Source organism: Gavia stellata, chromosome 12 (assembly GCF_030936135.1).
Source record: "Gavia stellata isolate bGavSte3 chromosome 12, bGavSte3.hap2, whole genome shotgun sequence".
Lineage (NCBI taxonomy): Eukaryota > Metazoa > Chordata > Aves > Gaviiformes > Gaviidae > Gavia > Gavia stellata.
Genome location: NC_082605.1, coordinates 3,421,875 through 3,493,963, shown reverse-complemented (window position 1 = coordinate 3,493,963; position 72,089 = coordinate 3,421,875). Strand labels below are relative to the sequence as shown.

Below are 72,089 nucleotides of genomic sequence, written 5' to 3'. Positions count from 1 at the left end.
TGATTCTGTGATGAGCTATGCTTAGTGTTCCATTCATAGATTTTTAGCTCTAAAAAATTTAGCATTTATAACTTGGAGATCTTTGCAAGTTTGAAAGCTTATGGCACACAAGAAAAGAAATGGAAGTTGTGTATCTGGCAAAGTAGAGGCTGTAGATGGTTGGCATTTTATGAAAAGACAAATCTGTATAAATCATTTTAGTCTATGTCGTTTGTCCATTTGGCTGTCATATAACTAAATAAAAGGGCATAGAACATAAAGCCCAAAATCTTTAAAAATACTCCTAAAATTTTTTTTCTAACCCCTGGTGAAGGATCAAGTTGTTATCGGAGCTTGTGTTGCATGATGGCAAAATTCTCTCTCTATACACCTGTCCTGAGCAAATGTTAGTAAAATACTAGTATATGACATAATCATTATTCTGAAAAACTTGAAAAATATTTTGAAATTTTTACTGTCCTACTGTCTGTTCCAAGTACCATAGATAACTAACACTGTAACTCAACTTTAAAGAATACATTACAACCTGTTTGCTCTGAAAATTCCTTTTGGCTCAAGTGAAAGTACACAGTGCAAACAAAGTTATGAAATGTGTACACAAGGTGTGAGAGTAGATGGTATAATTTTATGGTTCTGATCCTTCAGGGCTGTCAGTGCAATCTGACCTTTATGCTTACCACCTCATTGATTTGAATGGGATTACAGATGAATATTAGGGCCAAATCAGACTGAGTGTTTTTTCCCAACTAGTGTCAACAAATAAGTAATGGATATTTAATTTTTTTTAATGAAATAGAAAGCAAAGAATTGTAAAATCTAAACAGATAAACATGTATTTTTAAGACTTGAAGATTTGAGAGCTAAAATATTTGACAATGTGGCCACTATTTTAAACCTCGTTTCCATTGTAAAAGTTGGTAAATATTTTGACTGTTAAAATCCTTTCAGCTGTGTCACTATCCATTAAATTAAAGGAGCAGAAAATACCATGATTTGTTAAGACTTAACAAAGATACAGCAAGAACGTACTATAGGTAATTAAACAGATGAGGCATTCAAGAAGAAATATAGATTGTTACAACATTTTCAAGAGGATGAGGCACTAAATTACTAATAAAAATACGACAAATCAGAGACAAAAAGCAGAATGTAAAGTGAAAGTTTTAATATTTTAACTTCAAATAACTGACTGGCAATCTCAGAAACAGCATGTAGAGAAGGAAGTTCTTTTTACCTTTGCAAGAAGGACGTTGTCTTGAATATGGGAAACTACAGATGGGGGAAAGCACTGCATGAAAATTATTTATACAGGAAAAATACCCCAGGGCTCCTCAATCCTTTGTGTTATTCTTAATTAAAGAGTAATTTTCAAAGTAATTTTTTAAAAACAAACCAGTGTCATTTTTAACCTACCCCAAACTGGATTAAGTCAGCACCTTGTTACATGCGGTGTACGCAGCAGCATGACTACAGCCAATCTAAACTGGATCAGGAAGAGTAATCCAGAAATGAAAAGTTCTGTAAGAACATTTCCTGTTTTCTGAATCTCGAAGGCATATTTTTTCAAATTGCTCCACCTTGGAAAATCTTAGCTAAAACAGGAATTAAATGATAAAAAATGGATATCTGGAGTGTTTATGTCAAATCAAATTTTTCAAACTTAAATGATTTGTAATGAAGGTAAGAGTAGCACAGAAGGACAAATAAAGGAAATAGTGTGTGTATTATTCTGGCTGCCAAAAAGTATCATTCTGTTCTTATACAAATTGCTCTCCCAACAGTAGAACCAATTAAGTTAGTTTCCTATGGATATGTCTTTTAGGAATTTTTCATTTGGATTTTCTGGTATTTATTACAGGGTGAGCTCAAACTGTTGCTCCTTCAGTGGTGACACAAACAATTTAGACATATTTTGTTGAAACTCCTCTACATTGTAGTCTGTTTGGGCTGAAACAAGCCAATATTTTCCAAAGCTATTGGGGGTGAGGAGAAAGAGACCAACAAAGACACACAATTGGAAACAATGAATGTTATAAGCCTTGTTGCTTTAGAATTACATTTATCAAATGAAAAATTAGTCTTTTAATGGTCATTATTTGAATCAATCTGTTAAACAAATATTAATGTTTTTATAATATGGTTCAAATTGCACTTGAGTCTAAATTTTGAAGTATTCTGCATACCTTTGGGATGTGCTGGCCATCTGCAGGAGCTACTGAAAGATGGAACTTCTTAGAAAGACCTTTCAGAATGAGGCTGTATCTTACTTAATATTACTACACGGAACCAGAAGCACCAGAAATCCCACAGGCAAATATGTTCCCTTTTGGTAAATTAATCATGGCTTCCAGAGCAGAAGGCACAGAAAAACATCTAGACATTTTGAGTTTATTCTTAATTACTTTGTCGATCTTCAGAAATTTCCTTTTTTCTGTGTTTGAACTACCAACGGTTATTCAAAATTGCTCCAAATCATAAATTCATATAACTTGAAACTTTTTCAAGAGAATAAAAAAGCAGTTTGTGGCCTCTGGGAGAGTAAATTCCAGGGTTAATTTATAACTAAAGCAAATGTATCTATAAAAAGAAGAAAAGCTCCATAAGAAATATGTTAACAAATGACAAGAAAAAAGAGGCTTGATAAAAGATATCAGAACTTGTTTGGCACCAGTGATTTTATGACTGAGGAATTCAATTATAGGTGTGTTGGGAGTACCAAATCACAATTCTTTAAATTACTAATGGGAGACAAAGCTCTTTATCATGGTCTGAATGCGTTCACATGAAATGTTCAGTCCTGCCCTCTGTAAATAAACTTTTTGTGCTTACACTAGGCATCTGCATTGAGAGTCTATGTCACCAGAGTAGAAAAATATACACAATTTCTGTTGAATCATTTTTCAAACATGCCTGCTGATACACTCTTCTATTAGGAATTACGTTAGCCAGCGTATTTCTTCCTGTAAGTTTGTAGCATTCAGCTTGTAATTTTTTCCTTCTGTATTATTAGCATTTTCTAGAATCTTGCTCGATTTGTTTGCAGAAAAGTTAAGTATATATGACATCAGTGTGCTCTACCGCGATATGCAGTAAATCCTATCAGTTTGGATTTGTTTACTCCTTTGTTAGATACGTAAGTTTCATAGAGGTCTTTAACCAGTGATGTGGATAATGACTTTTTACTTACCCAAGAGAGACAGATTAGCCTCGGATCAATTGCAAATTAACTCCTACAGCCTGCATATAATCTAAATTGGTTTTAAGGCTGTCTGTTACTTGCTTGTTAGAGTAGTAAATCCATATCTCTTGTCAGTCATTAAAAGAGGAAGGGCTGTTTCTGGAAATGCAAATTTAACTAATGGGGACGTCCCCCTGTTAACAGCTGTTGCAGGACAACTTGAAGGACTACATTTTGTTTGCATGGTCAAATTACAGCAGACAATATGCATCACTGCTATGAGAAGAACTGCAGACCAATGAAATTTGTAAAGTTGGCTGAAGTTGTTTTAGGAAGTGTTTGAATCTTTGTATTTTTTTATTGGATGTGTCATTGCTATGACATTCAAATATGATCATGATGAATTTACATTATACTGCATTACTTTATATTATAATGTGGCGTCATTATAAGAACATATGCACAATGCCTACCCAAAGTACTAAGTCAGCAAACTACTTATATGAAAAGCTAAAAAAAGAAGTAATTTCTTTTATTTCATCATCAGTTTCTTTTCTTCTTTTGGTATCTGTAGTTGAGCAAAAATGTTGTTTGCATAGCAAAGGCTTAATGCAGAAAACTTTTACCCTGAGTATCCAAAAAGCAAAATATTTAATTCTTTTTAGCCATCTCTTTATTGACCCACTGGTTTTACTTTCAGTGAGAAAACTATTCTCTACTGAACAAAAACTTATTAGAAGTTGTTAATTTTTGCAATCTTGACCATTTGAAAATTTTCAAATATAAGCAGCATCATTCAGCTTCTAATTGTTTAACTAATTATCTCTGTGGGCTTCATCAACATAGAGAGATAAGGGCTAAGAAATGTTGAAAATACCTGTCTTAAACTATTTAAAAATGTTTACTATATGTAATTATTTAAACACTGTTGTAGGTAGTTGGTAATCAGCCCATATCACAAAGAGAGAGATCTCTCCTCTACAGAGCAATTTAGAGCGAGAAACTGCTTTAGCTGTTCTGAATCAGCTTCTCTAGAGGAACCTTTCTCACTGACCACCAAGCAACTTGAGATACTACTCTTGTTGGCCATTTTGAATACCCGCCACATAGGAAAATTTTGAGAACTGATTTTTCAGCCTCCTGCTTTTAGAGCCGGTTCATGAGATCCCAGGAAAAATTATGCTAATATAATAAGCATGGAAATGCTGAAGTGTGTGAATTTGTGCGACAAGATCTGTACCGTGAAGAAAAAGAGTGCTGTAGAGGTAATAATTGTTCACCCAGAGGAATATGAATGTGTTCCAGAAACAAGCCATTACCTCACAGCCAGTGCTACCCTGATCCTTTGGATGCAAGGAGTCCATAGGCCTTAAAATTCCTCAAAGTTTAATCCCAAATGACATTGCAAAAAAAAAAAAAAAAAAATTGGGTGAAAGATTCAGGGAAATACCTTTGTTATGTTCCTGGGGTTTTTTTTAGTTAACATACCGCATGACTTTCTTCTCAACCTCTAGGAATGCATTGGATGTCTGTCAAGACCACAAAGTTGTCCGTACTGTAGAGACGTATGAAAGTTGTCTCTATACGGAGTTGCCATTGCTCTTTTCCTTATCTGTGAAGGAAACACAGCAACTCCCACTGGGGAAATTTCATGTTAACTTGATCTTAAAATAAAAAAATCAAGGGAAAGGTCATATCCTAATAAGCTGTGCAAATCTAAATTCCCAGGGAGCTTCAAAATGACATCGTATGACTAGGGCATTAACAATTTTCCAACAATGTATTTTTGAACTGCTTCCAATAGTGTTTTTAACATCCGAGAACAAATAGTAAAGTAAAGATACAACTGGCAAGATACAAGATCCAGTTGAGCTCTGAGATTCACAGTAAGTAGCCCATTGATAATATGGGGGCTTTCTATTTGACAAACATAATGGAATAGGCATCTTTTTCTGCCTTCATTGAGATCTAAATCTTGTGAGGAAGCTATTTATTGATCAGTTTATGTATTATTGCGATCTCAGTATCAATAGTTCCTACTCTTTTCCCTAACCTAGGATTACAGACCAATGATTTCCTCAGAATGTCTGAGGAAGGAGCAGGTTCAGTTTGAGAGCCTGCTTAGTATGGTATGTATGTTTGTGTTGCAGAAATTTTGAATACATTATGTTCAGATATTGACCAAGTGGTGCAGAATTCCTGTTCAAAAGCACGTGACATCATCATCATCCCGCAAAAGGTAAATTTAAGTAAACTAATAGAAATTTTACAGTCAATTTTAAAGGAGACAGTATTTGACCCCAAATTATCTTGTCTGACTCAGTGAGCATATTCTGTAGAGTTGTACAAAATATTCCATAGTTCCAAACAATGAACGAAGTCCAGTACCAGTTTACATTTGAAAGAGTTTAGGAATTCTTGAAATACAGGGGAGACCGTTGTCTAATTGTATTAGTTTTACATAGTATGCCACACACATTTTACAAGCTCATCCTTTACATTCGAAAGGTGTGCCTGTATAAAGCTATGAGGTGAATACTGTATTCTTGTAAGCCAGTGAAAACCAGTTTCTGATTTGCAAATGGTTTGGTGTTTAACCTATTTTGTGATGATATATTGATAGTAGAAAATGAAGGTGAGAGATCAAAACCAGGTTCTAAATTCCCAAGCTCTCCCAGTTTAGGTGGGTGTAATGGAATTAGATTATAGTTGTCCTTATTTTCATCCTTGCCATATCCATCTAAACCAAGTATATCACTGTTGGCGAAGGGTCACCTAAGCTGCTGCAAAGTAATTTCTTATTTTGTACACGGTATAGTAATAAGGTTTAAAACAGATGTTCACACCTTGTTACACAAAGGACAGGAAGTATAGGGTGTGGGAAGCAGTCTGCTATTGAAGAGCCCTTCTGATTTTTTGGATTAGAGGTGGTTCAAAAAGTTTCATTGGGAGTTTTGCATGCCCCGTGAATGCAAAAAGTGTCTTATCCTGATATTCAGCTCTATATTACAGTACATTGCACTGGATGTAATCCAGATGTCCCTTAAGAATTTATTTTTTGTGATAATCACAATAGTATTTTAATATGATTCCTTTTAAATGCAACTGAATCTTTGAAGAGATCAACCATCTGTCTTGTGATCATGCTTAGAATTCAGCATATAGAAATTTGCAAACTTGATTTTTGTTTAGCAATTAAAAAAAAATTAGAACAGTAAGAAGTCACAGTAACTTATGCTCAGGATATATATCAGAGCCACATGGTATTTAGTTGTTCACAAGCCTTCTTGAGGGGTTACAAAAAGTCACAGTAATAACTTTTAGTTCCTCACACTAAACTTGCTTGCCTAGAAAATTAATCTCCTTAAAAGAAGAATGGGGTATGACAATATAATTTATTGCAAGGTTAACTATTGGTATCCTGTCCAAATTAAAGATGAATAACTGATTTAAAAATAAAACAATCTAGTTATCTAGTATCCCAGAGAATACGGGCAAAATTCCAGTGTATAATTTGTGGTTTGTATGTGAAAATGACATGCATATTTAGATTAAAGAAAGACAGTTGCATGTAATTACTCAAAATAACACTTTCCAGAAAGTTAATTAATATGATCTTTTTCAGTATACTAACTTACCCCATCTCAATAAATGTTCTAGAAAAATATGCAAGAAGTTAGCTATAAATATAAATATTTAAATAGACATTTGTCTTGAGTTGTGGTGTATACATCTATTTATCATGACATGAAACTGTAAGATTTGCTGTTAACTGTCCTCTTAGATTACTTGCAGAAGAAATTCTTGAAGTATTTTAAATATAGAAAAAACAAGATGATGACAAGAACACATGACAGAGAAGGGAACTGAAATTTTCTCAATCTCTTTCTTCCCCCCTTTTTAATGCTGTTAACATTTAACATAGCTGCTTTGCTTGTACCACTATTGTTAATGTGGCATAACCCTATAATTATTAATCTTACTGCCACAGAGTTAGAACTTGATTATACACTTTTCTCCTCAGTTGAACCTAGCAAATGCTGTCAAAGATAGAAATGGAATGGCAGTTCATATTTTTGAAGAAAGCAGGCAAGTTTACATGAACTGGGATCTCTATAGGCAATTGTCAGTCTCATATACAGAGCTTCATAGAATCTGAGATCCATGTGAACATAGGTGACTGGGACACACAGAGATTTCCTAGCTTAGAGCTCTCCACAATATTTATGTGCAAAATACAAACTTCAGAGTCTTTACTGATTCAGTCAAGCGTTGGTAGATTCTTCATAGCTGAAAACAAAGAAATTTACAAAAATCACTGTTTAGCATTAGTTGTTAAAGCATTTGTTTAGCATTAGCTTTAAAAATAACAAAATTCTAAAGTATACATTAATAACTTTTTCCTAATAGTAAATTGTTCTTAGCTGTGGATACTCTACTTTCTGTTTGGTGTCCTAAAATGATGTCATTTTAACTCTTGAAAATTTCTTGTCAAAAATAGCAACACCAGTTTTCGTCTTCCTTTAATAGAATGATTTGTACAGTTATACAGTCACTAGGCAGATCAAAACTCTGCTGACTTTGAGTGTCAGAGTGTGTGACAAGAGTGAGACTTGCTATGCATGGACACTGTGGGTTAAAGATCACCGATATTAAAAACTTGAAAATAACATTAAAAACTTGAAAATAACATCAAACACAATTTTTAAAATGTTAGTTTATTGCAGAAGCAAAGAACAGTAGCAAAAGCTAAATGAGTGCTGTTTATTGCCAGGCATATACACTTGCTTAAACATTAATATGAATATACCCTGCTTTCTGGATGAATGACACTTAGAGGAAATGCAGGAGTGACGTACCGTTTACAGGAAGGAACAAGTGAGTTGTGTGAAATAATTTTCCATACCTTGGCAGGTAAAAAAGTTTATTCTTTCATGGGAAAGCAAGGCAATTTCAATGGACGAATTGGAAAAACTTTTGCTTCAAAATAGAAAGGTTGACAAAAGTAGGGCCAAGTCACAGTAGACATATTCTTAGGATATTAGTAACATAGAAGAAGAATAACCCAACAGAAAATAAGATCAAAGGAATTATTTCCTTTTAGTTTTCATGCACATTGTAAAATCCGAACCTTGCCAGATCTCTTGTTAGAAATACAGTAAGTTTATGCATCACTAACAAAGTCAGGACTTTGTCAGGACTTTGTAGAATTTTCAATTAATGTATCATCATCCAGGTTATTTATATTTAAGTGCTTTTCCAAGTGCATTAATGATTTTGAAATGAAATAAAAGATGAAATCATGTTCTTTCCCCACAAATATTTTGTCTACTTAACAAAGGGCTGCAGGCAGAGTATTCATCTTTTCGTTCAGGTTCAAACAGCACTTACCCATTGTGTTTTTAATGTTACTCCTACATCCTTAAGCAAAAGGTATTGTGTTGGTTTTTTTTCCCTTGAAAAGTCCATTTGGAAGAGAGTTAAATGTCTCCGTCAAATTCTGTGCCACTCCCAAAGACTCGTGTCAAATTCTCAGAAAAATCTGTGACGGGGGGCCTTTTCTCAGAAAACTGCTGAGGGATGGGTGACAGAAGGCTTAAATAACCTTGTGTAACAACTGAGCATGTACCCTTTTTTGAATTAACATGTGATGTTGCCCTGATAATCCATTATCAGAATGCATGGGTTGTGATATTTTGTTTTTGAGTGGTAAAGGGAGTTTTGTTTTTTAATATTAGATGGTAGGAATGGAAATTACATAATTGAAAATAGTTTTATTTGTCCGACGTATAGACTGAAATCCAGGACTACTTAGAGTTTGCTAGGGAAATTGTTCACCCATAAACTTATCATTTTAACCCATTTTCTTTAGTTTAGAACTCAAGATAATACAGTTCTGTTCAAGGGCTTCTCAGTATCATCTATTTCACAGTAACTCTGATCCTGGGCTCTGTTTGTTTGAGTTTTCTTTTCTCTCTGTTCAGCAGTTACTATAGTTTTAAGTTTCAGTCTGCAAGAAGTCTTTCTGAAGTATGTGTGTGTGTGTATATATATATAGTTGATACTTTAGTATTCTTTTTCTCAGATTGCTATTATTTAGTCATAGGCAGGCTTTAAAATTAATATTTTATATCTAGCTCTTATGATAGTCAGTTTTCAGTGCTAAATTTCCTTCAGAAAGTTTCCACCTATTTTTCTTCTGGACAAAAAACCAAGAATGGGGAAGATTCTCCTGATGCTCTTTTCCTGTAGTCCAATAGAAGATTCAGAAGTGGAACTGTTCAAGGTAACTTAGAGTGCAATTCATAATTAATTTACTGGTGTTCATTAAATACTTCTCACAGTGTTGCACAATGTTGCAATTTCAGTTACAAAAGCAAGCTTACCCTACTTATGACCTGATTCTACGCTCCTTGTGTAGGCAGCCTGAAGTCACCCTGATGGGATACTTCTAAAGCTATCTGGAAAAATTAATATTTAGAAAGACGGAGTACATCAGATGCAAAGAACATTGATCTAAATATGTGATAAGTATCCTACACTATTGAGAACAATAATTATTGAATCACATGTAAAAACATGTCAACATATTTTAGTTGGGAATATTTTGGAGGGTCAAAAGTACAGTAGTCAGATGACAAGAGATTGCTCTATTGCTGAAAAGTGGCTGAGCAGGTTATATGCTTCTTAGTTCGTACAGTTGAGAAGGTTAATTTTTTTTTGCTAATTTAAAAGATGAAAGAGAGACATTTGTGCAACAGATGATAGGTCTACAAAAGTTCACGTGTCTTCATTATTAACTTTTTTTAGTTGAGTACTCTTACTGTAGGCTGGTACAAAGCCTGCTGTTATATATACTCAAAGTGGGGTACCCATTTCTCTTTTGCCTGGTGTTTATATTGTCAGAGTAATGGCAACAATGATGATGGAGTAAAGAGTAGGGTCCTTCAGCTCTGCGTTGGGCAACATTGCACTTTGAAGCGGTATGCATATCACTGGTAGTACCCTTCCAAGTTTAGAAATGTCTGATAGAAGAGTTTCAGCAGCTAAATAAAATACATTTCAATAACAGTGTGTAAATAACTGTATTCCACACAAAATCTGAACATATTTTTGTGCTAGATTAATTTGGGGGGCATCTAGATGAGGAGAATGCTAAATGTTAAGCCCTCTTTGGTACTATTTATCTACTTTCTCAAGCTTTGATGTGTTTGAACTAGCTTGACATCACAGAGTTTAATGGCTGTACACACACATATACAGAGAGTATTATCTTATACTTGGTATATATCAGAAATTATATGTAATTATATATAAGAAAAATTATATATAGGAAAGTGCGTTCCCTGTCATGCTGAGATATTTTCTGTATTTAATATACAAATAGCACTAAGCATGTTTACGTTACTGAATGAGTTTTACAACGTGGTGCTTTTTAGCTTTTAGGACTTAGTGATTGTCCAACAGGTTAAAATATTTTAAGTGATACTAAGTAAAAAATAGTGCTCAATCAAACTATATGGGCCCTACCTCTAGTCTTACCATATTAAAATGCATTTTACATTTTTAGTATTTTAGAAGATGACAGCTTTGTGATGAAAACGGCTCGTCTTGATATGAGAGAAGCATTTTTATGGATAATTTGCAATGTATCTGGCTGCCAGGAAAAACTTTAAAAGTGGGATTTAATTCAAGGAATGAGTTTAAACTCATGTTGCATTTGTTCCTCCTCCTCCTCTTCCTGTGGGAGTATTCAGTATTCTGCCATGGCAGGGAACTGCATTTAGGATATTAATGAGTGTATTTTACCCTGTTGCAGTTGTATGCCTTATTAGCTCATCTCTTGGAAACAATACTTAAGTTGCCTGTCTTGTGAACATTAAAAAACACTGACATGACAGAGTCTGAGGAAAGAAAAAAATTCCAGGCTTCTTAGCAACAGTATTATGCATCCGTAAAAAGATCTCAATAAATTATCCACCGCTACTGAGTGGACTGAGAAAGCTTTATGTGATTATTTAAATATTAATATTATAAAAATTCTTCAGTGTTAGTATAAAATTTATTGCACCCCAGATGTCTTAGAAGAAAAAAATTCACTGGACATTGTGCACATAATATACAACATTTTACTGTTAAATTTATTAACATTTCAAAAAGAAAGATAAACTTTGTATTCAGATTGAATCCCGTAATGGAGTACATATATTCTAAAATTTCTTGCTCAATTGGTACCTTAGTTGATAATTATTGACTAAGCACCATTTTTAAAGAATAGAGTCCATGATTAGTATTTTAAAATACATTAAAAGACACAGTGATAATGACCTAATGAAACCAAATAAACAATGGAGCGTTAAGATTGTCTTGTAAATAGCTGCAGCGCTTACACAGCTTTTCTTGTATATTTTGCCACACTACATGCTTAAATCTTTGATAATCTCGCAAAGGCTTATGAAACCACAGAGGAATTTGCAAATTTTCATATAATGAATCATGTGTGAGCACAATATAAATGTACTAGATAGCATTTCTACTATACTTGAATATTTTGGGACAGTGCTCTTTCCTGTTTAAATATACAGGAGGCATCTGGCTAAACATTGCAACTTGTGTTTCATGGTAGCTGTGAGTTTATTTTATTAATTCTGGGTGCAGTGTTGTCACTGTGGTTAGTGAGAAACAATAATTTTACATAGAAAATACGGCATTTTATGAGAACCTAATTTCTTACGGATCCGTATTACAACACACACTGATTTATTTGTGTCCATGCATGTGTATGATATGTAATTTAATAATATACTCTAACTAAAGCAGTCCTTCCTCAGACAGAAACTGAGTTTTTAAAAGTGCTTAACTTTAAACAAGTTTTTAAATACCATGAGCAATAATACAATATTCAAAATAAAGCATATAAATGAGTGTTTTGCTTAACTGTGGCTTAAACACTGCATTTCTATTGATGCTATAAAACTTTCTATTGACTTCAAAACAAATTTGATGACATCTGAAAGCACAGTCGCAGGTTATGCGTAAGTCTGCATATGAAACTTCTGAATGGGGCATTTTCTTTTAAAATACTTCTAATGGCAGGTACTGAACTTACAAATCTGACTGAAAACTTAGAGAATGAAAAGGTTTCTTAACTCCTTGGTAATTTCTATTTTTGTTACTGTTAATAAAAAGAGCTTACATCCATTATATGATATGACATTTTATTTTTAAATTAATTAAAATTCTATTATCTTGTTGTACATCTTTGGGATATATGGAAAGATTTCTGGAACACCGTCTTATTTACCTTATTTAGCACAGCAAGAATCCAGTTTCAAAGGATCTGGAAGCAGACCGTTCTCACATATTGAGTCAGTGGCAAAAAAAAAGGAATAACAATTAAAAAAAATAGTGTAGGTTAAGCTGCACAAATATGAAGTTTTTGAATTATATGATTTTCCTGTAGTTAGTAAAACTTTCACTACACCTGAGTAATACAAAATCTGCCCAGTATAAATAAATGTCAGTTATAAAAGGTACATTGAGTCTCGGAGACAAGCACAGTTCTGAGAATGTTAACACTCTTGTCAATTGAATTGTGTTGTGACTTTCTAGTTGATAAAGCTTTGCGGTCTTGCATACAACACAGCGTGGTTTTGTATATTTTAAAATCAATTGCTTCCTTTGGTCTTATGAGGCCACTTACATGACACGAGAAGGCCTACTCCTTAGTAGCTTGGCACATTCAGTCGTTATGCTTTGCCAAAGGGGGCAAAGGTCTCTCTTAAGAAGCCAGCTTTTTCTGATTACAAAATTGAATGTGATTCATTGCCTATCTATCAGTATCCTTTTTTAAATCACAATGATTCATAGAGAGTAACGCCTACATTTTATATCATGAGATAGTTTTACAATATTGCCAGTTCAAATTAGAGACATCTTAGTTGTTTCTGGTTTCCTCAAATCCCTCAAAACCAAAATGATCCAGATTTGAGCTCTACTAATGCAAGTAGGCATATTGTAAATACCGATAGATGATCTTTGCCCATTAGAATTCTGTAGATATTTATTCTGATTTTTATATTAGCAATCAGATGATCTCCTATTTTTCAGATTTTTATGCTTCTGCTATTGTTTTTTTTTTAATGGAACAAGATAACAATCATTTCTATTTTGAAGAGTGGAAGGTATTTTAAAGACATTTTTGGAAGATTTTGGAAGTATTTAATTAGAATTAATTTTAGTTTCAATACATGGCACTACGCAAAGCATGGATTGCAGCTGCCTGTAACTAGAAAACAGTTCTTCTAGTTTCTAAGTATTTCTTAAGTGTTTCTTAAGTATTTCTTAAGTATTTCTTAAGTATTTCTAAGAAAAACTTGAGGGTCCTTTCCCACAAACTTTGAATCTGAGTTAACAGAGCAGAAATTCTCTCTACAGCTCAGTGTTCTGTCAGTCTTGTGACAGTAGCAGAACACTTTCATTTCTATTGTAGTCAGACTTTTACCACCGGGAGCCCAACACCGTGTCAATTCCAGAATTTTGTGGTTATGTTCTCCATGATTTTGAAGTGTCGTTCCTCTTAAATCTGAGCTATCTATCTGTCTATGAAGTTTTTCAGATATATAAATCAGTATTTCTTATACAGCTATCTATCTTCCATTGTCCAATATTCTCAATTTCTATTTAAGCTGTTATTTGAGCACAGCCTGGCAATCAATTTCTTTTATATCCTGAAATAACTTAGTTTCATTGATATCTATCCAGTATCAGAATGCAACAAACCCTACATGAAATAATTAAAGTAGGATGGTAGAATTTGTAGAATATCTGAGTAGCCTGTGGCATTTTTGAGCTTGTTTCTCATTTGCATTTATATTTACAATGGTTTCTGTTGCTGCAAGTGTACAAAATGCTGCTATTTCAAATAAGAACCCAGGCCATTTACCATTTTGTGTGAATTCCATAGGCACAGAATAGAAAATCTATTTTAAAGTAAACAGCTCTATTATTCCCTGAGTAGGCTTTTTTTTCTTTTCTGTTTCCATTAGCAGCTACCTCCTAAACATTGTAGTAAATTTTATGGACTGTGCTTTTAGTGATCACAGCTTGTAGTTATAATTCAGTTATAGGAATAAAATACATTTCCTACTGATTTATGAGCTGCTTGCTTTTGGCCTTTTCAAGTGTTTGGATTTACACCGTTTCTCAAGTTTCTTCTGATGCTTTACTGTGCAGCCTTGCTGGGAGTATGAATGGGTTGACTCCCCCCTTACTTTTTTATTTGGCTTTTTGAAGGCTCTCAGTGTCACTGTTCTCTGCGGCCCTTGCACAGAGCATCACTTGGATTTCTCAGCCTGGTTCTTAAGCCATCACACACTCCTCCATGGTTTGCATTGTGACAGAAACTTGCATCTGGTGGCAGTGTTTCAAGATGTTCCTGGGAGTATCTGGTTTGTTGTCACACCTTTAACATTCCACCCAGCCCCAGCTTATTGCTTTGCTTTTTGCTATCAGAATTTTGGTCCTGTGCTGGTTCTGCAGGTTAGTACAGCAGACTGTAAAAGGAGACTTTCATAAGCTCATACCCCTCCCACTCAATGATTAACCCTTGAGGTGTGCTTGTTGGCTGCACCCTGCCACAGCGGTGATGCATCCCTCCTCCTCTGCTTAAAGACGTGACAAAACCATTTTGTCTAGAACCACTAGGCTTGTTTTTATAGGGAATGTTTATTCCCATTCTTTCAAGAGTATATTGTCTATGCTGCATCTTTTTGGTATTGTCAGGTATCTTTCCTAATGGACATGTTCATTTTTGGGCTGTGTTTAGATGGCTTGAGGGTTGGATCTGAGGAACAGAGAAGAAAATGTCATCCATTGTCTTGATCTTGTGCTTGGAGTCAGGGCTGATATTAAAAGCAGTGCACCAAATCATCTATGAACTTACTTCTTCACTAAGTCACTTGTTTTCATGGAGATGATTTTGGCACTCAACATCTGCTAGAGGGAACTAGGCATTTTCTTTGTTTTTACAGGTAAATTAAGGGGAGCAAGCAGCTTTAGTTTAGAGTTCTCTAATTGAAACAAATCCATAAAAGTTTTGCTCTTTTTTTCTGCAGTGAGCTCAATTTTCATTCCTGTAAATATTTTTGATAAATTCAAACTCGAAAAGAAAAATAGCAGGTCTACTGAGACAGTGGTACAAGCAGGAGTGGGCTTGAGTACAAGGTGCATGCAGAAAGACTTTTGTTGCTGCTACAATACACAGTTCTAGGGTAGGAATGCTGAAAGGTAATACTGAGTTTTCAAAAACCATTTGAATTTACAATACAAAAATCTGTCAATACTTATTCTGTCAGTTGCCTAAGTAAGCCTGGGTCCTTTTCGCACAATCATAGTGGTTTCTAATGTGTAATTTGCTTGGAAAAAGACTGCTTTCGATAACTATTTTAAGTCCTACCAATATACTGCTGTTCAGTGCACGCGTCATCACAGAAATGAAACAATTTCTGCCCTGAATTATGCCAATGTTTAGAATATGTGCACAGATAAAGAGAAAAAATCCTTTTTATCTCTGCTTCTTGGTAATGCAAACATGACAATACAAAATTCTGTAATGGAATTTTTAAAGCAAGTCTTTATAGCTTTTTGTTGTTACTTTGTTTTTCTTGCTGCAGTTTGAAGCTTACTGATTTTGTCAAACACTGAATTGGGAGTATCAGCCAACAAGGCTCTTTTTATGTACTTTTTTGCTTGTTTGTTTGTTTAAGAGCATCACTGATTGTGTCAGCAGAGTTCTTGGAAAGAGGTGGGGGTTTTTTTAGTTATGTTGTGCTCCCTCTGCTGACTCTGCAGCAATAGAACACAAAGTAGTACGGGTCCTATGTTATAGAGTGGTTGTTAGATGTAAGAACCTGCAGACCATACAGTAGTTGTTTTAATGTATTAAATGGACGATGTCCAAGAGCTTTGAGTCATTGTTTGAAATACAGAAAAAATTCACATACTTTGGTTTATCCAAAAGCAAATTACCTTTATTTTATGCAAATGTTGTCTATCAGATAAAGTCCGTTATAATGGCAGATACCATGAATGAAAAATACATCATTTTCATGATTGAAGAAGGTATCCCCTAAAGGCTTAAACTAAGCTTAAAGCTTCATTGTACTCAGACATAATCAGGAATATTAAGAATTTGTAGAGTAATACTATCCCTGCTGAAGAAGATTGCTGTTTCAATGATAACACAGAGAATAGGGGGGGGGAAAAAAGATAATATTCTTTCACTGGACAAGTGGAGAGCTGAGACAAAAGTCTAAACAGTAGCATCTTTTTTTTTCCTCCAGGAAAAAGTAAATGCAGTAAGATGATGCAGTTTTCTCTAAATAACCAGAAGAACAATGAATAGGACAAAGTGGTACCATTTTTCCGAGTCTTACTAGAATTGATGACCATCTCCACCTTCCAGAGACATCAGTTAATCACTTTCTGAAGACAATGTATCACCAGACCCTATGCCTCACTTTTAGGACCTGAAAACAGCACTGATGAAAATGTTGGCTTGAACTACTTGTCCATTGCCACATAGAATTTCTGTGTCAGAGGCAATGAAAGAACTGAGTTATTGAAAGGGGGATGCAATTGTTTTATCACAAGACTGTCCTTTCTCTTCTTACAGTCCTTTTGCAGCATTCGCTTCTAAAAGATCAATGAAGGTCTTTAATTCAGTGGATGTGGTGCCGCCATTTAGGGTAGATGTGTTTTTGCAAGGCACACATAAAACTTTTTATTGTTCCTCTTCAGTAGATAAATAAATTAAATATATGGGGTAATGAAGCTGACCCTTCACCACCTATAAATTTTTCTTAAAAGCTAGGAATGGTTGTGTGATCTTAACCAACTTATATATGACATTATTTCAGAGATGGTCTGAGCCTGCTTTAAATTAATTGGCAAAAGTCCCATTAAGTTCTGCAGCACTTGCATATGATTTTACCTGACAAACTGACACATTTATACATGAGATGAAATTCAAGCTATTCCATGAAATGCTTTAATTTAAAAAAAAAAAAACCCAAAAAACAAAGAAAAACGACACTTACATTGTGTATATATTTGTCCGTATTTATACCTGTCCATGTAATATAATTATAGCATTGCCTTGAATTTAGTAATTTTTCAAAGCTGAGTGGCTTTAACTTTTTTTTTTCCTTCTGATTTTCTGTAACTCATACGAGGTTAGGATGTTCTGGTTGCTTCATTAAATACCTCTAGGGTCATATTTTGGTAGTTTTGTCTGGAAAGAGCGTGTCTAGAATGTAGTGCAACAGGCCTTTCAGGTTAACTGAGCACAGGTAGTGTTTATGGTAAAGAGTAGCTTGTGATCCAAGATGTTTTTCATACCATGGTAATCTCTTATGTTATATTTTATGCTTTTCTAATATAAAAAAATGCACTGAATAACTTTCTTAGGAATTGGAAATCAATTCAATTTGCAATTGCTACTGAATGGAGTAACTTAATGATAAGAGAGTTCTCAGCACCACATTAACTAACTGTAAGCTGTCACTATGGCTGACAGTTAATACAGACTTGTATCAGAAGAGTTCATGAGCCTTCTTTTACTTCCTTGTAGATAATAGTTAGCAGTTGGCTACATGAGATTAAATGCAACTAAAGGGAGTTATAACAACTAGTTTCATATCTCAGTGTTTAATGTTGTCTCAACAGCATTCTCTCTTTCACTTCTGGTCTTGATGATTAAATGTTAAAGCATATTCATCTGACTTCATGTGAATAACATCTCTGCTACTATTCTGTGTAGTCTTCTGCTGGCTGAGAATGATTTTTGCACATTAAAATCTTTTTAACCAATGTTATGTTTTTATTACCTGGAACTCACAGGAGCATGTGTGAGTTTTAAGAAAGAATTCTGCAGTAGTCTGTTGATTGGACTTATACTTTGGATGTTTTGGTGGGTTTTTTTTAAAAAGCCATGAGAAGACTATAATTAATTTTTTTTTTTCAGAGGGAATTGTTGGCATTCATCTTTTATGGGGGTGGGAAAAAGACAAAATACACAGCAGAAATCAAGTAAAGTTACATGCAAAATAGAAATATTTGTAAACTATTCAACACAGGAACAGTTTTCACATTTTAATTTTCAATAATGCAAGAATAAGACTAGCACATAAAAGGTTTTCTTCATTCTAGTATTTATAATATAAATTAGTCTGAACAGTAAAATTAATTTTGTTTCCAGTATAACAGCAAATTTTATTAAAGTGAACAGGATACCCATAATTTGACTAAGACTTAGCAGTCATATGTGAAGATTCGAACTTTAAAACTGTAATTAAATGCTTTGATTTTTATATCCAAAACCTGAGCAAACCTGAAAATTCTCGTAATTCAGAAATGTTTATGAATAATATTAATCTGGGATCATTGACGCCTAGCTGTTTTGTTGTATAAAGAATTGCTATAATATGCCTCTTGTTACCCAGAAATACAGAGAGAAGCACAAAACAGCTGTCTTGTGATTAGTTTGACCTTAGACATTCTTACAGTACAGAATCTACTGCACTGACATTTTCAAGATTCCTTTGGCAACTTTGAATTTACTGGCATCTTTGAAAAATAGCTATTGATTGGTATATCTGTATACCAGGTCACACTGCTGCTTTTTTTTTTTTAACCAAACAAATCAGAAATATGTGCATAATGAGAGAAAGTCCAATATTTTAGTCCTTTTGTTGCCATGAAATATAGTAAGAAAATAATCCTTTACCACCTCTTTGCACAGACATCATAGTAAGTCATAGAAATATAGTCCCTACAGCTGAGAAAGCATAGAATTTGCTTTGTTTTTTACAGCAATGAGGAAAGCCAAGCTTAGGTAAAAGCCACATGTTCTCCATTTCTCCCCACATAGACACACACACATATAAACACCCATCTTGTCCTGTCTTGTGGTGCTGTTGTGGGAGAATGTTACATCCCTCGGAAGAGATGTACTTTCCTTAACTGTGAGGCCTGAAAGGCAAAGGGTTTCTCAGCTGTAGTTAGATAAAAGGCTCTGTGTTCATGAGCCCTCCTAGGTTCATGCTAGCCTGGGAGTGGAAATTAAATTCATGTAAATTGTACAGAGCTACGGCCTTGTCAATTTAGATTTACAATATAGCCAAAGTTAACTGTTTTCAGTGGAAGGAACGCTGTTAAAAGTGTACATGCAAACCTTTTTTTTGTGTTGAGTAAATCCTGTCTACTTAAGGCATTTCATCATGGCAGAACCTTATACTTTAACAGAAGACTTCAGATATACACACTTATGTGTATGTGTATATGTATAGTATCATTGCTAGGTACCTTTGTGGGCATCTTAGATGAAATTATAATATAGACAACATAACGATTTTTCAAAACTAAAAGCAGGCATTTTTTGTAGCAGAACAATTTAGCAAAGCCTGAAGATCAGAAGAACTGATATTACTAGTCATGGGATGTTAACCTCTCGAAGGGGTGGAGTTTATAGGCTTTTGCTCAAAGAATTGTAAATGGCTGCTGATTCCAGATTTTATTACCTTAGAGAGGAAATACAAGTAGCATAAAATGGAATTACTTTGTGACCTGTAGTAGCCCATAGGTGCACCCGCAATTCCCTGTTTTACACTTCAGTATAATCTTGGCATTTTTATTTCCTCTATTCCCAGCACAGAACGTGTGTGTTATGTGAACAGAGGCGCACACAAAAAAACAATTAATAAGGAAAAAACAGCATGCATGAAACACAGTCTCTCATCTTAAATGATTGTTAAAATGACAGAATACTTTTTATCTATTTAATTTTATTTTGCTTCTTCTAAAACTTAATAAAAATCTAAAACATCACAGTTCTAGGCTAGAAATACTTTTACCATAAAACTGCTCTGGTATTATTGCTACACTTTGCTGAAACAAGTTAGCTGTGCTGACTCCGAAAACAGAAAATTCCTGCTAAGGAATTACTATACCCTTTTAGCTTTTGGAGTTTGTGCCTAGCAAGCCAGACCTCTGGACTTACATGCATATCTGAGTCTTTCTAAGCTGTAGTATATCTGTATGTAGTGAATTTCATGCACACACTGTGTTATAATGATTTAAGAGTTTCATAGAATTAGTCACGTTATACATAATCAAATTCTCCAAAACATCACAGTCATGCACTGTGTTATAAAGTGAAATATAGACAAGCTTTAACTCGCTGTTTAGCTCGCAGTGGTTTGTGAACTGAAGCCTTTTAAATTGAAAATACAAAGTGATAACGCCTCAAGATTGCGAGAATACTTTTATAGAGGTTTTACGGATGATGGAGGAAAACTGTTTAATTTTAACATCTGCTTTGTGTGTAATACAAAAATTGAGATCAGTGGCAAGTGATTAAGCTTGCACTTCCCTTAAGCATGGACTCAAGCCTCTTCAGCCGCTTCTCTAGTGCAGGGGAGGTGTCTGTGCAAGGGCAACTGTCAGTATGTTCTGATGACGTGGTTGCCTGCAGTTGTTCCATGGCCACACAGTAACCTCATGGGTGCGCCTGCACATACCAAGTCCTATGGACTCCACAGGATGAACTTGGGCTATAACCGGGACTGTGCCTGCAGGCATCCTTCTTCACCCTTGAGGCAGCCCTCCACATATAAAGTGGAGATAACTCTCAATGCCACTTGCTTAAAGGAATATAAGCCAATGTTTAAATTTTAGATGTCTGTTGATTTTATTTTCCTAAAGATGTGTCTGCTTTATTACAAAAATGAACTCTTAAGAAGGAGTCTATTCTATTTTATTGCTTTGATTGGAAATCTGTTTAAGGAAGATAGTTTCCAGTGTTGATGGCCAGGGATTCGCACTTCATGCTTACAGAAAAATTAACTATTTGGAAGATACTATGTAACACCAAGGTACTCTGACAACCTATAATGTACTTTCACCATATAATTTTCACTTGTGTCAGTTAGAAATTCTATTGTTTACTCACAGGCAGATCTTTCATTCAGGGTAATACGAGACTGTATATGCCATCCAGAGACTGAAGCCTTTGGGAAGGTAGACGGCTGGCTGACCATTAGGCTAACCTTGCCAACAGTCCACCCTTAAACACTGTTTGCTTTACGGGACTCTACTTTATCAGTCATGTAGTAATAGGAGTGGCAGTACAAAGGAGCTATAGGTTCCCCTTTTGTTCTACTAGAGGCAACGTGTACGTTGTGCAGCATGGGATACAGTAGCATCTCTTCTGTTCCCACTGGAGTGAGAATTTCTAATGTGAAATTTAAGAATAAGAAAGATATCTTTCAACCTTTGTTGATAATGTTGAAGGTAGAAGAACTAAAGGGTTGTGCTGCGAGTCCTAAAAGGTGGAAGAATGATGATGACTTTCCTGAGGAAAGATTAAGAGAACTGTAGTCATTTCTAGCCATTACTACGTTAGCACTTCAGCATAGTTGATGGGGAGGACAGTCACTGTTTTACTTACCCGTAGGCCTGTCAAAACGAAGGATGGTCTCAAAATTATAGAGCAGGTCTGCTCCATTATATTCATTTTGCAACAACAGTTTTGGCAGTGTGACAGAGTAGTTTTGATTCAAAGTAGATCAAATCAAAGTTCCTGTTATCTAGAGGTTAAAGGCTACTTACTTGATTGGGTCTAAAGTCCAAATTAAACAGCCAAAGTGACCAAGTTACTTTAGTTCCATAACGTCTATTCTATTTTTAGATTAGAATGTTCTTTTTATGAATCATGGAAAATTAAAGACAGACCCTAGTTATAAAACAGTAAGTGTTTTACACTTGCTGTTACTTACAGACTTTTTCATAGTTGAAATATGTCTAAATCAAGGATTTTGGTTCAGCTAACTGTCAAAAGAGGACTCAGAAAAACATTTCATATCTCCATCTAAATTCAGTCGATTTGCTGAAGTTTTTTGCAGATTGAAGCTTTTTATTTGTTTGTGACTTTCAAGATCTGCATAAATACATATGGAATTTGGAAAGTCATAAATTAAATTTCCTTGAGCCTTGGGTTTAAGTCTCTGGGATAAAACTTTTGACATACTTGAATAAATAATGATTTCAAATATTTCTGGTTATTTGGAGGAAAAACATCACTATTTAATACCAACTACTTTTTTTTTTCTTAATATAAAAATCCTTAAGATTTTCAGGCACTTGGGAAGAATGATGATTAGAGTTTGCAAAACTGAAAAATTAATTGTGGAAGACTTCTAATTCTATTCATATGCATGCTGCTGAGAGATGCAATTAAAGTCAATGTTATCTGTCTGTTTAAAAAGAAAAAGTGAGACTTTTTTTCTAGTTATGCTGCTTTAATTTTGCATCCTTGGGGTTTTTGTTTTAGTGACTTGCATGCTTACTAAAGCACACAAATGTTCTATAAAATATGCTATTAAAATGCAACTGTGTTTCACCTGGCCATTCATAATTATTTAGATGGTTATTTTTCCCATATATATTTTTGCCAGTTATTCATCTAACCATTGTTCTGTGAGCCCACTAGTTGCCTCTGCTGCCTTCTGAAGTACAGATCAGATCAGTTCAGTCTAGCAGCATACCGAAGACAGCCATTCTGTTCTAAGGTTAGCCTGAGCCTTGGATGCCAGCAAATCTCATTTGCTCTCATGACATGAGACGTCAGAGCCTTCCTAAGAAGAACCTCAAAGCTGGGTTAACTGCCCAGTGTTAGCCATGCAATGGTACTATACAGCCTAATGCATTTTATGGTGACAATCTCAAGCCAAGTGATAGATGGGGCCTAAACATTCCCCTAAAACCTACCCTGGATTGTGAGTGTGCATCTCAACCCTTTGGACATGAGACAATTGGACTTCAGCTTGGGCCTGAACTTGTTAGAGAGATAACTAGCTTGTTTTAAAATGTCTGTTTCTTTTTTTGTTTTCAGAGATTACAATGGTTGACACAGAAATGCCGTTTTGGCCCATTAATTTTGGAATTAGTCCAGTGGATCTGTCTGCGATGGATGATCATACACATTCCTTTGACATAAAGCCATTTACCACTGTTGATTTTTCAAGCATTTCTGCACCGCACTATGAAGATATTCCTCTTGCAAGAACTGATCAGACAAGCATTGATTATAAATACGATATCAAGCTCCAGGATTGCCAAAGTATGTTTTTAATTTTTTTTATTATTCCCTTCATGTTCATATTTGCTTCATTCTCTGGAAAGTGTACTATCAGCAAAAGGATTTAGAAGTATTCAGATGCTTAAATGTTAGTATCCTGTGTCATCACAGATGTCCAAAAGATATTCTTGCAGGGCAGATAGAAAAGACAGAATACATATAGCAGACCTTCACCCTTCCAGAGCAGCAGTTGGAGATTAGGAAAGGTATCATAAAATTACATTAAACACTTTTTATTAGACACATGAACCCCACCATTTGTTTTTGAAAACTCCAGTCTCCTGTTCATGTATCTTGTGTGTAAACTGTCTTTCAAGCTCTATGCACACAATGCAGAATAAATATCCTGGATGTTAAAAAATGCCCCAGCATACATAGCATATTAATTATTAATATGTGTAGTTTTAAAATTCAAAATGGCCTGAAGAAACTGATGGAGTAGAAATATTGGGCACATATGAGTCACAACATTGGTATAACTTTTATCAGTGTTCCTAATGCAGGCATAACCTTGGAGCTTCATGGGCTAGTATCATTTGTATGCTCTGAAAAACACTGCTCTTTTGCCAGTTACAGTAAAAAAAATTACACCGAACTCTCCTTTTAAGAAAGGAAGTGACCTATTCTTAAGTAAGCTGTTACTGCATTCCTGCTCAAAGTAGGAATGTGAGGTTGCCATCCTGGAAATTTTTAAAAGATTCACTTAGCCTACCTAGATCTGACATCACTTTTGTTTGTAGTAATCTGTACAGGAATTCTTTCAGGGAATTCTTGCTAGGAAAATTGTGGTGTTTAATTTTGGTTGTACAGCGAAGCAGGTGCTGTGTACCTCTGGTTTACTTATGAAATAAATTAAAAGAAATTTTTCCAGCCAATAATTTATTTTTCTTTTGTTTAATTAGAAATGTTCATACACTTTAATAACAAGCTAGAGAGTGCAGTAGAGTTTAGGTAGGATAAATCCTCTTCATCTTTACTTAGATAATTTTCCACTTTTCTTTTTTCTTCCCAGTTTATATAGGAAAGAAAACTTTCTAGTTTGCATAGTGTAGCCAGTCTGGAACAGAAAAACATTCACCTTATTGTAATACTATGTCTGTTACATCACTCCCGAGACATGATCTGATGTAATGTTACAGTGTCAAATGTCACAGCTTCCTTCTATGACCTGCAATGATTGACTTAAAGATACCATATTTTGATTGTTTGAGCTTGTTCAATATTAAAAATTGGTCTCTTACTTAGAAACTTTCAGAAGAGAAAATGTATCTCTAAACTGCATCCAAAGTTGAACAGTGTTCCCCAGGAGAGCACTAAATTTCTTTAAATATTCAATATTATATTATTCAATATATATATTATCCAATATTATATTATTCAAAGAATAGGTCTATTAGATGCTTAAATATTTTTTAGACTAGATTAGAAACTCCAGTCCATCTCCCTGCAGTAGTTCCAAACACCTTAAAGTAATACAACCAGATTAGATACAGAGAAAAGTAAGACCTTTCAAGTATGAGGTCTCCATGTGTAAATTTTTAATATCCCTATCTTCAAATCATTGCATACTACAGGGATGAAAACTGAACCTGTAATACCCTTTCTACATCAGAATCTGCCTCTTCAAGGTTTTTCAGCCTATATACTGCCAGTGAAATAGCAGCTTACAGCTTACATTCCTTTACATCCATCGTTTACTACTCGTTTTGTATTATGAAGCAGACCTACGAATCTGGCTATGTTTACTGTGATTATTATTTACTGTGATACTTGTGATTATTCCTTGCTTCTTCTCCTAGAAATTTAATTATACTTTGAGTTTGTCATTTAAATCTTCTCTATACACAGGTGCAATCAAAATGGAGCCTCCTTCCCCACCCTATTTTTCAGAAAAAGTTCAGTTATACAATAAACCTCATGAGGAGTCTTCCAACTCCCTCATGGCTATTGAATGCCGTGTGTGTGGGGACAAGGCCTCTGGATTCCATTATGGTGTGCATGCATGTGAGGGTTGTAAGGTAAGTTGTCACAAATGTATTTTTTCTGAAGTAAGATTTGATACTATTTTCATCTGAATAATCACTTGGTAAAATCTGAGATCTGTGCTTTTTAAAAAAAGTTTTAGGTCTTCAAGTAAATTGTTCCACAATTACTGCATATACTTTATGACTTAATAAGTGGGAGGTTTTGAAAATATAATTTGCTTTTTTTATTATTTATGTTACTGATCCATTAGAATTTTTTGTGCATTTCTTCTATTTTTGTCAATTATGCAGTTATATTTCATTCCTCATGTCTTGGAGGTCACTTGCTGAATCTGAATTCATAGAACGCAGCAAAAGCAGACTCATGCCCAACTTCGAAGCCCAAGAATCAGCAATTTAAAATTCAGACTCTGTTGTTCTGATTGATTAGAGATTTTTTACACAATTTACACATTTCTAGCTGACTACAGAAAAGTCTAATGGTATTAAAGAATGTGGCTTTCTGCTTTAAAACTCCATTGGCCTTTTGTTATGTCAATGATATTTAGTGTTTATAACACATAAAGGACAAATGCATGGTGTAAAAATTGACCATCCTCAAGAATGAGAAAAGAAATGCCAGAGAAAAAATTAATAATAATTCATTGAGTTCAAAGAAAAATATTACAGACTTTAACGTGAAATTCCCATCGTCTCTATTTTCAATATATTGAGGAAAATAACTAATAGGAAAGACCCGATGCAGAGGTTAAATAAAATTTGTAGCACTGAATTAGGAATACACATAAAGCAGTAAGTATGCTGTCGATTACTTAAATTACAGTGAATTACATAAATAAGAGTTGGCATTATGCTTTTATTGTTATTATTTGCTGTGAGTAAAAATTAATTGTTACAAGGAACAAATGATGATAAATTTGGATAAACTTTATTAATTGATTATGAGTGATCTGAGAAAGCATCTTTAAACTGTAAAAAGAGAGAATTGTGAATTTCCATAATGATTTCTCTCTTCTAAGTCTTCTAAGACTTCTGTGCAATAATTCCTGTAAGTTTTTGGATTTTTCATGTGCCAATGAACTTTGCAAACTTGTAATATCCAAACAATGGAGATAAAACAGAAAATAAAACAACCTAGAAAACAGAACCCAGAAATAAATATTGCAAAATTAGTTCAGTAGTGTGCAAAACCAAAGAAATAGAACAGATGAAAGAATATAAATTCTCTTTAAGTACTCAGGCTCAAAAAAAATTTCTACATTGGTAGGGAACTTTAAATTTTGAAAATGTCATGTTCACTTTATAATAAGTTGTCCCATGAGCAGTGGAACAAATGGAGCTTCGCTTCCTTTGGCATAGTGTTCTTCATGCTCAGCACGTCTGTAGAGCTCTCAACTTACGTCCCTGGTGTCCTTTAAACCCTGTTGATTCCCGTAAGCTTGCTGGCTATTTGAGATTTTTACCCCTCTATCCAACTAGGTTGAAAATGGCTAATAAGATCAGAACAGGAGCACACTGATAAGCAGACAGTATGATCACATGAGCCTTGCTTCCTTTGGAAATCTGTCTAATACATAGATAGGTTCAGTGTGTATATAGAAGGGTGCTTTGTACGTATAGAAAGGTGAGACGATGACACTGGCAGTTTCTTGCATCCTTTTACATGCTTTTGTGTTTTCTCCAGGGCTTTTTTCGAAGAACAATCAGATTAAAGCTAATTTACGACAGGTGTGATCTTAATTGCCGCATCCATAAGAAAAGCAGAAATAAATGTCAATACTGCAGATTTCAGAAATGCCTTGCTGTTGGAATGTCACATAATGGTAAGTGCACATAACATATTTTAAAACAATAATGTTTCATCCAAAAAATAACATGAAACATTAATATGATTACTGAATGTGCTGCTTTAACATCTAGAGTCTTCTGTTTCTTTACACTAGGCAGTTTAGAAATATGTGTCAGAGAGATTGCCTCTGAGTTTAGGAGACTATGTATATGACTGGAGATTACTTTCAGTATAAAAATCAGATAGGTCAAGATCTGCACTTACTGATATAATACATAATATCAAATATGAGTTGGTTTTACTCTCCGTCATTCTTGTTCATTACACTGTTGGTTATTCTTCCTGAACGTACTCCTAGCGTAATTGTTATTTTTCAGTTCACTGTCTTATTTTCTGACAAGACTCTTTTGCATACTGTAGCTCAATATCCCTTTCCTATAAGCAGAAAACTTAATTTAGTTATGAAAAATGGACTAGAGAATTTACTGAAACTTTGTGAATAATAACAACTTGAATATGATGCATAGGACACTTAATGAGGACTGTTAGTATCACTAAGTTAACATTTCCTCATACTAGAACACAACATACTTTAAATGAACGGGCCAGACCCTGTACTGTTTTAAAAAAACCTGTCCTCCTCCTTCCTAGGATACCCACATCTGGGCATAGATTCCAATGTGTGGTAAGTAGGAGTGTAGTGTTTCTTAGCATGCCCATTCAGCTGTCGGCCTCTCATCATATAGTGTGTATAGCTGTGATTCCTGTGTAATATGCGCTGTCTGACCTCTCCACCATCCAGAGGTGAATATCCCCTCCCATCTGTGAACTGTAAGCAGTGTTTACATTTTGAATATGTTGTAGTCTTAGATTGCAAAGGCATTTGCAATTATGTATGGTTCTGTGACTGCTTTCGTTACAGTAGGTAAGCAGACAGCATTAAGCATATCATGATACTGCTGTCTTGCATAGAATTTAGAAGAAAGTCCCTCTGAACATTAAAATTAACGTATCAATTCATGTGGAAAAACTTACGAATGTTTGGACAGAAAGACATAATGAAGATTCTTTGCTGCCTTGCTTTGGCAAAGTTGAGTAAAAACAGGAATTAAATGTCATAACATAGAGACTTATGTAATTCTAAGGGTAAAGAATTGCAAACATGACTGGGAAAATAATTTCTCTGTGGTTTTTTTAGAACTTTCATTATTTTCAATACAAAAAATGAGTGTACTGTCCCCAAGAGGAAAGCTTAACTGTGGTTTGCAAATTTAATACATGCACTGAATGTAAATTGGTATGGGAAATGTTTTGCTAATAGAAAATATGGTTTTCAAGTTCCTGGGATGCAACAGTAACACTTAAAAATAAATCTCATTTTGAAATGCTACTGTGGGTATTTTTATAGTAAATCAGGAGGTTTTATTATTATTATTTTCAAGGTGCATGCCAAATTCTCTCTAGCAACACGGCTTCCAATTATGTCAATGGGAACCATGTGCAGTTCTATCGAGAAGGGGAAAGGGAAGGCCAAGACCGTTCTCTTTGGCTTAGTAACATAAAGGGCCCAAGAAATATTTTTAAAATTAACATTTCACCTGCCATTTCTTCCTGTTCAGCCACTGCCAAGGCAGAAGCTGTGGCTCCAGCAGGGGCCATGATTATGGTAGTCGGGGGAGGCACAGAGAGGAGGGGGACAGGCCAAAGCCATTTGTCCCAGGGCTTGAAGGAACGCTTTCATTTGCTCTCACCATGAGTTCACCGAACAGGGAGTTAGTAGTGTTTATATTCAAGTATTGCCTTCTACATTTGCCTTTTTTGCCCAGTCTGGTTACATTACATTGCATGAAACAACACGCTCATTCCTCCATCATTTTGTAAACAAACAAATTTATAAAAAAGAACTAAATTTTGCCTTTGAAGACAGAAGCTTATATAAAGAAGCATGCAGAAATGCAACACTGGATGTTGTCAGTTACACTGAGAGACATTTTTATGTTACACCTACAGATTAAAGTTCATCCATTTGAGTAGTGAAATTACCTGAATCTTAAATACCTGGAATCAGAATATGGATTATGTGAGCCCGAGGGTTCTGATCTATGACTGTCTTTGCATAGATATATTATTGCAAAAATGAATAGGGCACTTACAAAAATGGGGAATGCAAGGAGATTAGCAGCTTAGCAGCTACAGCCACATTTTTTCACGTATAAACGCTACATACCACTTGGCTGAAGGTTAAAAAAGACAGTAGTGTTCTCATGCTTTGAATGTTGTTTTCCTTTCCTTCTCTAGCCACAGTACTGCTCTGTGTTTAACCCTTAATTGCTCAGATTGTATTCTGAAGTACCACTAAGCAGAAGCGTGGTTCTTTTATTTTAGAGATTTCATTAATTTTTTCTCTTCTACTAAAAGTACTATCTCCATAAAACCAACTACTGTAATGGGAAAAAGTACACATAGCAATATGTCTTTATTATCAGTTCTGGGAGCACTGGATTGCTCAATCTGGGCATATGCCTCCAGTAAACTCAGACAGGTATCCACCCTGGCTCTCTCTTGTGTCTTCTAGTGTAAGAAACTGTGTTTGTAGTCTATTTGGGAACTCATGCTCAAAAAAACTCCATAACCTAGACAATCAGAAGAGTAGACTGCAATACAGAATAGCCTATAAGCAATCGTAGTGACTTCTCCAAGACACAAAATGTGGCACAAGGATAAATATTCTAGGTTTCCCACAGAAAGGCCAAGAATATAATGTAGCATGTAGTGTCTTACGATATTCACTATTGGTTCTATATCACTGACATTTGGAGAACACTGTAAATGCAAGTAAATAAATAACTGCCAGAGGAAAGAGAGAGAGATCATACCTTCCAGCTGCAGGCACATGCCCAAACTTGCACAGTGTTCTCTTACTGTGAAAGAAATTGCCATCTGAACCCCTTCCACCCTTGCAGCATGAGCAGTGAGCCATATTTCCAGATCCGTTATACCAGCTCGCTGGCTTGTCCCTGCCCTTCCTGCCCCTACAGATCCTGCCTTGATCCACTTCCCAGGCCCCCAGGAGATAAGGAAGCTGGGCCTGCTGTGAGGGTAGACGGAGGAGAGAGAAGATAGAGTAGCGAGGAGGATAAGTGGTCCAGGGAAACAGAAGATGAGGCCAGGGTCACAGGAGGGAGGTGGAGAGAAAAAGCAGAAAAAGGAGAAGATCATGCCACCCATCCTTTAAATTTTCCTCAACCACTAGAAATGCTGTGAGCTCTTATCCACCCTGTGAACTCTCCTTTTTCCACCCTATCCTCTGTAAGTATCACCAATCCCTCCTACTTCTCCTCTCACCCAAAATCCCGCTTTCCAAATTTCTTCTGTAAACCTCCTGGTGCCTGACCTCTTCCTGACTTTAGTCTCAGTCCCCTGAAAATGACAATGACTTCTCCAAAAGGCAACTACTAGGCTACTACCACAAAGCTGAATTTTGCCCCAAATTTTGCCTGCAATGCTAATAAACATTGAACGGAATCTGCTGTAACTAATATAATATTTTAAATATATTCTAAATATTAAAAAAATTATTTAAAAATCAAATTATAAGATAGGAATGTTTGCTTCACAATTCCCTAACCTTACGTTGTTAACAAATTTTTATATTTAAAATACATTTTTGGGTCCTGATCACCTTATGTTTAGGAAACTTTATTCTCATAATTCATTAATTACATCAGAAATCATCCAAGACACATTTTTTCATGAAATAGGGACAGTGTTTAAAAGTGGATTGTGAAAGATCCACTGCTATTAATCCACTGTAGAAACACATACCTAGAAAGAACCAAACACATGCAGAAATAACAGATTGCTAATAAATGTACAATCCATACAAAACCAAAGATGCATAACAAACTTTACCTCAAGTTTTCACACACTAAACACGAGAAAATACTATGAGATCCCTAAGGGATTTCATTATTGCCAAAGTATGTTATGTAAAAGTCTGATATGATGGCAGGCAACAAGATACACCCGAAGGATTTATATAGTACAAAACCCAGTAAGATCTCATTTCCATTCTTAGTGAAGTCAATTCACGTTTTTAGAAGACTTGGGCCTATCTGCTAAATGCAAACTCTGCTAACGTTAGTGCCTGTTTTGCTGAACTGATAGACGTGTGGTCTGATAGCTGGCAATCCCGCTCAAGTGGGTTGTTAAACCAGCGACGGGCGTTTCAGGCCAGCAAGAGATAACCCTCCCTACCATACCGCTTTGATTGGCTAATCAGCTAGTGCATTCTTTGATAACAACAGGTAGTTTGGACTGATTTGACATTGATGTAATAGCCTTCTCTGCTATGAGTAAGCTTTGTTTGTTACAGCTAACTCAATTCTGAATGCAGCATGCAAGCATTCAAGAATAGAAGTTAATGCGTATACTCTAGTTTACCATATAACAACATATGTGCTGATTTTCTTTCAAAGTAATCTCAGGATTTTAACAGACTTGCTACATAATTCAATGTTAACCTTTGGCAGTAGTACTTACTTCTTTTGTTGTTTATGCGGGTTTTTTTTCCTTTTTCACTTACACAGAAGGAATTTAAAATAAACTTTTTTTAAAAAGAAACCAGGAATCTGATCTTCGTAGAAAAATTAGCATCATGAGGCCCCATGCCAAACTTATGCCAAATATTCCTTAAAAATATATAGCAAATTTCTATGCAGCTTTAATCATGTATCGTTCGATATAGTCTTCCTCCGCATCTTTGGGCTTTAACTCCAAAACAGATTATACATAAGGGTGCTTGCATTCATAAAATTTAGCACAATGAAGACAATGCTCTGATTTAACATTAATGTTCACAGGGTTTTTTGACTGTATACATAAAAATTATACAAATTCTTAAACACACGGAAACAAAAAATCATATGATTCCAACACGGAAGAGTACTGAAACAAATAGCAAAGTAATAAATAATATTTGGGTTTTATAGCACATTTCATGCAGAGATCTCAAAGCACTTTTCAGAAAAATAAGTATCACCATCACAAGCAAAATTAAAAAAAAAAAAATTAAGTTAAAGAAGGCACCTACTCTAGAACTATTAACAATAAATGAAATATTAACAGTATGACGAACTCCAATGCAATCTGTAATTTAATGGAAATAATTTTATATTAGAAGCACTAGGGCTTATAACACATGCCTACTTTGCAAAGATAATTCAGTATCCTTTGTTGGGGATAGATAAGCACACCAGAAATGTGAATCTGGAACACTCTTAGTCAATCTTATTTTCCATTAAAAAACTAAACACAATGTAAGTTGTCTTTTATAAATTCTACACCAGTGCTACTGTAAACTCTTAACAGAGAACTATCAATAATATGTTGTTTAGCAATACCAAATTGCTAGCATAAATACTGTAATTTACTTTCCAAGAGACTCCTGGGCAGGAGACAAGAGACTCTGCACAGGAATCAGGTTATAGGATAAGGGGCATATTTGGAAAACATAGTATACATACTATGCTGTCATTTTATACTCAAAACTAAAAGTAAGCCTATTTTATACTGGCAGTATCAGTGCAACAGTAGGTAGATAGAGTTATGTAGAAAACTGACGTAAGTTTTAAAAAATAAACTATCCCCTCAATTCTGGCATACTTATTTGAAGAAACAGGCACTAATCTATTCACCCATATATGAATTTCTAGCCAGATGTTTGTTACCAGGCTGGTTTCTGTTCTTTAAAAGAATACAGTTATACAGCTTAGTCAGTTATTACTCTCTAATGACAAAACAATCTCTGTTTTGAAAATCCCTGATCTTTTCAATCAAATGTCTGCATTAAACAATTCTATTTCAGTAATCAGTGTCATAGCTGGTATATACACTGTGGTATATCATTACGAATGTTCCAGTAGATACTTGATTAAAAAAGGAGGGGGGAAAAAAAGAAGAGAGGAAAAAAAAAAGGTGGAAAAAAGAAAATAAATTCCTGTTAGTTTTAATGCCTTGGGGAAGTGTATAAACTATTTTAGAGTTCAGTTAATATTAAAACATAGGAAGGGGAAGCAACATACTGTCCCTTTTTTTTATCCCTTGTTTGTAAAAATAATCTTGATGAAAGGGAGTCTTATGCCAGTGAGATTCCAGATTATAAACTTGCTTCTGCAAACCCCAACTCTCAAGAATAGGTCCACAACAGAATCATGTCTCATACTGGTGTTCAGTCAAGCTCCACTTCTGTAATACTTAGTATGCTTACAGCATGAGCTTATAGAATTCACATCAGGCTGTTAGGGATGCATAATTTATTGTAAACATATTATAAAGATATTATATATAGTGTTATAAATGTGTTCCGCATAAAATATCAAAATCATTTACAAGTAGGATTTATCATAACAAAACATTTTTCTGTCCCAAAGCACCTGATATGATTGTGAAATCTCTCAAAGGACATGCTCCTTAGAGTTCCTAAGTACTTCTTACTATGTGTTAAGAACTCTTCAGGTCGTAAGAAATTGCACTCCATATATTTCTGGAAGTGATCAACATTTTATAGGCATGGGCAACTCTGATCTCCCTTTTTTATTAACAGCCCTTTATATGAGGCTAATATTTGCCTTGCTTTCTTTCCAGATTAAAAGGTCCGCTGTAATAGTCTGAGAAGTCTTGTTAGACTTCGCTTAGGTCTTCAGTGTGCAAATTCTTCCTCAAAAAAAATGGTGAGGAGGAGTTGAATTTGTCAGCAAGAACCCAATCAGATGCATCAAAGTGTCACAAGATTTTTTGCATTGATGATGCTATTGCAAAATGCATATTTGAAAAGTGGACAAATTAATCATAAAATATAATCCTATGAATGTTACAAATTTAATATTAAATTAATATTAAATCTGAAACCAGGTTTAGTGAAGAATATAATGCCTATTAATAAAAATATGAATTTAATAAATGTTTAGCTGCACTGTTCAACATGGACTTTTAATTAACCTTTAACACTTTTATTAGCTATATTATTATTTTAACACCTTCTTGACCCCACATTTTAGTAATGCTTGCTGTCCCGGTAACAACTTCTTACAATATGTATGTAATAATCCATTTTAGTTTTATTATGTTGACAACAGTTTGATTCTTTTTATTGAATCAGTCTGTAAGTATCACAAAAACCCCCACCTGTAAATGCTATAAAATATTCTCAGTGAGTGTTCACTCTATTTTCTTTATTACATACTTCAATCATTTTACATCTTCAAGAATGTCTAAAATGCAGATATTAGTATCATAGGTTTAATATTAAAACATACATACATTTTTTTAAAAAAAATTCAAAAGATTTGTGTTCACTGCAAATAAGAATTTTTGATAGTGAGAGAATCCATTTTAACTGCAAAATGGAAATACCAAGTGGTCTTGATTCACAGTGTTCAGGGAAGCATATTTGCTGAATTAATTCCTTTGTAGTTATGCTGAATTTTTTCATCATTTTACTTAGGTTACACTAAGTATAAATATGAACTGTCCTTTTCTTTGCTATCAATTTTTTATACATCACTAACATTACCATATGTCCATCCATTCACATTACTTCTTTACAGAACAGTGTCAGTCTCTTTAAGCCATTGTAAAAACTAATACAAAGTTAATAATTTTTCTTTAAATGTTTTGTTCTCAGAAATAAGGAGGGCTGGCAGTGACGTCTCCCTGAAAACTATTGTTAGTAGCTGATTAAGAATACTTAGTACTCCCCATGAGGGAGAAAAAAATATATATGGCATGGTATATATGGTCCAAAACAAATATCAGCTGGCAATTATTCAAAATTTTCCATATGAAAAATTATAAGCAACAGGCATTTTCAGGGAAAAAATTAGAATATGTTAATTTGTACCTATTGAGCTAGGTTTCCTTTCGTGATGACTTTTGTTCTGACATGTTAACTAAGAATACCCAAGCAAATATGAAATATCCAGCATGCATCATATAGAGACTACGTTTGCTGAAAGAGAAATGTAGTACAGTTGTAAAAATAAATAACCTTGTTTCTACAGCCACAAAATAAGAGAACTGATTAATAAACATAATATATGACAAATGGGTTTTATAAGTTTTTTGACACAATTATCTGTTCTTGGAAAAAACTGTCTTTTTTGTCCATCAGCACACTGCAAGCATCCTCATTAAAGGAAAGTGGCTGGTCATTTCCAAAATAAATGTCCCTAGTATAATCATTCATATGTATGATCTTAACAGCACTTTTACTTCATCCGGGGAAGACACTAACTGCTGAAAAAATATTTATAATATTTCTATTTCCTCCTCGGGCCAAAATGCAAACCTTTTTTTCTTCCTTCTGTTTTTTGTTTTGATGCTCTTTTGTTCTGTTTTGTTTTTGTAAAATAAAATAAATTCTGTTTACTGAAATATCATATGATAAATCAGGCTTGATCTTGATGGCTCTTTTGAAATATTTTCCAAGCCAGTCTCCATATGAACAAAGTGTCTTGGATAGTAAGTACATAGGTGTAAAAGTAGGAGGTTTACAGCCTGTCTTGCGTTGGTATTGAGCAATTGTGAGGTCATATGACTAGGTAGAACCTTTTCCTGTTCTTTCAATACTGCATGCACATCGACTTACCATGACGAACTCAGTCTTTTCTGGCTTTTTTATTCCCTGCACAACCTTCTTTCTCATTTCTTAATTCTTTTGGTAACATTTTATAGCACTTGCTACATTAAGTTCTGTTGAACTATTTAGGAATTTATTTCTGCAAGGCATGTGAGTGTTTTGTTTCTAAACAAATGAAGAAGCTGAGATACATATGGTGATTTGCCCAAAACAATACAAGGCTGAAAGGTGGTTCCTACCGTAAGCCAACAGAGTTTTAGTATCTTAAAGATTCTTTACATTTTATTTAGATTGGAGGTAGAATCAGTAGTTTTCACCAACTCTCTCAGGTGAGCTGACAATAGTTTTGCATTTCCAAGGAAGATATTGTAATCGTACTGTTTGAGCACATAAATTATTTCTTCTTCGTTTGTTTACGTTTCTTTAAAGCACTTCAGCTCCTTGCCTGTATTACTGGTGAAAATCATCTTTCTCTTACTTGCCTAAGTACAGTTTTAATAAAAATTTGAAGAGCTTATAACAAAAGGTGACATAAAAAGCTATTAAAATATGCTTTTTTAGGTGCAACTATAGCTATAGTAATTGCTTGTCATCTTCTTCAGCCATCAGGTTTGGGCGAATGCCACAAGCGGAGAAGGAGAAGCTCTTGGCAGAGATTTCCAGCGACATCGACCAGTTAAACCCTGAATCTGCTGATCTACGAGCACTTGCCAAGCATTTGTATGACTCATACATAAAGTCCTTCCCTCTGACCAAAGCCAAGGCGAGGGCGATCTTGACAGGAAAGACGACAGACAAATCAGTTAGTTCCCTCTGTTGTTTTTTTTTTCTTTCTTTTGAGTAAATGATTTACCACATTGACAACACATCTTTTTTTAAAAAAAAAAAAACAACAACTTTGTTGTTGGCAGTTACATATTTCAAGCTGTGTCTGAAACACAGGAAATGTTTTTAGATAGGATAAGTAAACATTATTTGAAAAAACTCCAAGTTCACCTAATAAAATACTTGAAACCAGTGCAAGAATTTGAAGGTCATCTTAACCTTTTTGTATTCTCTGATCCACTCTTCCCGTTTTTCTTCTCCTTCACCAGAGGTTATCTTCCACACTATCTGTTTAAGGTGGCTATCTAGCTGTCAGGAATTGGTTGCTGTACTATTCAAGCATCAGTACCATAGCACATTATCATAGCATATTTATCAGTACTAGTTGTACCCAAAGGAATATTCTTTTTCATAAGTATCAAATGATTCCCAGTACCAACACCACCGCTAGCCTTAACTATGATGCTTATTCTTATGTTGCTCTGATGATTCCTGCATTTAACTGGGTTATCTTGGATCAGATCAGTATCCTGTGTTGGTGAAATCTGAATTATAGGAGAACATACAAGAAAATCTTTGAAAAGTAAGGAATACAGATACATGTATTTGTGGGTTTCTTTAGAAACTTCACTGGCAATACATAATAATCTTAGGTATCAGTGAGAAGGAGGATAAATAAGATCTGATAAATATGGTAGGTTTTAAATTTTGTCACTATTTTAATACCTAAAGAGCAAAATAGTTTACCAAAATTTATAACTCTCAGTTTGATATATTTTCTAGAATGACTGGCAGAAATTTTATTGTCAGGATTACAACAGAGACTGTATTTTATTCTATTTAATAATTTGAAAGGCAGGAAAGAATTTGGAGGGGTTTTAGGCTTGCTTTCTTTAAAGGCAGTTGAAATCATAATTTAACTATTGTCCCTAATTCAGTTGTACCGCTCACATAAAAACTTCAGATATGGTGGACACTTACAATATGAGTAACTTTTCATCATGGAGTATATAAAGTTTGAACTAGCAGCATTTATTTATTCTGCAGAAAGCTGATACACTAAGTCCACTTGAGGGTCATTGCTTTTTCCAAGTCTTTCCGCAGTTCCCTCTCTATATCAGAAACATAGGTTACTGGGAAAGAATTAATACAACAACTTAGTTTTTTGTAGATGTGTTCTTAAGAATTATGTACCTGCATTGGGAAACAGAATAGAAGTGGGGTGTGTAATTATGTATCTTGCTTACTCATCTTCAACCTAAAAATGTCACCAGGAGGCCTGCTCCTTTTTTCTGCTGCTGCCCACTATGCACACTCTGCAACCTAACAGAAGTTTGGGCAGGATTACCTATGGTGCTTTCATCTTCCATTTTTCCCAGACGCATGTTTAGAAATCTCAAAAGTTTGTTTCTGAGGTCCCCAGTGCATCCACAAATCCTACTTTTGTTCTGTAAGGTTCTATGAAGTTGTCATAGAAATCAGTTGGCGTGTGGTTTGCTGCTCTGCTGTGCTGGGTACTTAACAGATGTCTGGGCTTACGTAACTTGGTCACGTCTGACAGTTACACTAATGCAATAGTCATGCAGTAAATATATAGTATGCCATCAATGACGTTCTACCTTTTTATTGGAAGTTTTAAAACTTTGGCAGATTAGAATATAGCAATAAAACAATAGACATAAAATTCAGCTTTTCATTGCTGCAAATTTTCAAGTCTTTTTAAAAAAATAACATTGAAAAAGCGACAGTATTGAAAGGGTACAACTTTTATGTTGTTTGAACTATAATGGACTTCATGCTCTGGAACATGAAACTGTTTAAATTTTAGTTTAAATTTATGTTATTTTTTAATTGCTATATCATCTGCATTAACTGAAAATTATTGGATATGCTAAGTGAGGGTGTCAAAACTAAAATTACTAACATCCTCTTCTGGGATATACAGTGTTCATTTGATGTAAGATTCTACTCACAAAGTTAACCTGAATCTTTATATTAAAAATTTCTTTAGCTATTTTGAACTCTTTCTTGATTTTCATCTTCCAATGTCAGTAAGCTGGTGGCATAGTGTAGTCTTTCTAAAGCACATGTACATGCACAGAACAGATAACTTTTTCTTGTACTTGGTGCTCCCATGTAAGATTTTCTAGAAAAAAAAGAAAGGAATGACCTACTAGTACTAAAACATGCATTTTAAAAGTCTCCTCTACAGTCTTGTTATTCCACTGTTTTGTATATGTATGCATATACATATGTATGAAATGTTTTTTCTGCTGCCAAAATAGCATAACATCTTGAAAAATACTTTCTCCTCCTGGCTTTTCTCGGTGCGGTGTGTTTATTTTTTCAGTTTCACACTGAAATCCTAGTGCAAGTGGAAAAACAGTGTCTTACCTCACACTCTATTTAACTGAATCTCATGGTCTGGAGCTATGTTTGCCTGTGGTTAGCGTGAAAGTGACAGCACTGGTTTCATTCGTCTTGTAAGCAGCAGAATATTCATTTAACTAAACCATTTTGAAAGCTGAAATCCTCTTGTATGGATACTATTATTTCAGTTCACAGATAGACCTCTGCTTTCCAAGCAGCTGTATCAGTTAAAGACAAAACTGTCAGCTGTCATCCCTCCCTCTCTTCCTAGTGATAGCAGGTCAGAGCGTTGTATTTGACTTAGCCTGAAACAGATGACCGAACAATTTCACAATCTCCATCTGCAGAGCTATGCGAGATGGGAGTAGTAACCTCTAGTTGCTGGGTAGTGGTAAGCATCTGCGGGCAATATCCTCTTCAGAAGGCACCACCAGACTCTAAAGAAAGTAGTTATTTCCAGTTTTAAAAATTCCATAATAATGTAGCACTGAATAGACTTCAAAACTGATTTAACCAAATAGGAATGGAATTTTAGGAGTTTCCAGAAGCCGATTCTGTGGGAGAGGACCGCTGACTATGTATAGGAAGGCTTGGGTTATTTTTGAAACTGTTCTGTAGCTGATAGTGAATATAAAACCACGAGAATGATCATCCATATGAATAAGGCATTAGAATCTGTAATCATAAAGGATCTTAAATTAAAAAATGCATTTCTCTAGTCCAATTGTTGGTGTATAAGTCCTTGTATTTTAATTAATTAAACAAGTATGTTAACAAACCTATCAATATCAGTAGATATTTTTTCAGTGCAGCAATGAACTGTTTAGTCATTTATCCTCTAAGGAAAAGATTCTTCAGACCAATTCAAGAAATCCTCACTTAACCACTTTAAAACCAGGAGCTTCTTCTGCATTTTCTGAAACAGATTGTTTCCAGATCCTAACGAAAGTTTTCCTGGCACTGCTCTTTCTAATCTGCTTTCAAAATTGATTTATTCCAGTTGCATTTATTTCAGTCAGACTCATTCTTGTGTTCTGAATTGTACTGCTGTAGTTTGTATCATGTTATTTGTGTTTTCTTTCCCATTGACAAGTTATTTGAGTTTAAATACAGCCTAACTTTGTTACTTTTAAAGGAATTAACAGCAAAAGGTTAAATTTATCAGATAATACCATGAAGTTGCTATTACGTGCAGCATTTTCTAGACACATAGAACTTGAAAAGAACATGACAGTAGGTGAAGTAATCAAAATGTGAATATACCCTGTCTTTCTACAAAAAAGAAGTTATATCATCAGAAGCGCAAACATGTCACTGTACACTAACTAGGTTGTGTTTTATAGAAGCCAGTGAAAATCAGGTAAAAGGAGTAACATTTTAATCTTTTGTTAATAATCATGCCAAGCTTTGAATTCTGGTATTACGCAGCTTCTGTAAAACAAACAAACAAACAAAAGGCAAAAATCATGGATATTTTAAAATTGTGTTCCTTACCCACCTCCCCTAATTATTAAAAAAGTATCAGCCAAAGTCCTATTCTTAGAATGTGGATTCATGGCACATGTGAGAAGTCCTTTGGAACTACTTGTCCTTTCTGTAAATCATTTTAACATTGTGAGGATACTCGCTTTAATAGGTTTATGAAGATTTAACCCTTTTGGGTCAGCTACCCTTGATATATTCCTCATAGATTTCTAAGTGTTTTCTGATGAGTTATACCTCTGTATGCTACTTCAGTCTCTCAGGAGTCAAATGTTCATAGAAAGGACATTTGAAAGTAAATTGTCTTTTCCTTTCATTTGTAGCCATTTGTTATTTATGACATGAACTCTTTAATGATGGGAGAAGATCAGATCAAGTGCAAGCACGTGTCACCGCTGCAGGAGGAGAACAAAGAGGTAGCAATTCGCATTTTCCAGCGATGTCAGTTTCGCTCTGTGGAGGCAGTGCAGGAGATTACAGAATTTGCCAAGAACATTCCAGGGTTTGTGAATCTTGACCTGAATGATCAAGTAACTCTCCTGAAATATGGGGTCCATGAGATCATATATACTCTCCTGGCTTCTCTGATGAATAAAGATGGAGTTCTTATATCTGATGGACAAGGATTCATGACACGGGAGTTTCTGAAGAGCCTGAGAAAACCTTTTTGTGACTTTATGGAGCCCAAGTTTGAGTTTGCTGTGAAGTTCAATGCACTGGAACTAGATGACAGTGACCTGGCAATATTTATAGCTGTCATTATACTAAGTGGAGGTAAGAGCTGTCTTATTTAATGATACTTTCTATAACAGAATTGACACTTCTAATTCCTGTCCAAACAGGAAAGCGCTCAGCACTACGGGATGGCAGTGAGTTTATTTACACACAGCTTTTTGTTAGTTGTCAGCTTTCTTGATGTTTTTCGCCTTTTTTTCAGTTTCAGGCAGAAACTGAAAATTTAAGTGACCTGATATTAATGATGGAGCTGGAAAAGCCTGCTGAATCAGCAGTTCATTTAGTTAGCAAACAAAATCAGGACTATCTTTCTGAAAACAGGAAGGGTGGAATTTCACTGGCAAGAGCTTCTAAAAGTTAAAATTCTGCATGAGGATTTTTTAGACCTGCAATTAGATTGTGTGGCTTGCTAATTGTACACAAATAGCTTTGACTCCATAACAATTTCAAAATACATGTGGCATTTGGCTTACAGGATTTTATGGTGGGTTTTTTTATTGTTGTTGCTATTTTTTCATTCATGCAAGGTTTTGTTTGCCTTTAAAAGCGGGAGGGGGGGAAGAATGCATTTCTCAGGAAAACGATGGTCTCCTAATGCCTGAGAAAAACAGGCATTGTGTGTCTGCTCTGTTCGGATTTCCTAAGCTGCTCTGTTCATATTAATGTTCATGCATTATGCTTTGAGCAAAGCATGAATCTCAAAGCACAGGTATCAGACTACATGCATTCTAACACTTCATTAAAAAAGACACTGAATTTTCCGCTTTTTTGATGACAGTCAGTATGTTCTATCTGCTTCTGAGGTGATGTAGCTATCATATTTCATGAATTAGCAACTGCTACCCAGAGTTAGTTCACTCAGAAACCTTTCCACTGAGAATCTGAGATATCAGGTATACATTCCAGGTCACATTGAAGGTCTTTTACTTTGGCCAACACTATCAAGTTAGTGATGTCGCACTAAAAATTTTACCCAACTGATTTGTGTGTGTTTTGGCTTAGAATGGTACTGCAGATATCAATGGGAGGAATGTGCTGAATGTTCTGAATTCAGATCCTCCACAGAGCAATGCAGAGTATTTTGTTATTAAATTATGTTTAAGCACTCAAACACAACAACCACATGCTATTGTTCTAAAACCAAACATTCTGTGAGAGTGCATTGTTATGTATAGCTTCATTTAAAATCACGTACAATTACTTCTGGCGTTGTGTTTCATTCAGTAAAAATGTGGCATCACAATATGGTTTATTAGACTAACTAAATCCACTTCAAACAAGTACAGTTCCCAGAAGACATTTTCTTGTGCAAACCTTTGAACACAATGGTCCCTCAGGACTCTGAATTAATTCAGGAAGGGAAAATATGTTACTGGTATATTTTTGGTTGGCTTTGATGGGGGAGGAGAAATTATACAAGCCTATTAGGGCACTACACAAAACATGCCAATATTTTGCATTTTCTAATATAATGAAATTTGACAGATGAGAAACAGGCCTCTCAAAATCCACTCCTAATTGAAAAAAGGGAACTTGCAATCTGCAAAGTTAGGTCTGCTATGCTTCAGTGATGTTTGGTTTACATTAGAGGAAATAGGTATGATGTAACTAATCTTACATTTTAGATCTCAGGAGGACAATGAGCCACAGAAAAAAAATTGACTATGCTGAACCAGATTTATCAACAAGTCTTTTTTTTAAGAAGAATTTGTAAACAGAGATCCGTAAAGAACTACCTGAATTTTAATAGTCAGTTCTTAAATAACTCTGAAGCAAATCCATATCAATATGTAAATCCATATAAATATAAATCTGTCCTTTCTAGAAAAATCCTTCTATTTCTTGATAACAAAGATCTCTCACTATCTTTATTCAGAACAACTTCTTTTTTATTATTATTATTTTCAAAAAAGCATGATAGTTATTTGTAAAAACTGAGTTTATATTTTGAAAACAAGCTTTGCCAATTAGTCAGTGGCTTTTATAATGGAATTTACAGTCAGATATGATACATATTGAACTGTATGCATTCTGTGGGACTATAATATCTTATGTGGTATGGAACTGAAATCCTGTTTCTCAGATATCTCAGATGCTCTTGTTTCTGTAGGAGCTATGTTCTTATAGAAGTTAATTTCTGTAAGACATATATGAATATCGAACCAGGACGATTTCATTGAAAACAGGATTTCAAAACCAGCTCATACTGCCTCAAGGACTTTACTAGCTGCAGGAATACTATAATGTTTAAGTCACTTCAAGAAATCCTGTGTACAAATATCTTAAAAAAAAAAACAGTTCGTGAAACAAAGAAAGGTCCCAGCCAAACGCTGTAATTCTAAGTGAATCTGTCATTGCCTAGCAAAATTATGTTAGTTCTGCTGTCTCCACGGGTGCTCTCTCTTAGCAGCTCTAAAAAGAAGAAGAGAGAAGGGAAAGTGAAAGATAATTCCAGCTGGAACATTACATGTAGAAAGCTTTTCATTGTGAAGTAAGTGTTTGGAATTTGCCACAAATCCTATAAAACAGTTCAGCGTTTTGGTATCGAAACAGTTGCTTTTGTCTTATATATAAAAAGGCAAAATGCCTGTATTACAGTAATAAGCTAACAAATTAACTATAATAGCAACAAAATAAAAGTAGTCCCACTTCCACAGTCAATCATTTTATTGTTTCTGAGCTGCTCAGTGCAGCCTCACTCTGTCTCAACGATTCCAAATGTTAATCTGAACTCATTAATACAAAGCTGAAGAGTTGTTCTTAATGTTGGTATATTGCACTTTAAAATAATACTGTAAATGAATTCGAGCATTCTGAATTTCATGCTGATGAGCCAGAGAGGCCGTGTATGTGAGCAGTAGGGTATTACCTTGTTTTTACAGAAGAAATGCTTTCTGTCATTAACAGCAATACCAAACTCTCATTACGAAATACTTTTAATTATGGTGACTTTGAAAAATATGGAAAACTCTTTTCAAGGAGATACTCTTCCTCCCTGTTGTACTCCTCTGTGCCTCTGAGGCATATGCTCAGCCAGTAGTGATCCTGGTGACTACAATACATGTGACAGTCTCAGAAGAAAAACCTCAAACTGCTGAGTCATATCTGCCGCAGCAAAAGAAGTAGCACAGTTGTTCAGTCAGCCATATCTTCGCCTGTTTTATCACATTAGGATTTTAGAATGTGCATTTAAATGCAAAATGCACTTAGTCAAAGATATTAAAATATAAAGTTATGAGTAGAGGCATGCAGATGGCAATTTCATATGGGAAGAACAGACAAAAACCAGAAAAAAAAATGTAATTTTTGTTAGGGGCATCCAAACTGTAAGTAAATAAACAAAATATTTTTCCCTGAGATAGTATAGAACATCAATTTACGCAAAGTCATACTGTTGACACTCAAACCTAAGGGACTATCATCCTTTCCCAGTCACTGAACATTTTCTCACTCAGAACAGCTTCCTGCAGAGTTTTCAAACCAAATGAAACAGCCGTATGACAATGAATGAGAACCTGAAGAAAAACTGAATAAAGTAATACTAAAAAGAGAAATGTGGTATTCTCTTGCGATAGTCTGAATGGATAAAAGGCAGGTCGCAAATAGCATGTAAAAAAATCTAAAATTCAATCAAAAATCTGCTGTATCAGAGAGGTTTAAAAGTGGTATCCAATTCACTTTCGGTTATCTCTCACCGTAATCATTTCAACTCTCTGTCCTTTGGCCTTCTGTGACCTAATTTCATCGTATCATAAGCATGTCCTGCTACAACTCATTTGTTTTTGTCTTTCACTTCCCTCGTCAGTTCCCTTTGCAGTTTTCTCTGTGAGTTTTCAAACAGCACCTCTGTCTTATTCAGCCTCTTCAAAGGCCTCCACCGCGGTATCACATCTAGTTTACTCCCATTTCTGTTTCTTCCTATTCTCTATCTAAATTTTTCTCAAGGCTTAATGTTAATCATTTCCTTTGTATTTTTTTCCGCAAGCCATATCTGTCTGGAGCTCCTTACTGCACAAAATACACCTTTTGCTACAGTAAGCCAATGAGTCTGGAGCATATATATTTAAGAGCATCTTAACAACTTGGAATATACCATAATACCTGTACGTTAAAGCTTTTGCCTCTTATCTAAATCAGAAAAAAAGGAAATACGTTTCTTGGAACAGAAACAGCATTTTCCTCTGTAAGAAATTTTTACTGAGAAAGTATAGCAAACTGTCAACACCCAAAAAATAATGTCCATATCCTGAAGTTCTCATTCATGAAAAATCTCTCTTGCCTTCAATGGGAATTTTCCTTCCTCTTGAATCAGCTTATTTAAAAATAACATCTTATGATCTCTTAGGCTTTTTTCATAGTCATCTTTTCTGACTCTAGTTCCACTGGGTCATTATAAAACCATTAGACTGGGGTTTTCAAAGGAGCTTAAGGATTTTAGGCGCTTAAGTCTCACTGAACTGCAATTGACCTTGGGCACCCAAATTTGGGGAGCTCCTTGGTAAGTTCCAGTCTCAGTACTGATTTCCTGGGTTCACCTCCTGGACTCTAAAGTGGCATAGGGTGGCACAATGTTTGAATGGCGTTTCACTTCTGAAAAAATCACACCCAAAAAATTCCCACCATAAAAGAAGCAGGGGGCAAATGGAGATTAATCTCAGAGGAAATCAAGGCCACAGCCTTTGTGCTTTTTGGTTTTGTTTTTTTTTATATCACTGTACACTGAGTCATACCCAGCTAGTTCAGAGTTCATATGCAACACAGAAGTAAAATTTAAAGCTATCGCAACCCAAAGCCAAAATTATTAACAGCTTTGAAGTAGTGAAATTTGGGAAGTTTCTGAAAGATATAAAGAAAGCAGCTAGATTTTGGAGCACATGTAATGTATTTAGGTAATCTAAAAATAAATATCTACAATTAATCAAAAATTCTCTAAGTCTCTTTAAAAAATTACTTGATAATATTGCCAAAGGAAATTATAAAAAGGAGCTGTTTGTTTGGAGACGATTTTCTGCTTGCAGATATTTACTTACCGACTTTCTGAGCCATATTTTATGGTATTATCAGTTGAATGGTATACATAAGTGATCTCTGCAAGACAAGTGCAGATTATTAGCATGAAATACCAAGTGGAAAAAGTGGCAAAATGGGTCACTGAGTCCAGTCACCTACAACTGAAAGGAGTCACTTCATAAAACCACCGTCAAACAAATATCAAGCTCCATATTCAAACTTGCCGTTACTCTTATTTCTGGAAAAACTATCCCCAAACCTCACCTCTTTGAGAGTGAACTACCCTGTCCTAATCAGTGACCTACATATATTCATGGCTTGTGTGTACTCATTTGTTTTCATGCCAACTTCGCCTTTTAGTTTACACTGCAATTTTTTCTCCATGAAATAAAACCCCAGTGTATTTAGAAAGAGCTTTGTTTTCTCTCAGTCTTTTTTCTAGTATACAGCACAAGCCAAGCTGAGTTAGTAGAACTGGATGCACAGCAAGGTTACTAAGATCATAGGAAATAACAGCCTATTTTTTAGATTTTTAATATAGATCAATCTCTTGTCCTTTCTGAAATGGAAATATTGCCTTAGGGAAGTAATTTAAGGCTAGCTATAGGCACTGCTTTTTATTGATCAGCCTATGAAATTAATTTCATAGATACACAGCAAATGTTATTGAAATTATTGAGTGCTTTTTCATGGAGTATTCTCATAATCAGGATGCGTTACCCACTATAAAGTAGTTTAGCAATAACAAATTACTGGTGGCCATTATCCTATGTGAGGATTTAATAATGTTCAGCAACTTTATTAACTTTCATGGCTGTAGAATTAAATAATTTATTACTTCAAGGTAGCAAGCAAATGTTACAAATTAAGTTGAATAATAATTGCAGCCACTTAGGAAGGTATTTGGGGACAGACAGAAATAACAGAACAGCTATCATCATGAAAGATAATAATGGTTAAAAAAGAAAGATTTTGCTTCTTGCCGAAGAATAAGATATGCCAAAGACAATCCTGGACTCTCGCAGCTGCGGCAGTGCATGTAGCTGACTCTGGTGGTAAACATCCATCCCAGATTCCTCCATATGGAGGAGAACTCTGTGTTGGCATGAGCCCAGAAAAGGCATTTTCTGTACAAGCCACATCTAGCAGTCCTCCACTGCCATAAGCATCTGTGGCTAAGCTGATGAGCTGATGCTAAAAGCTATCATGAGACTTCTGAATAGCGGCTGGAACCTGGGTGTGGAGAAGAACTGAACCTGTGATTATTAAATCACCCAGGTTAGTATGACTGCAGAAGTTGAATTCATGCCTTTTTTTTTATTTTGGTAGGTTAGCATCCACCTTAGCAGGAATAATTTTTAATGGTAGCAACAACATGTAAATCCATTTGAGTATATGTTGACTTTCCAGAAGTGGATTACCTGATACAGACTGTTTATCCCCCAACTATATCTCGCTCTTCCTTTCCATAAATGCTCCCAGTTTGCTGGGGAAAATGCATTGTAGTGTTGTATAAACCTGTCTCTGTATCTGCACCACACAAATGCTTGAAGTGTCTCTAAGACTAGTTCTAAAATTTCTTTGAGCAAATTCTAGTAAAATCTTACAAATAAATACATTAAGAAATTGTCAAACAGTTCTCAGGAAGTGCCATGTGCAAATGCTTAGTATACTGAGAAATCTTGAAGAAAATAATATGTGAGACTGATGTTTCCATATTCTTCATAAACTTACAACTCCCAATTTTTCTTCCTAGATCGCCCAGGTTTGTTAAATGTGAAGCCCATTGAAGATATACAAGACAATCTGTTGCAAGCTTTGGAGCTCCAGCTAAAGTTGAATCATCCAGAATCATCACAGCTGTTTGCAAAGTTGCTTCAGAAAATGACGGACCTCAGACAGATTGTAACGGAACATGTGCAGCTGTTGCAAATAATAAAGAAAACGGAGACAGATATGAGTCTTCATCCACTCCTACAAGAAATCTATAAAGACTTATATTAATGACCATAGTAGTTCTAATCCGCTGACATAATGTATGTTCTTCAGATTGCACTATTTCTTCGAGGGAAAACTTTGCATACCTAAGAAATTACTGTGAAACAGCATTTAAAAAGAGAGAGCTTAGTATAGTAGATCTATTTTATGCATATTGTTTATAAAGACACATTTACAATTTACTTTTAATATTAAAAATATCTATATCATGAAATTGTTGGCAGTATTTTCAGAATTAATTTTTTAAACTATCTTATTTCTTAAAATTGCTTGTCCAGTATGATTGATGCTTCACTGAAGTTGGTTAAGCATGCAGTTAAATTTTCAACTTAAAAATAAAAATCTTCCTCCTTAAACATTTCTAGGGATACGTTTTAAGTATTATGTTTGATTTCGTGCTCCCAAGGCAGCCGCAAAATAACAGTAACATTGAATCACAGATTAGTGTTACTTCCTATGAGAGCTTAAAAGGCGAAAGTTAGAAATGTCAGGTCTGACAATGTTTCTGCCTACTGTAGTATAATTTTACACTGATAGAGCTCTGTAAAGAGGTCTTAGTGTAAGTAAGAATTAGGCCCATCACTTGTGGGCAAACCCAAAAACTAGATGCCGTTTCAAGAATTAAGGGATATGCACTGCTCACTGCTCTTAGGAAACAGAGTCTTTTCAATTACTCTGCTCCTGCAAGTCGGAGGCGGGTGGAGCAGCCGCCTGCCTGGAGGGGCCGTGCAGCTGCCCCCCCCATGGCCCCTCAGGCACACACCGCAGCAGCTTGTGCTAATGCAGCTTTCAGTCACTCTGCTGGGTCTGTAGTCAGAATAGGTTTGTACAAACCACTTGGCCTGAGACCTTCCCAAATTATTTGATGAACTATCATTGAACAACACATTCAGTCAAAAATGTCATGGAGAATTGGAATAGCATGACTCCTCCTAAACAAAAGCAAGGTTTGAACTCATTCTTTAAAACATAAATCTGTAATGGAAACCCTACTCTGTTAGTTTGACTTGAGCTATCATTATTTATCACTGGGAACAAGAATGCTTTGAGATGTTCACTGCTGTTAAGATTGTTAATTTTCTTACATACGTTGCCCTATAATGTCACCTAAGATTTCCACTGGGAGCAAAGCATAGCAGAGTGAATAAATTTAACAGAAGGTAAATTTACTCACACTAGCTTATTTTGGTATTCTCAGTACTGATGTGAGATTCCCTTAGATTCACATTTAGCCTGCCCACACCTACTGTTTGTGAATGTGACCCCTGACAAAGTCAAGCAGCTGTGATCCACACTGGTGGACCAGGAGAGGGAATGTTGGGGAAAAAAGCCACTAACTGTAACATATCTATTGAAGTAAGGAGTGGTCCTCAACTGAATATCCTTAATTTCCTCACATCTTATTTTGGTAGCAAAAAGTGTGCCTTAAACTTAGTGAGACAAGTTCAGTGGTGATATATAGCGGACGAAGAGGTAATATAAGTGTATATGTGAGTAGAACAGATTTTCAGGGAGTGAAATTGAATTGGCCTCACTCCCAATGTAGCCCTTGGAAATCTAAGTTGGTGCAAATTATGCAATAAAGAGGCTGACAGAGGCAAATACTGAAATAAATCCTTAAGCTCAAGCCTTGTGCACCTGAAAATGTTTCCTACTACTTATTTCAGATAACCTCTGGGCCTATGGTCAGTAGTAAGCGTTATGCCCACCAAGAAGTTTGGAGAATTGGATCATTCAGCCTCAAGGTTTAAAACCCACAGATGAAATTGCACTGAGATGAAGTCAGTATGAGGCTAAAGTGAACAGCTTTGATCTTCACTAAATTCGCAATGAGATCATTTCAGGTAACTTAGAAATGATTGCCCTAAAGCAAATGGAATATTGCATGTTAATGCTCAAGATTGCATGTTTCCTGCACGTTTCAGGACAGGCACGTTGTGCTAGCTGAGCATCAGATTCTGACAGGAATTACACACACACATCATTTGTGGGTGTTACCATTCAAAAGAAAATATTCTCTCTCTTCTTGTTTTAAGCTGTTTTCCACTGGACACTGGCCATTTGAAATTTTGCCATCTATCACTTAGTGGGAGAACCTCTATTTAATTGCAGAGTTCATCCCCTCCTGTAGGAGGACATATCAGAAATTCACTGGCACTGAGACGGACCACAGCTCCAACACTGAATTCCTATAATAGTAACACACAGCAAAAACTATTAATCTGAGCCTGTGTTTCTTATACAATCCAATTTTACATTGGCTTCACTAGAAATGAGAGTTCAGAATTAGTTTTAAATAAAGAAGACTTCTAGGGCATGTTCTTACATAAGTAATATTAAAAATTATTTGAAAAGGACAGTAGAAGAGATGCATTGACAATGAAATTAAGCTCATGACTTTGTTACAGGAAAAACTTCTGTGTAACCAAGAAGCACATTAACTCCAAGAGCTTAATTCTACTTTATTGCAAGCGGTAATATTTTTGAAGGTAGCAGTTTAGCAGTGACGGTGTTTAAGCTATTCAGTCCAATACAGACATACACAATCCGTGCATTTTGAGAATGGTAGCATAATGGTAGTCGTAATGGTCTAAGGATAGAAGAGAAGACACTTTTGCAGGAACAGGTGTTATCCTTTATTAGGATGAAGGGACTGAATGCCCAAAAGCCTATACTTTTCTTTCAACTGTATAAGCTGCTCTAATAAAATATATTGTTCTCCCTACATCCTGTCTTCTCTTACATTTTGATAGTTATTCATCATGTTTTCCTCAAGCCATGGAAAATGTTAATTTTTATGTGAATTACTAATCACAGAAATGTTCTGATTCTAAATGGTTACATCATGGTTAGGAAGTTTTGCCTAAAATACTTTTCTACAAGAATAGGTCTTAAGGGAAAAATATTCATTTAATGGACAATTGCTATGTACTAATTTAGAACAAATGACTGTTATGAGGATATGAAAACATTTTCTCAAAAAATAGCATTTTCTCTTGTGAATTATATTCAGAATTTTTATCTAATTGTAAATACTTTCTGTTTCTATGGGACTTTATTTATTAAAAACAAAAAACTTGCTAATGGGAGTTTATAAGTAGGTTGTAATATTTTAGACTCTCTAGAGTTTTGGTTAGAATGGGCCATGCCATAAATGAAGAAATTTTTTTTGATCTTCAGTGCTACTAAAAACATTTAACAACTCAAAAATAGAAACAGTCAGCTGGTATGTGCCTTCCTTTGAAGAACTTCATTTCGCTTGTGTTTTACTGTCCTTCCTTAGTCATCTGTTCACTACATCGTAACATCTTCAGAGATGATGTGCTGAGTGGGATACTGGTACCTTCCCACAGGTTTTAAAACTTCTGAGCTCTTATTCCATCGTGTATTTACACTGATCTGCTTTTTCAGTAGAAAAACGCTAGAGCTAAATCATGTCCAGAGAAAGTCATTTGGTATACCTGCACATATCCAGCAACTATCTGCCTATTTCCCTCACCATGTCAAGCATCAGCTAGTCATCAAAACGTTTCTTGTAGAAGCTCAAAGGTCTCTATTGAACAGGAAAAATTACTTTCTTCAAACAAAGTTCATTGGTGACCATTATAGTAAATATTGCTGTGAGTGGCCTAAAATGAAAATTTAGATGAGAGAAAAACATTTCCAGCGTCACCATTATTATAGCAAAGGCAGCTGAGCCCATTTTAATCACTGTTTCCATAACAGCAATGAAAAACTGTTTATCCTGCTAATGCAGCTAACTAACTGCCTTTCAGCACTGCGTGAAAGGAAGCAGTTGAGTTGTGTGTTCCTAACATAATCTTTTCCTAACACAGACAGGCCTTCAGTAGTCTAAAATACTGAAGCCTAGAAAATGGACTTCCTGATAACGGTTGGCATGACTTGTGTTACAAAGCTTTCCAAGTGCCACAGGCCTGCCCTGCCCTTTTATTTTAGCATACACACTCTTGGTTTCAATTCACCACTGGGTACAGTTAAGCCCTGGGGGATCAGGATTTAATATTTGATTTGCAATTGTAAATTCTGTCTTGAAGTTGAGTGCATTTTAATGGGACTTTTTCCTTTTAAATAGGAGGTAATATCTCTCCCTTAAACATAAGCAATACAAAGCTGCAGCTAGAGATTTATAGAAGGAAGAAAAGAAAAATGAGGGGAAAAAAAACCCCAACAAATGAGCCAGTGGATCAGCAGCTCAATCATACACCCGTCAAATGCTTCAGGTTTTCATTCAAGCATCGGAAAAAATTATGTGCCTCATCTTAAATCTCACTCCAACTGCCTTGCCTACGGTGGTTAAAAATCAGCTGCATAGCTGTGTCTCCGACTACATGAATACAGCAATATACTTTCACACTTATCAGCACTAACTAGCCCTGAAGATGTTGATAATTGTAGGAAAGACAATTTCTGAATTTCTGATTTTTCATTTTGATATGCAGGGTATAGATATGAAATTAGAGTGGCGAAGCAGCACATCTTAAATATTGCTCACTGGCTTGAAGAAAACAATCAGTAGCCAACAACTGACCCAACAACAAAAGGAAGTAAGGAAAAGATTCCAAGACTTCAAATGCAATATCATATTATTATATATGTGTGTGTGCACATAAGCAAGGACATACATAACGTTCATTTATAGTACAGCTCCTAACCAGAAACCATTACTAGTAATCTTTGGATGGAAGAACTCCAGACAGTAAAAAATAACTGCTACTTGTTACCTTTTTGCTCATACATTCTGAAAGTTGCCTCAAAATATACACCATTCGTTTTCCAGTATAAAAAGAATGTTTAGATATAAGTATTTTTGCTTCTGATCGAGTTGTGTTTCCATCTGGCCCTCTATTTCATCAGTCCTCTTTTGCCACACCCCTACTTTCAGGACATATAAATTCAGCTGGATTTCTCCTCAGTATGTGAGCGGTTTTTTGATATACATTTCCTCAAGATTCAGTGTTGAGTTGGAGATGGGTATGAACAACTGCAGCTCAGGATATGGAGATAGTGTCATTTCACTATGTCTGCTCTTTCACCAGAGCTGGCAAATACATACTCTGTTTCAAGGACTACACGGAGTATCCCTGTTTACGGTACCCTAGTCTCTGGGCCTTCGTGTTCTGTATAAGAGCTGCACGCCTGCGAAGATATCAGCTCTTCTTCCCCACATGTACAGTGTGTAATCTTGGAAACGTATCCTAATTATACTTATTTGTATGCAAGGCACCTAAAAAGTTCCTAAACAAGATTAGAGAGTCCTGCTATACTTGGCCTTATAGACACCAGCACTGTTCCAGGTAACCTACACACCAAGACAAGGCAGACAAGGGCAGTAAGTGAATTTTATGCTGTCCTATTCAGGACCCACAGACAAGAAACAACACTTGGCTTAGTACCCAGCCCGATTGCTTAGGCTGCCTCTTACAGGTTTTTACATTTATACTCGGCAACAGCCAATTGCCTCATGAGACTTTGTGCTTGCAAGAAGTTTTAGTGTAACAGAGCCAGTGTACAGCATCTGTACATCAATAGGCTCCCAAAATATGAATGGATAGTTCAATTCACAGTCTCTTTCATGACACAGGTCTTTATTTTTTGATGTATCAAATCCTGTGCTAAATTATTGCAAGAACATAGTCTCTACGCTGTAGCTCATCTAGATAATATAGCAGGAATTCTCCACGCAAGCCTTACTCTGGGCAAGCCCTACTCAAGGCAGTAACTCTTAGATCTTCAGGGTTACGTTCTTAGGGACTTCTTTTAAATGTGAAATTGATTTACTTCAATAGATTTTTGCAAATGGCTAAAATAAGTTCTCAACTCTCAAATGGGATAAGTTTCTAATTGTGATTTTGCTAACTAAATATAACTTTCATCTCTGCTTTTGAAAAGGGTATGCATGGTAAAGCAGAAAAGGAGCTTTAGCTGCAGATGAAAATAGCCCTTCTGTTGAGACACATACTGTTTAAGGACTTTCTTTTTAATTATTAAGCTTCCTTATTGTGCTGGAAATGGGCAGCATTTTCATAACAACATTGGCCAAGAGGAATATCCATTGCTCATTATATTATATGCTGTTACCCAACAAGGTTTTTTTAGTTCAGTGGAAACAACAAGGGAAAACTGTACTCTCTAGAGGCAGGGGAGGGAAGGAGAAATACGCAGCACCATTGGTTCTCACACTGGGAAGAGCTGGCAGTGCAGGAGAAGATCTTGTCCTGCTTGCTGCAATGATGATTAAAGCATTCTGTTGTGTCAGCATATCCTCAGTTTGTTAGTGCTAACTCTCAGCTGGCCATATCCTGCCAGATTTGCAAGCAAAGCCTGCCAAGCCATCTCAACAAAAATGTAGCTTTAAATATTATAAATGATGCTGCATTTTGCTGTGGAAATGTTTCCTGAAAAGGCTGTTCCAAAACATCCTTTATTGTTGGGGGAGGGGAGCAAAAGGGGCCTGGGAGAGGGAGGAGGGAGGAAAAAGAGCTACTTTTAATAGACTTTTTTTTTTCTTTTGAGGCCAGAGATTCATTTCACATCATTCTGCAAGACCAAATGGATTTTTTTTTTCCCAGTGACTATAAAACATTACAGTAATAATTTTGTGTGTAAGTTTTGGCAACTTAGCTTGGGGTGGGAGGAAGGACAGAGGGCATCTTATTTTATAAAGGATTGCAGTGAGGGATTTTGCAATTGATCAGTTAGTAAAACCTTTTTGGCGGACATCTCCTTGTTGGCAAAGGACATGTCTCTTCTTCCTGTCATATTAAATAAAAAAAACCACAGCAGAGCGAAGGAGGTGGCTCTTATAGCAAGGACAACTTTTGGGTTCTAGACCAAAAAAAAGGATTTGGGTCTGTATTCGATAACAGGATAGTGTTACGGACTGTTCAATGAAATCTCTCCAAATCAGCTGTTCTTGTGAAACTTTGGTTGCTAGGTTTCCTTCTTTGTATGTATATGACCCAGAACCAAAACCATGGTGGCTGATCCATATGCAGAGTTCCAAACATTTGTGCAGACACACACGGAAATTCAAAGCTGTTCAAATTCAAAATTCCAATTTTGGCCCATCCGTATGCGGAGGTCCTTTTAGAAAGAACATTGTCTCACAAAATTCCTTCACAGTCCAGCCTCAAAACAGAATAAATCGAAAGGAATGATTAGAGTCATGCAATCAGAAGTGGATTCTGATGTGCCCAACCCAACAGTCCACCCAAATGTACAAAGAATAGTTTCGTTACAGTCTGTCTGAATCCAGGTTACACTTGCTGTCTCTTAGCTGAGCCTTAATCAAAAGCTCTAGTAGCTATTTCGCTGAACATGTCTACACATCTTTTATACTTCCTTTTTCTTTAGTTTTCACATTTTTCCGCATTTTACAAGAGTGGTTTTTTGCCAGATCAATTCTAGACTGCTAGGCAATCAAACACATAATAGCTGCACACTTACAGGCAAAATACAATGTTATGCAGGCTTTCTGCATCCAGACTCTGCATATGCAGCGGTACAAATATAAGGTATTTGTAGTCTATGCATTTTTACAATAAAATGTAAACAAGGGTAATAAAGCCAGCTTCAAGGAAAATTGGACTTTCAAGATGTTTTCCTTTGCAAGATCATTTTATGGAATAAAATTCCCTGAGTCTTATTATTAGGCTTGCACTTGCAGTCCAGTGGAAAAAGATACTGCAAATCAGAAACAGGGGGGGTTTAATTACTAAAAATAAAACATTAAATGCTTAGTAAATTAATATATTTTTTATTTTGCAGCTGTTACTGAGAAAAATTAAAATGTACAAAGATAATGGAAAAGTAAGTCACTGGGAGTTCTTTACCTTCATTGCTGGTTGAACTCTGCAAGAAGTGTATCATTGCATTTACCATTGTAATGCAAAGGTCCAGAGTTTGCTTGCAAGTATAATTCAAATCTGGTATCATGTTATTAAAGGCAATGGCATTGTACCAAAATGAAATCATAGTGAATGAAATCATACTAAAAAATGGATTTTGAAAACACGACAGAGTTGCGAAGGTGGTATGTAGGAGTTATTTGGATAATCTAAGTTCTGCAGAGGGTACTTCTGGCACCCAGCAATAAAAATCCTGTACTCATAAAGTGGGTATTTTCTGATGTAAGCTATTTTTGGATCCCCATAAGCATAACCTTTAATTTGCTCTTTGTAGAAGATTGTGAGGTGCTTACCTGCAAGGTACAATATAAGTGCAGTTTATTTCTACCTTGTGCTAGCATAATAAATTGTCATTACTGGAGATTACAAAACTTAAGGCATATATTATGAGGGAGGAAACAATGGGCTGTAAAGTATCCAGTTATGATGTTTATAGGTAGTCTTTCATAGATGTTTGCTCTTCACTGCACTTCCGTTTGTACATGGTAAAGCTATATCCATTAACTAATACCAAGCCTGGAATGTAATTAACCAAGTTACATAGAGTTTGACTGAAAACCTTCTGAATCCAAGGAAAAATCCACAAATCTGGGATCAAGCCTAGAACGTATAGCTGTTCGTGTTTAGAGGAAAATCACATTTGTATTATATATGGCATGACCTAAGTGCTCATGGTTTGGATTCTGGCAGCTCTCAATCAGAGAAGATTTTGAGTTTAGTGGAATGGACATGGGCTGTTCTATGCCAGCTGGCTTCAATGTTTAAGAGTTGGGCACATTCAGTTCACTAGTATAATCACATCTTCAATCTCATTTGGATGTTTCCTTATCTCACATCTTATTTTGCATTTCCATCCAGATCAGCTCTCCTGCATATCGGAAAGGGTCTGCTAGCAAAGGAGAAGAGACAATACAAAAGAACTCCAGGTATAACGCTTTTTAAAATATTCCTGTCTTTACTCAGTTCTACTATGTTTCTGTCCACAAAAGTGCTTCTGCCAGTGCACAGTCCCAATGAAATCGCCTTCAGACCAGGACTGCTTGTAGAATTGGCCTCCAGAGAATGAAATGTAATAATGAGTTTCAGGCTCTTGACCATTACCACTCACTCTTCAGTAATGTATAAAGAAATACTTACTGTGCAAGCAGGACAGAGTAGGTTTGGAGAGCAAATCTCAACTCAGATTGTGTTAGAAGCATTCCTTAATATCCACGTTGCTTTTTGGTATTGTGTGCAATGCCTCCCAAACTGCACTACAGCCCATTGCAGTCGGATTGCTCACAAATGGTACTCCCCACTGTACTGTTAGAGTGAGGAGTTTGGGTACTGTCTAACTGGTACTAACAGTACCCAGAGTGAGCAGGATTCGATCCTAAATGGAAGACCGGGGATACCTGTCCCAAATACGCAGAAACATTTGCAAAGAACAGTAAATGCAAAGTATTTTTTAAAAGAAATGAAACATTAAAAATAGTGAAAACGGATTGTCAGTGCCATTACTGCCCACTTAGAAGCAATACATCCATGCTCAATAATAACCACAATGTGAATCTCTTGCCCATCTCTGGGCTAGGCTGAAGCCTGACTGATTTTCAGTGGCTGAGAAATTTCCTTCGCTACCAGCAAGAATCCTCTAACTTCCACTTGCAGGAACGTTAATATTCAGTTGCGGGCATTATTCAGACGAGAGGGAGAGAGGAGACTTTGTTGTACAAAGGAGTGTGTCTGCCTGATTTTCCTAGTTCATATCTTTCCATAAAGACGTAGCTGCACAAGGAGCTGACTCTCAGTACAAACTAGAGGACAGCTTGTGGCTGCTGCTGCACCCCAGATTCTTCCCATTGTCCCCAGTTCCTGTTCCCTGCATCCGGCCTGTGCCCTTGCTGGGTGTGAGTGTCTGTCTTGCTCAGAGTTATGATAGTTTGGTTAGCAGCCAAGGGGCTGAGGATACAAATTATAATAGCATTTCCTTCCCCAGAAACCATTGTGCCAGGGGATGGGAGCTATGCAGACCCAGCTGTTCCTGCCTTCTGCAGCTACCCTGAGGTCAATAGCAACCTTAAGGCATCTCGGGAAGGAGCATCTTGCCAATTCCGTAAGGCAGCAAACCTCCTCAACCGCTCTGATTGTGAGAGAACTAAGTGAGAACTTACAGGCAGTTTTCCTGCTGAGCGTGAATGCATGATCAAGATTTTTTAAAATTATTGCAGTGGGGCTGAAAACAGGAGTGCACTTCTGCAAAAGCAAATACAAATGTAATCCACAAAATGAGCTTCTAGTCTGCACTGGGACAAAAATGCGACAGTTCAAAAATTCCATGACTGTATCAAGAAAAGACCTTGTGAAAACCCAGGTTCAGACTCTTATTCTGGAGCCACAGTACTGGAATCTAGTTTTCCTCAGCTCTGGCAGGTATCTCAGCCATTGCAGTCAGTTTCTCTTCCAGTTTTTTTTCTGATGGACCTCTTCTACTTTGCATAAATAAATAGGCACAAAAAGTTACAGTACTCATCTGGAGGGCAGTGCAGGGACTTGAAACCTTTGCCCCTCACATTACAGGTATTCATTGGCCTTTCCTTGTCCCTTGTTTGATCTTTCTCTGATCTCCATTTAGTCGAATGAATACAAGGTCTGGTATTCAGAAGTGCTGAGCAACAAGCAACTAGACTCTGAATACTTAAATATAGATTTAAGAGCCTAACTTCAGGCACTGGTGTTGAAATTCTTGTGCAATTCACATTGTGAGATAGCATAGTGACAGTAGTGTGTCTAGGAGACACTTACAACAAACATTCTCCTTTACATTATAAACAAGCCTTAAATAAGTAATAGATGGAGCTATTACCCAATCTGTTGTGGTGTTTGGTTTTTCTTTTTTTTTAAAAAAAAGACATTCCAAAGTACCCTACAGATTTTTGGAAAAATGTCTTGTGCACATTTTTTTTCCTTTTCAGTAAAATGACAACAACAACAAAATGAATGAGTCCCATGTTACAGATCAGACAACGTTTCTTAACAGGGTTTTAAAGCTTGTTGTTACACAAATGCAATTCCCACTGCCAAGAGTAAGCTAATATATTCTTGGCATGCCTGGTAAGTCTTAAATCACCGGCAGTGGGTACATTCTGCTTGACATCCAGGGGAACAAAATTTCATTTTGATAGCTGCATGGTAAAGAAATTCTTATTCAAAATAAAGCCTATTCCACTATGCTTAGACACACAAGCCCTCCTCAAGCTCAGTAGGCATTTTGCGTATGTTAGGACTGCAGGGCACAAGAATGTTGTCATACGATTATATCTTCTGATTTTCTTAGAAATTACCCCAGCTGCGTTTTAATGCTGCTGCTGTAATTTGAAATGAGTAATTGCTCAATGGATTAAGAATCCAACATGTTTTACTGGGCATTTTAATACATCTTTCAAATGGGGCTTCAAAGATAAAATCTCAGCCTCCAAATTGCACCTTTACCAAAGAAAACTTGTTGCTCTACTCAGACCATTCTCAGCTCTCTGGTTTTACAACAGTATGCCTGACCAATCCAATGGAGAAGGTTACTTCAGGAGTGGTCTTTCAGCAAATAGCTCAAAATGCTTTATAGCAATCAGTATCAGCCAGATTTGTTTTACTGATAGGGTAAGCTGGAGCACTGGGGTTGCAGGTAAGTGATTAGGCTGAGATCATCCAGAAAGTCAGCCGCATACTAAGCCTCATTCTTAATTCCCCTGCTTCAGTATTTTCTGCAGTATTCCTAAAAATGTTTCTTTTTCAGAGGAAAAATACACTGGCCGTCTTACAAAACACCAACAGAAAGATTTTAATTTAAGAACAAGAAAGCTAAGCAAGGACTGTTCCTTTAAAATTTCATTTCCCCAATTGTGTGTTTGCTTGCAAGTGAGCAACTCTTTTTTTTTTTTTTTCTCCTCCTAGTAGTTTTGTGTGCTACTTTCTCATGTCTCACAGGAGAGCAGGGCCTCCTGGATAACGTGTGAAGAAGCACCTCTCTAGATCACCTCAGGTCAGTGTAGCTGTTTAATAAACAGTAAACCAAAATGAAACTATCTAATGATATATTCTCTAACCAATGTGATGCATCTAGTTTATCGGCTAGAGCATAGCACTGGAGCTGACTTTGATAGGACAGCTTTTTTCCCTACTATACACTGGCTCTAAAGTGTTTCTTTTCTGTTGGTGCAGACTTATTAAAGCCACCCATGATGGGAAATATCCATTGGTGTTATAATGTTAAAGTAGGAAACTACGGTTTGCAAGAGGCATTAAAGGAGATGAAAAAATATTCTGTACCTTAAAATAAAAATAACAGAAAGATTGAAATATCAGGGGTCCAGTGCTACCAAGGGAAGATGAGGAAATAACAGAAAACAAAGTAAAGATTAATTGTTCAATGTCTTTGCTTAAGTCTTCACAGTAAAAGGTTAATTCCTACCAGATGCTTAGAATAATTAAAATTAGCAACAAACTGGAGTATAGGGAGTAGGAAAAGAATAGGTTAAATATGTTCAGCTGGGTTAGATATATTCAAATTAGCAAGCTGTAAGGAAATTTACCCTGGAGTATTTAAGGAAATAGCTGAAACAATCTGAACCATTAAAAGATTATCTCTAAGAACTCACGGATCATGGAGAAGAGAGGTCTCAAAGGACTTAAGAAGGACAAATTTCTTTTTTTTTTTTTTTTTAACCTTCTTAAAGGAAAAAGAAAGGACCAGGAGAATTACAGATTAGTCTAGCTTCAAATAACCGATTGGTTGCTGATTTGTTTTAATAACTATCCGTCTTAGAACATCCAGCCAATAGCAAGATAATAAGCAGTCCACATATTTTTGTCAAGATTAAAATCACGTCACGTTAATTTAATTTCCTTTTTTGACAGAATAATTGGCCTTGTGAATAAGGGGGAAGCAGTAGATATGCTATGACATGACTTTGCACAATTGAATGTAACATTCGTATAAACAGGCTGGTGAAGCATTGAAAGGTGAAGCTATTACGGGTGCAAAAATGGATGAAAAAGTATTTCTCAATAGTTTGCTGTCAAACTGAGAAATTGTACCAGCTGGGATGCACAAGAATTTTTCTGGGTACTATCTACTTTGAAGTTTTGCTTAATGACTAGGATAACAAAATATCCAGTGTACTTAGAACATTTCTAAATCACATCACAGAGACTTTAGCATTCTGGAGCAAAAGATTTTAATTCAGCCTGATCTTGAGGTAGTGGAATAAGTGTCTGGAATCAATACAGCAAGGTTCAGCAAACATAGATGTGGAGCTTTACCTGTATGAGAAAAAACTCTAATATGCCATTACAAACCGTGGAATAATTGGCAATGTAACATTGCTGCATGACATGAGTATCTGGATAAAGCAAATCATGATCCCAATACACAACAGTGTTACGCTGCTGTTGCTAAAAAAGGCAGGCATTACTTGGTAGCCAGAACATCTGTTTGGCTGACAACCGACTCTTACCACCACTATCCATGATTGTTATGTCTTTGCCTTGGGTTGGATGGCACAGTCCTAAGATGCCTGAAAAGGAGACAGGGAAGGAGTACTGGGAAATACAAAAAAAAGCACCTTATTTCATTTCTCATGGAGGACGTGAATTTCTTTGCATAGGAAGACCCTGTTCCTTGGTGAGGAAAGCCATCCTCCAAAGCCAGCAGTAAACCAGCCCTTAATACACTCGCTATGCTCTTGATGGCATTTCAAACATATCTATGTCAACACTGGCTGACAATGCATGCTTCAAATCCAGGGTATACTTCAGAGACAGCAGCACTCTTTCGAAAGACATTTTGAAACCAGACGATTGTATTAATCTGTCTCTCCCTCTCTAATAGACTTATACTAACCAGTCTCTCGTGCATAGTCTACTGTTCCCACGAATTGCTGGAGAATGAGGACTTGATGTTCCCCAGTTCAAGAAAAAGCCTCAGGAAATTGCAAAAAGTCCTAAAAAGCCGCAGTTTGTTTTCATAACATTCTTTTCCTTTTAGAGAAGTAATAGATTCTTTTTTACATTCTCTCTGATATTTCAGGAGTTAATGGACAGTAACGATCTTAAAACTGCAAAAAAAACTATGGCACAAGACACAGGAAAGATAGCTTGGCCAATTGTCAGGGATTCATTTATGTAGGAAAAAAGGATGTGTAAGTTACACCAAAGTCTCAGATTTTTTTTTTTTTATCAGCATCTGTTTCTGAATGGATTTCTAGGTTCTCTCTAGATCCTCTCCTCTAGCTATTTTACTATTTACAAGGCAAAAATGTGCAGGTATACTATGGCTTTATTTCATATTACTTAATTTAAGACTGTCTAAAAGCCAAGCATCTAAGTAGTCTCATTCTACAAAAGGGGGAGTTCAGCATGGCATTAATCTCCTGCAAAGATCAACGTTTCAGGCTGTGCTATGGCTTGCACTCTGGAGATGCTGCTCCTTTTGCAGGCTGTGGATATGAATTTTAGATGACTAAATAAAAATGAGACAAATCACAGCCTATAATATGTCCACAATAATGTGACACCCTATATCTTCTTTCCAGTCATATACAGAAGGCTTCTTTCTCTCACATAATATATGAAATTTTTTTTAAAGGAGTCTGCCACTCTAACTAAATAATACCATATATCCATGGAACCATATATCCATGGAACCTAGCAAAGCTGATGACCTTAGTTCACTCTTCTCTTTCTCTTCCTCTTCTTCCGCTGGTCTCCTCTTTTCCTTCTCACCTTCACATTCATGAGACTTCTAAAAGAACCAGGACACAATTATTTTGTGTCAGGCAAAGGAAACCTGAGGCACAAGAAATTTTGGGTCTGTCTGAAAAAAATCTAAAATTTTACTCTATTATACATCCCCTCCACTTGATGTAATTGTATATACTTCTGCCCATACTGGGATGCAGTTGACAAGACCGTTTCCAAGTCTTCAGGGTGCCCAAGTGCTGCAATGATTTCACTTCACTGAAGACAGTTGTCACTGGCTTTTCCTAGGGACCTTGACACAGCCTTGCTGAAAGAGTTGAGAGGTTTGCTTTACCAAATATACGCTCAGTCCTGCACAGTGCTGAGCTTCTTTGAGGAGGATCTGTGTCATTCATTTGCACTATATGCACAAGAAGATGTTAAAGGGCATTCAGTATTTTCAGAAAAAAAAAAAAAAATTAATTGCAGGATCAAGTTCTCAAAGACCATCCTAAGCCTGAATTTAGAGGTTTAGTTGTGTATCCATTCACTTGGAATCATTGGAAGAGGATCAGATTGAGTTTGTAATACAGGTGTGATCTGATGATATTTCTCTTAATATTCAAGCAAAATGGTTCAAATTTGCCTTTCCAAAAACAGGTCCAGCCTTGCCTGGGAGCCCATTTCAAAATGCACCATGCATGTTACTGGAGCCCCTCCCAAAATCTTGGGTGCTTAGAACTGTCTGTTCTGGGTGACAGTTCCCCTCTTTGTTTTCAGCTGTTGCATTTATTATTAGAGGACAAGCAACAATACATTAAAAGCTTTCTTAATGTTTGTTTCTATTAGGCAATTGTATTTGCCATGGGAATAATATGCAATCAGGGCTGGAAGAAGCAGCAATGTTTGCAAACTATGGGTGGATGAGGTGAAAATTTTTAGTGGGTACATCCAAGTACAGAAGGAGAAGGGTCTACAAGGCAGACTTTTCATTTAAGTGTGATCCAAGTATTCAAATGTGGGGAATTGCACCTTTAGCAGGAAGTATAAAACGCTTTTAACAGGTTGAATTGAGCAACAGATATCACATGATCAGCTGCTGCTGCTAATGTAACTAGTGCTACTAGGCTTATCCCTATAAATGAGCTAGTTTTTTATTACTTTCAAAGACAGAAATGCTTATTCTATACATATGTCCATACTGTTCTCATTAGCAAAGGTTTATCCACTAAAAGAAAGAGCTTACTATATAATTGTCTACACCAATGTCCTGTGATAACAGGAGCTGCAGGTTAATTGCGTTTCATCAAATTGTTTCCTTTATTTAGCTTAAATGCTTTGGGTTTTTTCCATTTCACTGATAACAGCATTTTCAGGTTTGGAGCTGCCAACAAAGCCTGCAAAACCCCACCTTTGAGACAACAAACAGACTAACTGTATGTTTAACTACCTGTGTGAATGTGCAATTCACAGATTTGCTCATAAAACCAAGAGATTTTGTAGGAGCACAGGGTACACCTGCTATGGTACAACAGCGCCTCGTTACACAAAGCTTTGTACATTTGACCTCAGATAAACCTAATTCAGAAAAAGGAAAACTATACACAAATGCTCCTCTACAGCAGTCACTCTTTCAGATACTTCCACCAACAACTTCTATGTTTTCCCTTCACTCTATCAGGAATGGTTCAAGACTCTCAGCTCCTGCCTTGGAACAGGAGAATGGATTATAAGATCTCTTGGTGCCTTCTAGAACTATTCTTCTATTTCTCTGTTTCAAATTGTGATACTCGGGTCCTTCTCCAACCCCTCCACCCTGCCTTCCTTAAATGGCAACATCTAACCTCGAGATCCCAAGTGCTCTTTACTGCTTCTTTGAATTCCTGTTCTTCAGAGCTGAGAACAACTTGATTACTAATTTTGTCTGGAGTAAAAGTGGACACCGTGTAAAACATGGTCTTGCCTCAAATCCTTTATTTTACTGAGTTTTCTATGTCATTTCTGTTTTAAATTAACAGAAAATATGACAAAAACACACACTGGACTAGTTTAGCAGAGGCTGAAGGTTTCAGCCTACTAACCACCATAGATTTTCTTTGATTTAGATGGTAGATTTCAACACTTAAGAAAAGAAAGAAAATACAACTCTTAGATAAAAGTCTTTCTTCTGACTAGATGCTCTTGGAAATCTGTTCCTGAAGCAAATCAAAGAAATCAGTGTTTATCTGTTTTTCAGCATAGCTATTTTCCCTGTTATCAGCTGGCTGAAAAATGTGTGCAATAACCTATAGCTGAAGTGAGCTTCCAATCTTACCATCAGCTTTTGCAGTTGCTCCCAGAAAATATAATGATGTTTCATTACTGCTCCCACATTGCCCCAAGGTCTGTTACGGAATGTACTAAGACTACACACTGCTGGCCAAGGTATAATAGAAAGAAGCAGGTGGAAAAATAAAATACGATTTTAATTTCCTGCCATATACTAACCTTTTACTATACCCAAAGCAAAGAAGGATTATAAATAAGATCTTACTTTTTGTTTGTCACTTGATTGATGAACTGTTTAAGTAATTCTCACTAAATGTATTTAAAACATATTTTTCCCTGCCACAACGTGCTCTTGGATTTCTTCTCGGGGAACTTGTGTTTACAGAGCTTTGCAAAGCATAAGTGCTGTAGCTGAGTTAGCAAAATTCCTTGGCTTGCTTTTGTAGGATTGGGCATATAGACAAAATACTGGAGTGACAATCTGTAAGCAGAATACCACTGCTTCAATTTCTGCCAAATTGATAGCAGTGGTTCACTGCCAGATGATAAAGAAATGACGAAATTATCAGCAAGAGAACTTTGTGACTTACAGACTGTACTGATGTCTGATTATTACTCCAGCTGGGGAATACAGAATTGGGTAAATGTGTAACTACAGCAGAATCAAACCAAACCACTTGGCGCTAGCCTGGAGAAGCTGGCCATCTAGAAGGAGTCGGTGACTGATTAACTGAAGAGCAAATGCCGTGCTAAAGCAGATAGCACAGAGTGAATAGAATGGCCTCTTTCTATGGTTTTGACTGCACTGTGCAGCTCTATATTTACTAAAAGGTCAGTCATGGTCCCGTGCCTATTCTGAAATAAGCAACGCAGAAATGAGTGTTTTCAAAAAACATCAACAACAAACAACAAACAAACAAAGCAAAAAAACCCAAAAAACAAAGCAAAAAAACCCAAAAACCAAACCAAAAATAAAACCAAAAAACCCCAACCTGATGGTTGTTTCCAATAGGTGATCCACTGTGTGCACGCTCCTGTCACCTACATGGCAACACACCTTCCTTCATCAGTAGTTCTACAGAAAACAAGGTGAAGACTCAGAGCAATATACTGCTTGGACCTTGTATCCACACATGAGCGTTTCATCTCTGGTTAGCTGACTGACAATTAACTCAAAGTAGATAATCCCCTTATAGAACCTAGCTTGGACACTCCCCAAACATTTGTTCCAGACGACAAATGTGTAAACTTTTCTCCTTGTTCTCACCCTGTTTGGCAGCAGGATGTCAACCCCACGTATATCTACTGTAAAGAATCTCAATCCGATTGCTTTCTTTTACTTTGTTCGGAAGTGCAAAGTGCAGGCAGCTTTTCACAGGCACAACATTCTCTCTTCCCAGTCTGAGAAAAAACATACATTGTGTTGTTTCACAGATTGCTTCCCTAAGCCAAACTCATGACGGAGGATTGCTCTCCATCAAAATGTGAGTGTTCTTAGGGTCAGAAAAAACTAGTGAAACAGAAGCACTTTTAATAAAAAAAAATGCTGCTTTTATTCCCTGTTAGAAAATTTTCTGCTCCTTGAAGGATGGAATATTATGTGACAAATGTTCTCATTCCTCTTTTATTTTTAATCCAAATTCCCAGCTGTAATTGGCCTCAGGTCACATGCTATTTGTTCTGCCTGAACATCCTCAGATGATAGCAGAAGTCATTGTGAGTCATTTTCTCAGAAAGAGAGGCTACGTTGCATATTCTGTCTGTAAGCCAGTCAGAGTGGGGAAAAAAGCTCTCAAACACAGCAACACAAGAGAATTCCCTCGATGCTTTCTGTGTACAGAGAGGCAATTTGCACACCTCCTTTCCTCACACATTAGTCAGCGTAGATTAATGGAGCAGTGGCCTTGCCTGGTTGCTCACCATGAGAGAAAAGGCTGTCCTGACATCAGGGGAAGGGATAGCAGAGCCTGAGCTGACATACAGGAGAGGCAACATGCCAGCCATCAGTGAGAAAGCATTGGAAATCACTCGTACCAGAGTGGTTTAAGACAGATCTGTAAGCAGAATCACAGTGTGAAGAATTATTGCCATCCTTCTAAAATCTCAGCAGTATTCGGATAAACTGGCTTTAAAAATACTGATCGAGTAACTGTATGGGCTCACATTTTTGACCAACCCTCTGCAGCTACCTGTCTTGACTTCTGACTGTTCATTTTCACTCTCAGTTGTTTCAGCAAGCAGCTAGCTGACATCTAAACATCTTAAATGGGCTAAGATGCTCTGTTCCCTGGACTTCTATTCCTGTCTCCTTGTCTTGGAGGCCTATGAATTTTTGGTAGCTGATCATTAGGTCTCACTTTGTTTTATCGCTGCCTCCGAACAGGAAAAGCCTCTCCAGTTATTGAAAAGTGGGTACCATTGAATTTATGGCTATACATCACTGTTCCGTTCCTGAAGATGAGAACAGTATCATTTACTTCATGAAATATTTGCTATTTTTCCTAATGCGACAAAATTATGACTCATTTTAAACAACTTCTGTCATCCATACTGCCTCTGAGCCAGCACCCTTTCCTACGATCGCTGCTCAAAGGTAGGAGTGTACAGGGTCCTTCGTGTTAAAGAATTTGTCTTTTGGCCCTTAGTCTGAGCCAGCATTGATAAGCAAGCTTTCTGAAATGATAGGGGAGGCATGGGGCATATTTGCAGCCTCATCCTGGGAACAGCTACACATGTACCACCACAGCACATACACAGAGTTCTCCTGTTTTCCTTTTGTGACTGGCAGCCACGTCTTTGACAGAGAGACTCTACATATCAAATGTAATACCCTTACTCTACCTCACAATCACCCATTAGCTTGGGATATCAGATAGAAAGAATTTTTATCTTATTTTCACACGTAGTAGCTCTATGAAACATAATAAGTAGGATCAACAGCCTGTATCATCTGCTGCTTCTGTCACATTCCTCCAAGGTTTTGAAAAGAATGGCTGGATTTATGGAACCCTACTAGGGTTTTGTTTTACCCATTTATTTCCTCCTCCATTTACACATGTGAGATAAATTACATCTCTGGAGAATTAAGTCTATTTACTTACGGAACAGTACAATTCTGGCAGCAAGACTGTAAGTACCTCTTTGTGAAGTCACTCATGGCTACAGACACTAGCCTGGAAAGCCACGTCAAGGGGTGCGTGTTCTAGGGGTGCATGTTAATTTAGCATTTGTAACCATTCATTCCGTATCTTTGCCGAGATAAACGACAACAGGTCTTACTAATCGACTGGGTCCTTATCTATATGAATAGGACTAAAACCAATTTGTTTCCTGTAAAGTGCTATGCAATACATATAGCTTCTGTCCATATTTCATTACCTTTGCACTATTCAATAGTTTTGCTGATGTATACGGAAGTTCTTTTGGTTTGTGTTCAATACAAAATATTTTTCAAGGAACGTAACTTTTGTATAAAGCAAAAATAACGCCTGCTTCACGATGGAAAGTTCAACAGTGCTAGCATTAGCATATTTTCTACCATTAGGATTAAGTTCTGGAATTACTGTGTTTAACACAGTACTGTTTCTGAAATCTTTTTGTAAATGAACACAGTATCGCATTTACCATCTTACCAGACTCTCATGGGAACCACAGACATTTGCACTAACACCAAATTTGGACCCTGAGATTTTGTATACCAGAAGCTGCAGATAATACCATAGCTGAGCTGCTGATGATTATAGATAATTATATATTGGCCAAATAATTTCTACAGCTTTCACAGGAGAAGAAATGGAATAATTTCTTGTCTGAGCAAATGATATCTATTTGTATGCAACTGTGTTAAGGGTAGCTTTGCATCCAAATTAGTAACTTGAATACAGCCTGAACTATGAGGCAATGTGTGTGGATGGCAGGATGCTAACTGAGGGATCAAAATGACAAATCTCTTTCCTTTACATTTCACCCAGCGATTTAAATACAGAGAATGTAAGTAGTCTTACTCTTCTGAACAATACAGGCAAAGAAATTGCTGTATTCTGACTAGCCATAGAAGGGGATTCTCTTTTGCAATTGCTCCATGTCAAGTAGTGTACCTAGAAATTAAAATCAATCCTTTACATTATGTAAGTCAAACATGTTTACTAACAATACGCTGTGTCTTGTCACCACACAGGTGACTCAGCGTGGCATCACCTCATAGCACCAGGACGTAAAAAGAGGAAGCGATGGGGGCAAAAGAGATACAGATGTCAGATGACATACTTCTGTAGAGACATTTGCTTTTGGTCCCACAAAATGTGTGGGTCAGCGTGTGCATAAACATTTATGACAAAAGAATGCTTCTGGTCTGCTAATTTTTTTCAGTGCCATAATTTATTCCAAAATAGGATACAGAGTCTGTATTAACACAGAATCATCCTGGATGAAGCTGAAGAGTTAGCACAGGAAAATTTTAAAATAGCCAATACTGTTTTAAAAGATTACTAGGTCTCAGAAGAGATTGTGCATGAAATAATACCCAGGTTATATCTTCTCTGCCAATGCCAAAGTGGGAAAAACATTGTGGCAGAATGGTTCGTTCCTTTCTTTCATGCTCCTTTGGGAGAATGGGGCAAATGCTGACAGCTCAGTGTTCTGGGAAGGAGCAGAGGTGAGCAGGGGATCATGTGCTTCTGCTACATCTATTGTCAGAAGATCGGAAGCCCCAGTTTGTGTTGTTTAGTAAGCTCTGACTTCTGCTGCAGCCTTTAATTCAAATTCTTGGTGAATCCTGATCTCAGTAGCCAAAAAACTCTAGGGACAGTCTTGGAATAATCCTCAGGCTGTAAAAAACTAAAGGATAATTCTTGGCAGTGTGCTAGTGTATTTTAAGAGAGCCTTTCCAAAATGCATGGTTTAGTAAAGATAGTGAAATTGCTATATATTCCTCTTCCTTCAAATAATATACCTCCACATCTCTTCATAACAACTCTTTTATTCCCGCAATGATGAGGCTGTCACATAAATCACACACATACAACAAGTAGGATTAATTATAGCTCCAGAAATATGCTTGCCCACATTCCCACCCCTCCACAGCCCACAAACCCCTGTGGCAATTAAAATATGCGGATTATGGGTTGCTTCCCTAGGGTCACTGGAAAGCTAAGGGCAGATGCTTGGAATCCTCTTGCTGTCAGTAATGCTGCTACTCTCTTAGACATTAGTACCACATAAATAAATAAATAAATAAATAAATAATCTAGGGCCAAGTTGGTTTTACTATATTTTGAAACCTCACGTTGATGCAACAGGACGTTGCAGTGCTGCAATAGGTCTGTGTTTGAAAAAGGCAACAGAATTTTCACCTCATCTCAGTACCGGACAAAGCCACGTGAAGTTCATGAATAGCAGATGTTTGGTGCAACTCCAAAATGGGAAGATCTGCTTGTTGTATATTTGCCCTAGGTGCCCTTCACATGCCTTCAAAGTGATGGGAATGAAGTACGATGACCAAATGTTCTACGTTACGAAGTTAGAGAGCATTCAGATGGGGAGGGATACAAGGTAGTTTGTTTGGAAATGCAACTGGAAATAATGGAACACAATTAAGAGAAAGAACTTTAGTTAAAAAATTAAGGAAAACTGAAAGACCATAATGGAAGAATATTTTTTCCATGGTAAGTTCCATTTCCTGGGATCTTAAGAGCAAATTTACCCTAGTATTTAGGGTCAACCTTAACGTTACCTTAATCTTCCTGAGATGCCTCTTTCTCACTTATATAAGAGTTTCTAAAACTAGGGAAGACCCTAGGGAGGAGTAAGGAGTGGAGGAGTACAAATGTGGCAAATTGCAGGGAAGTCGTGACTTTTGTCTCTCTTCTTTCTCCCTTTTTTCTCTACCCATTTCTCTTCCCACTGAAAATTCTCTCCTTTCTGGCAGCTGTGTGAAGAGTGAATCGATATCTCTGACCCAGGAAGGGTAAAGTTGACCAAAGGCTGCAAGCTTAGACAATACACAGCATCGCCGTGACTGTCTGCCCGGGTCACATTATTACAGGGAAGAAGGGAACAAGTTCTAAAAAGCTTGAGAAACACTCAATTGTTGATTGTCTCTTTATGACGAGGAGCTCTTCTAGGATTTGTTTTACAGGGTATTGTTCTTGCTTTATGGGAAGTTCAGCGATTTGCATCAAAGAAATATGCAGTTGCTGCTGTGGACTTTCTAGCCTTGAAATAAGTTTAAAAACATTGCATGAAGGGAGACTGGGAGATGACTCGGATAGGGTTTGCTTTCAAACCCAAAGTTCTGCATGATTCTCTCAGTTTTAACAGAAGGGAGGAATTTACTTCAGCATCATCAGAAAGTTTGGGTTGAGGACATACTTAATACTGATGATCAGTACAGATGTAAAGATAGATTAAATGAAATGCTAGCAATTTTACTGTAGAAAACAATTCTGTGAGGGCTAACAGTCCATTTTACTCCTTTCACTTCTTTTTATGGCTGTGAACATAGTACTGGTTTCACAAAATGAAGGTTCTGGCCACCTGTGTGAAAAAACCACTCCCAGAACTAATGATATTAACATTGTTCCTAGCCAGTTTCAAAATATTCATGCTACTGTGTCTGCCTTTTTTTTTCCATTGCAGTTGATGAAGTGAAGCTTCCCTTCTTCCTAGAAGACTTGCTTTGTTTTATTGCCAGTATGAACGGACTGCTACTGAAAATTCTTCTCCCCAAAGTGGCTGCAAACAGGTAGTAAATTATGAACCCCCTTGGCTTCCGTAGAGTTACATGTCCTGATAATGTCACCAAAATACTGTATACCGCAGTCAGACCCAAATGACATTGGATCTTTTTGTTCAATGGCACTAGACAGATAGCAGTGGAGTATCTCTGAAGAAAGCTAGTACTTTGGCACCTCCTTTTTGTTTTGGCTATACAATGATAAGATAGAGCAGACTACTGTTTTTCTTATGAAATGA

General features: G+C 36.2%; 1 protein-coding gene across 2 annotated transcripts; it reads left to right on the top strand.

The window, feature by feature from the left end:
• The first annotated feature begins 23,125 nt into the window (after positions 1 to 23,125).
• On the top strand, positions 23,126 to 48,213 carry PPARG (peroxisome proliferator activated receptor gamma). 2 transcript variants are annotated; one of them, XM_059823124.1, is made up of 7 exons: positions 23,138 to 23,357; positions 25,224 to 25,393; positions 27,045 to 27,183; positions 36,390 to 36,589; positions 39,260 to 39,262; positions 40,788 to 41,238; positions 47,966 to 48,213. In XM_059823124.1, exons 1-7 carry the CDS (start codon positions 23,138 to 23,140, stop codon positions 48,211 to 48,213), a joined length of 1,431 nt encoding a protein of 476 aa, XP_059679107.1. The 2 variants fall into 2 exon arrangements, with proteins under 2 accessions (XP_059679106.1, XP_059679107.1); XM_059823123.1 differs by lacking the exon at positions 39,260 to 39,262 and having other exon boundaries at positions 23,126 to 23,357.
• The last annotated feature ends 23,876 nt before the right edge of the window (positions 48,214 to 72,089 follow it).

Bases quoted from the DNA above. Each gene is read 5' to 3' on its own strand.
- PPARG (XM_059823124.1), top strand. From the start codon at position 23,138: ATGGTTGACACAGAAATGCCGTTTTGGCCCATTAATTTTGGAATTAGT. The intron at 23,358-25,223 runs GTATGTTTTTAA...CTCTATACACAG, and splicing joins CAAGCTCCAGGATTGCCAAA to GTGCAATCAAAATGGAGCCT. The intron at 27,184-36,389 runs GTAAGTGCACAT...CATCTTCTTCAG, and splicing joins TGTTGGAATGTCACATAATG to CCATCAGGTTTGGGCGAATG.